Source organism: Schistocerca cancellata, chromosome 2 (genome assembly GCF_023864275.1).
Source record: "Schistocerca cancellata isolate TAMUIC-IGC-003103 chromosome 2, iqSchCanc2.1, whole genome shotgun sequence".
Lineage (NCBI taxonomy): Eukaryota > Metazoa > Arthropoda > Insecta > Orthoptera > Acrididae > Schistocerca > Schistocerca cancellata.
Genome location: NC_064627.1, coordinates 301,341,615 through 301,413,703, shown reverse-complemented (window position 1 = coordinate 301,413,703; position 72,089 = coordinate 301,341,615).

Sequence of the window (72,089 nt, the reverse complement as noted above, 5' to 3'; positions counted from 1 at the left end):
GATGTTTTCTTCCGTAAGAGCAGTAACTGGAGCACCGGGTCCACCTTCCTTTGAAATTGTCTCCCCTCTTCCTAAACATTTTAAACCACCTTCGAGCCGTGCTGTAGGGAAGGACAGACTCTCCCTAGGTCTCCTGTAACATTGTATAGGCCTCAGCTGAAGATTTGTTGAGACGAAAGCAGAATTTCAAAGCTGCATATTGTTCCTCGCGTGTTACCTCCATTGCAGCGGTAGGCGACACTGAGCGTGTCTGACCTTGCCTGCCTCTCACAGGCGGGGACCAGGAGTCCCAACAATGAAACTAGTACGGCTTGTTTGTTGTACATTAAGCTAACAGAGTAAGATTAAACCTTAGTGCGAGAAATTATGACCATAAAAATTATGATCATTCTTTATTGAACAGCCCTCGTATGTGAGTTTTATATTTGCAGACCCTTCAGATCACAAAATAAATAATCAGGTCTCTTGCGACTGTATATTTCTCTGCTTTCTACATCGTTTTACTGACGAGTAAGAGTAGTGTGAACTATTTGTTTCTGTTAGTACTGTATTTATGAAAGTTATTATTTTTGGATCGTTTGGTTATTGACAGCAAACTTTATAAGCGAATAAAGGAAATATGAAGGTTTAGTGAACATCAGTGTTTCGTCAAGGGGCGTAGACTAACTTGTCTGGCAAATATCTGGATGATAAGCGAAAGTCTGTGAAACAGTATCTCCCCTCCTTCCTTTGTTAATTACGAGTTCTAGTTCGCAAAGATTTCCCACACACGATGTTATCCCACCTGGATGTTTTACAATACCTTCACATGAAGCCTAATTGATTTAATCAATGTGTGAAGTTAATCTATTAACCTACATTTTGCTTGCAGGTGCAACTAAGCAATACGATAAAACCCGATTCGTCCTAAGGATTAGTCAGAAAATCATCCACAAAAGTTTAATGTCGTTCTGCGCCTCGTGAGGTCATTAGTGTTCTCTGTGATAGCCGTATCAAGTAAGTAATTTTTGAGTATTTAGACTCCACGTGCCGGCCGCGGTGGTCTAGCGGTTCTGGCGCTGCAGTCCGGAACCGCGGGACTGCTACGGTCGCAGGTTCGAATCCTGCCTCGGGCATGGGTGTGTGTGATGTCCTTAGGTTAGTTAGGTTTAAGTAGTTCTAAGTTCTAGGGGACTTATGACCTAAGATGTTGAGTCCCATAGTGCTCAGAGCCATTTGAACCATTTGACTCCACGAATAGAATAGGTTTCCTAATACAAAAGATATTCATCGTCAACAGAGTATGGCGATAAAAATAGGCGCCCACATTGCGGGTTATATATTGCACTAGGAAACATCACATTCAATAATTTAGTGATATACAAGGAAAAGATAAAGATATCAAAGCACACCAGGTTGCAAAAAATTACACAACTGAATAATTATTTAAATAAAAAACTTCTTAATATAACATTTTTTAAAACAGACTAAAAAGTATAAAATAATTTCCCCTAACCCCATACAGATTGCTAATCGCGTACAGATAGTCCTGAAAATTTGTGCTTGCGAATTTTTAATAGCTATGAAAATACTTGCGGGATTTAAAACGATGGCGCGCGCAATAGGTAATAGTAAAGAGATGAACAGTATAAGTATGACCCACGGTTTTCGTATTAAAATCTACATGTATTTTCATAGCTATTAAAAATTCACAAGTACAAATTTTCAGGATTCTCTGTATGGGGTTAGAAGACTGTAAGATGTAGGAGACATTATTTTATATTTTTAGTCCGTTTTAAAAAGGTGTATATTATTAGGTTAGTGTATAAGTTCGTAGCGTTTTTGTTTTGCATGCTGGTATTCCGGTTGCTATAGGTTTATTTACCGAGTGTCATTCTTTATTTGTAGTTCTCTGTTGCTATATGAGTTTGCATATTCTCTTTTTGGCATTTGGAGATAGTGAATGGAGCTGTGGACGCAAGAAAACGGAGTGCCAAGCGGAGAAATCAGAACATTTCCAATACAATCGTCTGAGTTCAACAGAGGTGTGATAGTAGCGGAGACAGCTAGAAACATTCGCACCGTGTACGGGGATAGTATCGTTGGACAGAGCACGCAAGAAAATGGTTTGGACATTAGTGACTCTCCACCTTCAAGAAGACCTTCGGGGTTTGACGGAGGTAGTTTAAACGCATTAATCCACAAAGATTCATGTCAGTGTACTCGAGAATTGGCAAATGTCATAAACTGTGATTCCACCATAGTGCGACATTTGCAGGCAGTGGGGAAGGTTCAGAAATCGGGAGTTTGGATAGTGCATGCTCTAAGCCAAAATCATAAAATCAGCAGGTGGCCATATGTGCATCTCATCTTGCTCGTCATCAATTGGCTCGTGAGCAACACCGACCATTCCTATCCTATATTGTTACTGGCGACGAGAAATAGCATCTATAGGCTAACATAAGGAAAAGAAAGGGATCAGCAACTCCCCGTACATAGAAGTACGCGCACCCACAAAACATAATGTTACGCATTTTCAACAACTGAGACGCCCTGTAGGTAAAGTCCAAGAACAACAACCAGGAAGACTGCGTGAAGTGATGCTACTTCAGGACGACACACCCTCGCTTTGTGTTAGACTGACAAAAAACACTATATAGGAGTTGGGTTGGGAAGTCATTCCGCACCCACTTTATTCACCTATCTTGCGCCCCAGATATTTACCTTTTCCGCTCTCTACCGAACAGTCTTCAAGGAACCTGCCGCGCGGGGTAGCCGTGAAGTCTTAGACGCCTAGTCACGGTCCGTGCGGCTCTCCCCGTCGGAAGTTCGAATCCTCCCTCGGGCATGGGTGTGTTTGTTGTCCATAGCGTAAGTTAGTTTAAGTTAGATTAAGTAGTGTGTAGGCTTCGGGACCGATGATCTCTACAGTTTGGTCACATAAGACCTTACTACAAATTTACAAATTTTCAAGGAACCTCCTTCTCCGGTTGAATATGCTCTCCGTACACGGTTCGACAAGTCGTTCGCCCAGGAACACGTGATTTCTACAGTCATGGAATTCAAAAGTTACCCCATCGTTCGCAGACTTTTGTAAATAGTGAAGGAGAATATATTATTGATGACTGAAGTCTTTGTTATGTGTATCTGTTCTCTTTATTAATCTTACGGAAAAACCCAATAAAAAGTTTATTATTTAAATAATAATTTTCTGCTTTTTAGTTTTGTGTGTGTGTAAAAGTTTTCAGTCAATATCAAACATTTTGATGATATTACAACAGAGACATGTGGTAAAACTCAGGATTATTTCAGTTTCTCTTCACCTGAGTCAACAAATACGTTGCTTCCTGTTACGATTATCCCACGAAAACACATCGAAGGTAAAAATTAGACAGAATCGAGCTTACTCGGAGACTTATCGAAACATTCGCAAGTGGTACAGGAAAAGGGGGAAACAGCAGTAGTACACATAGTACACTCCACCAGACATCAGACACGAAAGCGGTTTAATATTGCACTGCCATCGAGTTCTGAGCTAAGGTGAAAGTTGTAAGTTTTTAACTCATCTGGAAGTGGCCATATTAAAAAAGTACCGTCCCCCATATACCAAATAATGTTGCATTGTCATCCAGTTCTGAGTTATGTTGAACGTTTCAAGTTCAACCGTCCGCAGCTCGTGGTCGTGCGGTAGCGTTCTCGCTTCCCACGCCCGGGTTCCCGGGTTCGATTCCCGGCGGGGTCGGGGATTTTCTCTGCCTCGTGCTGACTGGGTGTTGTGTGATGTCTTTAAGTTAGTTAGGTTTAAGTGGTTCTAAGTTCTAGGGGACTGATGACCATAGATGTTAAGTCCCATAGTGCTCAGAGCCAAGTCCAGCTCACTGGGAAATGATAGTGGTAAACGAAACACCCACCGCCACACACCAGAGAAGAAAGCGAATTAATATTGCGTTGTCATCCAGTTCTATGTTGAAAGTTCCAAGTCAATAGCTCAACGGGACGTTAATTTAAAATAAATAGCAAAATTTGTAACGAACGGACAAGGAAGCCACATAATAGAAACTTGACAAAATGCATTTTATTGCACTTTACATTTCATGCATTTAGTCGAAATAAGTCAGCGATCATTGTCACATATTCACCGATCGTTGGATAAAACATATAAAGCGTTTGCTTCGAGGATTGCCTTCAAATCCTAAACTGTCTATACATTAAGTTTACTGAAAAGCGAATTTCAGTCTTGATAGTCCTGCACGTAATACGATATTCTCTTGCATTATGCTGCTGTGTTCTGTCCTGACAGTCTCTCAATAGATCAAGCCAACACAATTAGTCTGCATACTCGTTAGCTCACGACGTTGTGTAGCGGTGATTGCAGAGCCAGCCGTCATTGTTTACACAAGCGACACAGACTCTTGCTTACGTCGATATCGCTGAACCTTTTACACAACTGGCCATTAAAATTGCTACATCACGAAGATGACGTGCCACAGACGCGAAATTTAACCGACAGGAAGAAGATGTTGTGATATGCAAATGTTTAGCTTTTCAGAGCATTCACACAAGGTTGGCGCCGGTGGCGACACCTACAACGTGCTGACATGAGGAAAGTTTCCAACCGATTTCTCATACACAAACAGCAGTTGACCGGCGTTGCATGGTGAAACGTTGTTGCGATGCCTCGTGTAAGGAGGAGTAATGCCTACCATCACGTTTCCGACTTTGATAAAGGTCGGATTGTAGCCCATCGCCATTGTGGTTTATCGTATCGCGACACTGCTGCTCGCGTTGGTCGAGATCCAGTGACTGTTGGCAGAATATGGAATCGGTGGGTTCAGGAGGGTAATACGGAACGCCATACTCGATCCCAACGGCCTCGCATCACTAACAGTCCAGATGACAGACATCTTATCCGCATGTCTGTAACGGATCGTGCAGCCACGTCTCGATTCGTGAGTCAACAGATAGGGACGTTTGCAAGACAACAACCACCTGCACGAACAGTTCGACGACGTTTGCAGCAGCATGGACTATCAGCTCGGAGACCATGGCTGCGGTTACCCTTGACGCTGCATCACAGACAGGAGCGGCTGCGATGGTGTACTCAACGACGAACCTGGGTGCACGAATGGCAAAACGTCATTTTTTCGGATGAATCCAGGTTCCGTTTACAGCATCATGATGGTCGCATCCGTGTTTGACATCGCGGTGAACGCACATTGGAAGCGTGTATTCGTCATCGCCATACTGGCGTATCACCTGGCGTGATGGTATGGGGTGCCATTGGTTACACGTCTTGGTCACCTCGTGTTCGCACTGACGGCACTTTGAACAGTGTACGTTACATTTCAGATGTGTTCCGACCCGTGTCTCTACCCTTCATTCGATCCCTGCGAAACCCTACATTTCAGCAGGATAATGCACGACCGCATGTTGCAGATCCTGTATGGGCCTCTCTCGATACAGGAAATGTTCGACTGCTGCCCTGTCCAGCACATTCTCCATATCTCTCATCAACTGAAAACGTCTGGTCAATGGTGGCCGAGCAACTGGCTTGTCACAATACGCCAGTCACTACACTTGATGAACTGTGGTATCGTGTTGAAGCTGCATGGGCAGCTGTACCTGTACACGCCATCCAAGCTCTGTTAGACTCAATGCCCAGGCGTATCAAGGACGTTATTACGGCCGGAGGTGGTTGTTCTGGGTACTGGTTTCTCAGGATCTATGCACCCTAATTGCGTGAAAATGTAATCATATGTCAGTTCTAGTATAATATATTTGTCCAAAGAATACCCGTTTATCATCTGCATTTCTTCTTGGTGTAGCAATTTTAATGGCCAGTAGTGTAGTACCAGTATGCCTGAAGGACAAAAAGAACTTTTACGTGCTCGTCTAATGATAGAAACAGCGTGGCTACGGTGCATATCCAAGTTTTCTTGATCTATGAAGTTCGAGGAAAGCGCCCGTAACCAGAGGAGGAGGAGAATTGGTCACAGCTGCGTTCTCGGAATTTCACCGATCAAGGGGTGCATTGTTTGCTTATGTCAGGTCTGTTTACAGAGCGCCTCAATGAGCAGCTCACACAGAAAGTGCGAAACGCAGCATGAAAGAGGGTCTTTGAAGGATTAGTACGTGCAGCGGTTCGAGCTAGCGCCGTGAAAACGAAACAGCTAGTCACCGAGCTGCTGGCGGAAACAGTAGCGACTTTCCAATGCAAAACGTTGTCAGCACTGCGAGATTTACACTGCGAAATCGTTTTCCACGATCTCAACTAAGTCGTTTCAGCACAAGTCAGCGATAAGCAAGATCGTTGGTAGGTTCCTGGATTCGCAACGTAGAGTACATAACAAACCAGCAGGCGAGTCAAGGCGAAGTAACGTCAGAGACCAACGTACTGCCGACGAGAAGGTACAGAGCACTAGTTCAGTCGGGCACAGAAAATGCTGACAGCTTTAATGGAGTCAGGAAATGTCGTACGGACATCAAATTCATTTCTCCTGAATGAGTGTCCAGTGTCTTAACCACGACTCCGCACTGAGCTGGCTCCTGAGGGTGCTTCACGCATTCTTGTAGACGTTTTCCTACGCCTTCACATAAAGGTAAAGTGTTGTGATTAGGCAGATTTTCCTTTTGTTGAGTCCATGCAGCAGTAACATACCCATATCAGCGAATGTTGTTGTTGTGGTCTTCAGTCCTGAGACTGGTTTGATGCAGCTCTTCATGATACTCTATCCTGTGCAAGTTTCTTCATCTCACAGTACCTATTGCAACCTACATTCTTCAGAATCTGCTTAGTGTATTCATCTTTTGATCTCCCTCTACGATTTTTACCCACCACGCTGCCCTCCAATATTAAATTGGTGATCCCTTGATGCCTCAGAACATGTCCTACCAACCGCTCTCTTCTTCTAGTCAAGTTGTGCCACAAACTCCTCTTCTACCCAATTCTATTCAATACCTCCTCATTAGTTATGTGATCTACCCATCTAATCTTCAGCATTCTTCTGTAGCACCACATTTCGAAAGTTTCTATTCTCTTCTTGTCTAAACTATTTATTGTCCATACAAATACTTTGAGAAACGACTTCCTTACACTTAAATCAATACTCGATGTTAACAAATTTCTCTTCTTCAGAAACGCTTTCCTTGTCATTGCCAGTTTACATTTTATATCCTCTCTACTTCGACCAACATCAGTTATTTTGCTCCCCAAATAGAAAAACTCCTTTACTACTTTAAGTATCTCATTTCCTAATCTAATTCCCTCAGCATCACCCGAGATAATTCGACTACATTCCATTATCCTCGTTTTGCTTTTGTTAATGTTCATCTTATATCCTACTTTCAAGAGACTGTCCATTCCGTTAAACTGCTCTTCCACGTCCTTTGATCAGCGAATAAGAAGATGAATCTGTTAAACAAGAACTTACTTACATGGTCTCTTTATTTTCCTCATTAGTTGCAGTGTGTTCAGCGAAGGAGTCCTTGATTTCTAAATTACATATCTCGAAAAATAAGATCAATGAACGAGTGCAGCCAAAGGTAAGTTTATTGCGAAAGCTGTAAGAATGTTAAACAGAAATTTCGAAATAGTTCGAAAGCTAGCGAAAACTGTCGCTGTACGCTGTGCAACTCGTACAGTGCCAGCGAGCATAGTTAAAATCGTCCTTGTGGAAGCAGTCTTTGCAATCACATGACAATCTTTTCGCAGCGTTCACCACTCCCAGCACGGAAGTGGCGCACACGACCAATGGAATGTACCATCACGTCCCTTAGGATCCTAACGGAAATGGGTTCAGATCCATCACAGGTTGCCGATTCAAGCTCGTCCAGCCTGATGGGATTGTTACAGTGGATAGTCTCTCACAATGTGCTCCACAAAATGTAGTCACAAGGAGTCAAAACTAGGGAATATGGAGGCCAGTCCGTCCCTGAGCCAATAAAGCTGCAATAATCCAACACAATGACTCTACTCCCGATGTATCCATTAAAAAATCGAAGCTCCTGTTTGGTGTGACGTGGTACGACCCCATGTTGCATCAACCACTCGATGGACCGAGCGAGGTGGTGCATTGGTTAGCACACTGGACTCGCATTCGGACGGCGACGGTTTAAACCAATCCGTCTGGCCATCCTGATTTAGGTTTCTCGTGATTTCCCTAGATCACTTCAAGCAAATGCTGGGGGGGGGGGGGGGGGTTCCTTTGAAAGGGCACAGCCGGTTTCCTTCCCTTTTCTTCCCTGATCCGATGTAACCGATAGCTTCGCTGCCTAGTCCCCTCCCCCAAATCAACCAACCAACCAAGCACTCGGTACCAAAGCCATAAATGGAGCAATGGGAAAAAGTCATTTGATCGGATGAGTCTTGCACACTGTTTCCAACTTCTGGCCGAGTTTACTACCCATGAATGAAAACTTTTGGGTGTTGGTAATAGTATGGGCAGCCATGTCGCCGTATTCCATGGTTCCCATGGGTGCTCTGCAAGGTCGCATTACAGCCAAGGATTGTGTGAACATGTTGGCTGATCAGGCTCATCCCATTTTAGAGTGTTTGGTCCCCAATCGTGATGCGTTTCAAGACGAAAGACACCTATTCACACGGCTCATATCGTCCAGGGCTGGTTTCGTGAGCTTGAGGGCGAATTGTTGCATCTCCCCTGGTCACCAAAATCACCGTCTCTCCTCGTTATTGAGTCTTCGTAGTCTACTTTGTCTGCCTCTGTGCTGAGTGGCCAACGTAGATGGCTGCAGTGCAGAGGACCCGGGTTTTATTACTGGGACTAGCAAGGCTTTTTCTCGGAGCACTGGTACAAGAAGCACTCAGCCTCGTGATACCAACTGAAGAGCTACTTGACAAAGTAGTTGCGGCTCTACGGTCTGAAAAGTGTGCAAAACGGCCGGGAAAGTTGCGTGATGACGACATGCCCCTCCACATTGCATCCACATGACATTCCAAGGCGACTGGTAGACATCCTTAGGCCTTCAAGGCCTGGACGAGGAGCTCGTTTAGTGGTCTACTTTGAAATGAAGGGTGCGTGATGGCTTTCCACCTCCACCATTGTTCCTTGAGCTTGCCACTATTTTAAAGGAAGACTGGTTTAAGTGAAACGTCCCCTTTCAACAATTATACATGACTGTGCTTAAACTGACACACAATATTTTTTAGCGCAACGCAATCTGACTTTCAGAAATCCCTACAAAGGAATGGCCCTGACTAACATTAATCTGTACCTTTCACAAATCACTTACCTCACAAAAATCTTCGTTACTCAAGCTACTGCAATACAGCGAGCGCCACTACTGCCAGCTAAATAAAAGATTCAAACTACAGAAGGCACTAACTACTGATAGGCATAGTTAGCAATTGAAAGATGTTAATAGAGAACAAACAATGTATTTACCTTAACAGTCACAATATATATAGTAGTTCATGACATCCAGTGTTACAAATTTCAAAACTCCGCCATCTCTCTGCCCACATCCACCACTGCCGGCGGCTCACCTCCAACTGCGCAACGCTACGCGCTGTTCACATCCAGCTGCCGCTGCCCAACACTACAATGGCAGACAACAATGCAAACTAGCCACAGACTGACACAGCACAGCCAGTGATTTTCATACAGAGCGCTACGTGGCGTTACCAATAAGAAAACCTAAACAGCCTACTTACATAAGATTCCATTGCAAATCATATAGGACCTGTATTTAACCATTTCGAGACGACTGGAAGATGTTTAAAATGACAAAGGGTTTCCTACGCCGTATGAGGCACGGCAGTGTGTTGTGTTTCCACATTTTTGTCCAAACCCCCCCCCCCCTACATTCTCCATCAACATTAGTGGTTCTCTGTAGTTTTCTATCGCTTCTTTCGTTCCTACCTGAAGACATACAGCACAGCCGATAAGCTGTCATTGCAGTTTATCCCGATTCTGTGCAGGATCTCTCTCTTTTCTTTTTGTCTGGCTTGATGCAGCATTCCACGAATTCTTCTTTTGTGCCAACCTTTTCGTCTCAGATTAGCAGTTGTAACCTACATCTTGACTTTCTCTACAGTTTCTGCCCTCTACAGCTCCCTTAGCACCATGAAAGTCATTCGCTGATGTCTTAAGAGGAGGTTTACTATCTTTGGTCCGAAAAAAGCACGTTCTTTGAGAATTTTTTCTCGGGATGTGTTACAGATATCAATGTCAAATTTGGTCAAAATGTTTATTAATATCTCCTCTACAAACTGGAATTTTTTCGACCGGAAATATCGGAGAGTAAACAAGGAAGTGCCGTCGGAACGAAACAAAATTTCGATGTAGATCTCCACGCGCGGTATGTCACCGGCCAGCCGGCTTGTCTGAAATTAAAATTGAGTTGACGTTAGCGAAGTATATAAGATTCTTTAGGAGTTGTAGCTCGCTTAAGTTATTTGGACCATAGGAAACAAAATGACGACCATTTGAAAAAAAATAGAGCTTTTTCATCGATTTTTCGACTTCGTCGGCCAAGTAAAAATATTTATAGTTGATGGATTGGAATAAAAGTGGTACAACTCCTAGACAATTTAGTTAACTTCGTTGGAAACAAAGAATCATGCCAATCGGTTCTGTAGATTTGAAGTTACCATACCGAGCGATAAAAAAAAGTCATTTCGAGAAAAACGCGTTTGAAGTTTTAACTATATATAAATGCAATATTATGCAACTTACGTTCAATCTGCTATTCCGGGTCCACAAACTAGTCCTTCCTCTTCCTCATAGAGAGCTTTCTGCTCGATCTGGGCCATCCTGCGCTGCTCCAGAGCCGCTCGTACGGCCGGTGACAAGAGGTTTTTGTCCGCTTGAATCCGGTGGTCGTCCGAATGCTTGGCGAACTGCGTCGAATTGAGTCCCAGGGTGACGCCCAACGCAGTCATGGTCTTCAGAATTGCTCAATAACCTTCGTTTAAGCTGCTCACTGCCAGGAAAGTCGCAATTTCACCAGTCTTCGCACCAGAATGCAAATGCTTGGGGGCTAACTTCCAAACACATGCGTTCAAACTTTCATTTGAATTTTGTGTGTTTCCTTCCAAGCACCGGTACAATAACTCGTCCTCCGAAAGGGCCTCGTATGTCGGATGAATCACTTCTTGAACTTCTTTGGAGAGCGGCTGGTCGTGTTGATATTCGTCCAGATGTCCAGTAGCCTCTTCAATGCGCCACTTGCACCAACTAGTTTCCCCAGCCAGACAATTTTGGTGTTATGGGTGGTCATCCGTCGAACACTTGTAGAAATACGTTGCCCAAATTGCCTTCTTCATTTGTTTCACCGAATTGGAATGCCGTCGGATTGCCAAGCCGTAGTACGTCGTAAGCTCGTTTTAATCATGGGCAAGCACATAGAATAATTTTTCGCGGTTACAAAGTCGAATTTCCCGAAAAAAACTGATACGTGAAAAAGGCCCATTTCAGGCAGGTGCATTTTTTTGTTCAACCGCGAATAACAAACATTTCCGTTTCGTATTCGGAAAAACCGTTTCAGGGGTGGATTCTAAACAGTTTTATGAATCCAAAAATGCAATTTAAAAAAATCGATTTTTTTTAACCAAAAGATAGTAAACTTCACATTAACAGATGTCCTATCATCCTGTTCTTTCTTCTTGTCACATATTCCCTTCCACTAAGATTCTGCAGAGAACGTTCTCATTCCTTACCTCATCATTCCCCATAATTTTCAACATTCGTCTATAGCACCACATCTCAAATGTTTCGATTCTCTTCTGTTCCGGTTTCCCCACGGTCCATGCTTCACTAACATGCAATGCTGTGCTCCAAATGTGCATTCTCAGAAATTTCTTCGTCAAACTAATGCCTGTGTTTGATAATAGTAGGCTTCTCTTGGCCAGGAATGCCCTTTTTGCCAGCGCTAGTCTGCTTTTTATGTTCTTCTTGTTTCGTCCGTCGCGGGTAGCAGAATTCCGTAACTTCATCTACTCCCCGCTGTACTCATTTCTACTACTTCTCATTACTTTTGTCTTTCTCCGATTTGCTGGTAATCAATATTCTGTACTTATTAGATTGTTCATCCCAATCAGCAAATCATGTAATTCTTCTCACTTTCACTCAGGATAACAATGTCATCAGCGAATCGCATCAATGATATCTTTTCACCTTGAATCTTAATTCCACTCCTAAACCTTTCTTTTATTTACATCTTGCTTCTTCGATGTACAGACTGAACAGTAGCGGCGAAAGGCTATATCCCTGCCGTACACCCTTTTTAGTCCTAGCACTTCGTTCTTGGTCTTCCGCTTGTATTGTTTCCTCTTGGTTCTTGTACATGTTGTATATCACCCGCCTCTCCCTATTCCTTAACCCTATTTTTCTCAAGATTTCGAACATCTTGCACTATTTTATATTGTCAAACGCTTTTTACAGGTCGATAAATCCTATGAAAGTGTCTTGATTTTTCTTTAGTCTTGCTTCCATCGTCAGACGCAACGTCAGAAATGTCTCTGTGGTGCCTTTCGGTTTCCTAAAGCCAAACTGATCACCATCTAACAAAGCCTCAATTTTCTTTTCCATTCTTCTGTGTATTATTCTTGTCAGCGACTTGGACGCATGAGCTGTTATGATGATTGGGCGATAACTCTTGCACTTGTTAGATCTTGCAGTCTTCGGAACTGAGTGGATCATTTTTTTCTGAAACCAGATGGTATATGACTCATGCATTCTACACACCAACGTGAATAGTCGTTTTGTTGCCACGTCCCCAAAAGAAGTTAGAAATTCTGATGGAATGTCATCTATCCGTTCTTCCTTATTTGATCTTAACTCTTCCAAAGCTCTTTTAAACTCTGATCATAATCCTGGATCCCCATGTTTTCTATATCGATCCCTGTTTCTTCTTCTATCACATCAGACAAATCTTACCCGTCGTAGAGGCATTCAGTGTACTCTTTCCACCTGTCTAATGTCTTATTTTACCTTACATTGCTGAAGATTTTTTTCCAGACCCATATGTGCTACGAAGGTATGAACACAACCAAGGCCATTAAAATTGAAACAATAGGAGGGCTAGTAAATAAGGTTTTACTTCCAGAATGAAATTTTCACTCTGCAGCGGGGTGTGCGCTGATATGAAACTCCTTGCCAGATTAAATCTGTCTACAACACCGAGACTCGAACGTGGGACCTTTGCCTTTCGCGCGCAAGTCCTCTACCTACTTTTTTATCTCATTTTGTTCTATATTGTTCGTTGAATTCGTTCGGGGCGGACGTCCGTTGACACCCGTTCAGCCTTTCCTGTGATCCTTTCACTCAGTTTTTTTTATTACCGAGGGTAGCTATCCCTCTGACCGAAAACGCTATTTATCTTTTTTTTCTTGTTTAATCTCATTTTGTTCGATATTGTTCGTTGCATTTGTTCAGAGCGGACGTCCCAGACACTCGTTCAAGTTCATCAATGATCCATTTACTCAGGCTTTTATTGCAGAGAGTAGCTAACCCTCTGTCTGAACACGCTGAGCTACTGTGCCAGACCCAACTGAGCTACCCAAGCACGACTCACGACCCGTCCTCAGGATTGCTAGGAAATTTCATATCAGCGCACACTCCGCTGCAGAGTGAAAATTTCTTTCTGGAGACATCCCCCAGGCTGAGGCTAAGCCATGTCTCCGTAATATCATTTCTTCCAGGAGTGCTAGTTCTGCTAGGTCCGCTGGAGAGCTTCTGTGAAGTTTGGAAGGTAGGAGGCGGGTACTGGCAGAACTGTGAGGGTGGGTAGCTCAGTTGGTTGCCCCCAACACGGTAGCTCAGCGTGTTCGGTCAGAGACCTGGCTGGTCTCTGTGATAAAAAAATTGAGTGAAGGGATGAACAACGAACCTCAACGAATGTCATGTAACGTCCCCTGCGACCAAATACAACGAACAATAATGAACACAATGGGGAAAAAAATTAGTAGAGCTCTTGCATGCGAAAGGTAAAGGTTCCGAGTTCGAGTCTCGGTCCAGCACATAGTTTTAATCTGCCAGGAAGTTTCAAGATTTTACTTGTCCCGAGTATTAAGTACAATAGGAAATACGAGGTGCAACAATAAAGTAATGAGACTGATATGAAAAAAATGTTACTTACCGTTTTAGTCAAGTTTAGTGCTGTCTCTTTCAAAGAAGTTCCCTTCTGATTGCACACATTTGTCCAGCGCTTCTCCCATTGATTGTAACATTTCTGGAACTCATCCTCTGTAATATCCTCCAAGACCCTCGTCACAGCTTTTTGGACATCTTGTGTTGTTTGGAAATGGTGTCCTTTGACCGCCGTTTTGACTCTTGGAAATAGAAAAAGTCACACGGAGCGATATCTGGTGAATAAGGTGGCTGTGCTAGTACTGAAATTTGTTTTGAGGTTAAAAATTGCTGTACTGACAGAGCAGTAAGGAATGGCGCATTATCATGATGAGGAATCCAACTATCAGCAATGTTGGTACATACGCGAAGAACTCTTTTATGAAGTCTTTCTAAAATTTCTTTGTAGTAATATTGGTTAACTGTATGCCCAGGAGGCACCCACTCTTTAAGAACAATTCCCTTGGAATCAAAGAAGGACACAAGCATGCATGGTCGTCCACTGCGATCTTCATCTTCAACATTCGTTCTGCCTTTATTAAACATTTTATGCCAAAAAAAAAAAACTTGAGCTCTTGACATAACCTGCTCTCCAAAAGCCTTCTGAAGTTTACTGTAAGTTGTCGTCGCGTTTTCACCCAATTCAACGCAAAAAGAAATGGCATACCATTGCGCAATATTATGCGGTTCCATTTCCATGATGAGAGACACAAACGCGTGTTAACTTATTACAACACAGCTCACGACTGAGCAGTTGCATCGATGTGTCGCTTGGACTGGAAGCAGCTTATAGACCAAGGTCAAAGATATTGTGCCTATGCAAGCCTGCAGGGTTACCACATCTTGCAAATAAAATCAGTCTCATTACTTTATTATCGCACCTCATATATGGTCAAATTTATAGGTGATCTGGGATATTTAGGCTACAAAATTCAGTACACAGGGTTGCCATCTGTGGAAACAACAATGGTCTAGCTTAGTTGGGCATCAAGTGTAATTAACCCTCGATGACATATACAAGTAAGTTATTCCATGTTCACACTGCTTTGGCTCTGTACCAGAATTCATCGTTGAGATGGCTGCCAAGTAGTGGCAGTCTCTAGACAACCCATGACCAGATGTTTTCAATGGGTGGAGATATTTGGAGAACGTGTTGGGCAGGGCCAGCCGAACACCCTATGTATCGAGGTAGGTCAGGTGGATAGCTCCGGCAACATGTTGTCTTGCCTTACCTTTTTGTAAGATAAGATCACGGAGACTTCGAGTACAGGGCACAGCCACTGGCTGAAATGTAACACATACTGTCCAGACCACTGTCTCCACGAAATGCAGATGAACGTGATGTGTATGCAGTGTGATGATGATATTTGGTTTGTGGGGCGCTCAACTGCGTGGTTATCAGCGCCCGATGTGTATGCAGTGGCATCCCATGCCATCACGCCAAGTGATGGGCCTTTAGATGACGGATACAATCTGACAACATCCGTTCTTGCTGGAGCCTTCGTGAACGAATACGTCCGTCTTGCTGCTGTACACAGATAAGCTGCAACAATGGTCACCGCGCCGGCAGTCCGTGGTGCTGCAAAAATGCTTACATTGTCCACATGGATCCTTGCCTCGCTGCAAACAAGCCCATTTCCTGACTCAGGTTACGTGATGTAGCTACACGATCCTGGAAGGCTCAGCAAACAGTATGTCCATCCCCTCGGGAGCTAATCGTGTGTGCACGTTGCGATCCTGCATGCCGTTATGGCTACAACGACCTCAGTGGCAATGGCATTGTAGCGAGAAGGAAGCTACTCTGCTGTACTGCTCTGATTTCTATAACACTAACCTGATGTCTTGCTGCTTTGGTAGTCTGTCCCTCGTCACACAGTAGTAGCGATCAGGCGCAGGTTCAGTGTAGGTGATCCTGCTAAAGTGGAGTGTTTCGGGATGCCAGTTGTTAAATGTCAACAACGATTTGTAATATACTCGTTTTAATAAAGAAAATACTTTGAAACACACTTCACAGAATTTCCAATATGGCGGCTCTTGGCTACGCCGTTATTCAACGCTTTACAACACGTTAACAGCTTTCTGACTTTCCATAATCGTGATACACACTGACCACGACACGTGGCGTTCAAAGGTAACTAACCTTCACTTTCTCTCATGTTTCACAGCTGGAATATTTACTCGCGACCGTTCTTTTGGAGCCGACCCCAGTTACTCGACCGTGCTTTTTGAGTGGCGCATCGCTACAACTCGCCCGTCTTCCCGAAGGACAAGAGAAACCCCCCGCCCCTTTCTCCCTCTTCCAATAAGGACACTTCTCTCGTTTCCAAACTTTCAGTCAATGGACGTTCAGCTCGCTGTTGCTAGGCGTATCTGACGTCACGTTTGCGGACATTATGACGGAAGTTTGTCTCGGAATACTGTCTCAGATTGTAAGATCCTACTCCCGAATAGTCGGATCCTGTCCCTACTAAGGTTGCACAACATTACCTCCTATGATTTCATCACTAATGCTCCTTGCTGGTGCTTAATTGTCAAATATACATGTAACCTGGCTGCTACTGAGCATTCCCACTCGCATAAATGTACGTAATACTTGGCTTAAACTCGTGATGGAAATGCACGTATGCATTACATGGCCTACCTGAACAATCGATTCAATGTTTGCATGACAGCCGTGAGACGCCGACCAACATGAGTAGCAATATGGCAGAACGATCAATTGTAGTCTCACTGCTGTCTAATGCCAAAAAGGGGCTGGTAATTTCTCCGTCTTACACGAGATAACACTATAAAAAAGAAACCTACACACTATGAAGGAATTGTCCGAATGGGACGAAAATCGGTGGATGTGATGTACATGTATAGATAAACAAACTATTAAAATTTCAAAAAAAATTGAGTGATATATTGAAGAGAAAGAGCTTTGCAAATAGAGCATGTTAGTAACGCAATGGTCCAGCGCTGGATCTAATGCATACAGTAACTGATTGACAGAATTGTTGGATGTCCTCCAGAGGGATATCTTGCCAAACTCTGTCCAACTGGCGTGTTAGATCGGCAAAATCCGGAGCTGGTTGGAGAGGCCTGCCCATAATATTAGAAACGTTCTTAATCTGGGAGCGATCTGGCATTCTTACTGGCCAAGGTAGCGTTCGGCAAGCACGAAGACAAGCATTAGACTCGGCGTGTGCGGGCAGACATTATCTTGCTTAAATTTAAGCCCAAGATGGCTTAACGTGAAGGGAACCAAAACGGTGCGTAGAATATCGTCGACGTATCACTGTGCTGCAAGGGTGCCGAGGATGACAACGAAAGAGGGACTGTTATGAAAAGAAATGGCACCCGAGGCCATCACTCATGCCTATCGGGCTGTATGATGGGCGACAGACAGCTTGGTATCCCACTGCTGTTCGCGGCTTTTCCAGACACGTCATCAACCTGGAACCTCATTTACTGGAGTAGGTCTTCATTGATAAGTTCCGCTTCGAACTGAGCCCCAATGACCAACGACGGACGACAGACAGCTTGGTATCCCACCTCTGTCCGGAGCATTTCCAGGCACGTCTTCAGCCTGGAACCTCATTTACCGGAGTAGGTCTTCATTGATGAGTTCCGCTTCAAACTGAGCCCCGATGACCAATGAAGACGTGTCGAGAGACGCCCCAGATAGCAGTGGGATACCAACCTGACTGTTTCCCACTATACGATCCGACAGCCAGGAGTGACAGTTTGGGGAGCCACCTTCTTTCGTAGAAGGGCCTCTTTTGTTGTCATCCGCAGTACCCTTGCAGCACAGCATAGAGCTCGACGATATTCTACGCCCCGTTTCGTTGCCTTTCACGGCAAGCATCCTAGCACTTCAGCAAGAAAATGCCCCACCGCACACGGCGAGATTCTACTGCTCGTCTTTGCGTTTGCAAAACCCTGCCTTGGCCAGCAAGGTCGCCGGATCTCTCCCCAATTCAGAATGTCTGGAGCATTATGGGCAGGGCCTTCCAGCCAGCTCGGAATTTTAGCCAACTAAGGCGGCAGCTGTACAGAATTTGGCACGGTTTCCCTCAGGAGGACATCCAACAACTCTATCAATCAACGCTAAGACGAGTAACTGCCTGAATAATGGCCAGAGGTGCTCCAACGCGTTATTGATTTGCTCAATTTGTAAAGTTCTTTCTCTTGAATAAATTATCCATTTTTTCTGAAATTGTACTCATTTGTTTGTCTGTGCGAGTACATCACATCTACCAATTACCGCCCCATTCGGATAATAGCTCCTTGGTGAGGCTTTTTTTTTCGTCTTAGAGTGTGTGACACGATCTTCTCAAAACAACCAACATTCAAGCGTGATTTCTGGATGATGAACGCAGACCTAATCTTTTCTTCTGCACTCCTGGAAATGGAAAAAAGAACACATTGACACCGGTGTGTCAGACCCACCATACTTGCTCCGGACACTGCGAGAGGGCTGTACAAGCAATGATCACACGCACGGCACAGCGGACACACCAGGAACCGCGGTGTTGGCCGTCGAATGGCGCTAGCTGCGCAGCATTTGTGCACCGCCGCCGTCAGTGTCAGCCACTTTGCCGTGGCATACGGAGCTCCATCGCAGTCTTTAACACTGGTAGCATGCCGCGACAGCGTGGACGTGAACCGTATGTGCAGTTGACGGACTTTGAGCGAGGGCGTATAGTGGGCATGTGGGAGGCCGGGTGGACGTACCGCCGAATCGCTCAACACGTGGGGCGTGAGGTCTCCACAGTACATCGATGTTGTCGCCAGTGGTCGGCGGAAGGTGCACGTGCCCGTCGACCTGGGACCGGACCGCAGCGATGCACGGATGCACGCCAAGACCGTAGGATCCCACGCAGTGCCGTAGGGGACCGCACCGCCACTTCCCAGCAAATTAGGGACACTGTTGCTCCTGGGGTATCGGCGAGGACCATTCGCAACCGTCTCCATGAAGCTGGGCTACGGTCCCGCACACCGTTAGGCCGTCTTCCGCTCACGCCCCAACATCGTGCAGCCCGCCTCCAGTGATGTCGGACAGGCGTGAATGGAGGGACGAATGGAGACGTGTCGTCTTCAGCGATGAGAGTCGCTTCTGCCTTGGTGCCAATGATGGTCGTATGCGTGTTTGGCGCCGTGCAGGTGAGCGCCACAATCAGGACTGCATACGACCGAGGCACACAGGGCCAACACCCGGCATCATGGTGTGGGGAGCGATCTCCTACACTGGCCGTACACCACTGGTGATCGTCGAGGGGACACTGAATAGTGCACGGTACATAAAAACCGTCATCGAACCCATCGTTCTACCATTCCTAGACCGGCAAGGGAACTTGCTGTTCCAACAGGACAATGCACGTCCGCATGTATCCCGTGCCACACAACGTGCTCTAGAAGGTGTAAGTCAACTACCCTGGCCAGCAAGATCTCCGGATCTGTCCCCCATTGAGCATGTTTGGGACTGGATGAAGCGTCGTCTCACGCGGTCTGCACGTCCAGCACGAACGCTGGTCCAACTGAAGCGCCAGGTGGAAATGGCATGGCAAGCCGTTCCACAGGACTACATCCAGCATCTCTACGATCGTCTCCATGGGAGAATAGCAGCCTGCATTGCTGCGAAAGGTGGATATACACTGTACTAGTGCCGACATTGTGCATGCTCTGTTGCCTGTGTCTATGTGCCTGTGGTTCTGTCAGTGTGATCATGTGATGTATCTGACCCCAGGAATGTGTCAATAAAGTTTCCCCTTCCTGGGACAATGAATTCACGGTGTTCTTATTTCAATTTCCAGGAGTGTATATAGAATGTACGTCTGCATCCACATCCATACTCTGCAAACCTCTGTGAAGTGCATGGCAAAGGCCACGTCACGTTTTACCCGTTATTAGAATTTCTTTTCTTCTATATAAAATGTACATCTGCATCCACATCTATAGTCTACAAACCTCTATGAAGTGCATGGCAGAGGCCACGTCACGTTTTGCCCGTTATTAGAATTTTTTCCCGTTCCATTTACATAAGGGTTAGAGAAGAAAGATTAGTTGTCTCCCTGAGTGCTGTAATTGATCTGGTAGAATAATCTGACGCAAATTGCGGTACAACTATCAAATTTGTTTGTTTGTGCTGAAATGCTAATCATTTGTATATATTGGTATGTAGTAATCTTCATGCCAGTTGTATGTTTAGTTGTATGGCACTTTCATACTTTTGCATTTTTAGTGATCAGCGGCCTATAAATAGGAAAGGTTAAATTCTTTGGATCTGTCGAAACTTGCAGCAGATGGATACCACAGGGAGCTAGCTCAAAACAAAACCCCTACCCCTGAAAGAAAATGACATCTCATTTGGATGGTAGGTTCTTCGTTATTGAAATGCAAAGGCGTATCGGCCGGCAGAAGAAAGGCTGATGGAGATCATGCCAGTCTCAAATACAATATCTGTAGAGACTAGTCAGTGACAGTACGTAGTGTTGAAGGTCGTGTCGTCCTTCACGTAACGACAAAATTGCGCGTGGGTTTTAGCCTTCTTTTTCTCTTCCTTCTCCTCCCTCTCCCTCCCCCTCTCATGTTCAACATCTTGTGACGTGGCTTGTGAAACATCTCCAGGGTCGACACGTACCTAACTGCTCTGTTGCCTTGACCATCGCAAATAAATAAATACGCAAACCGACCAGCGACCTTTCGACGTCTGAAATGAGCCAACGTTTTTGAAGAAGTTCCTCTGACGCTGGCACTACCTCTCACGTTAACTTACTTAACCCATTTATGTGATACTGTACATCTCACCTGCAAGAAAGGAATTTCAGAATCATAGAAACACGCAACAGTACTATATAGTAAAAAAAGTCTTTTTCTTTTGTTGAGTGACAAGCAAGAAGGGAGGAAAGATATGTTTTAACGTCTTATCGATATCGTGATCATGCAGGACAAAGACTGTGAAGCCTCGTTGACTGAACGACGTCTGTATCTCCCTTCAGTTATTCCTGGAAACTATGGAAAAATTAAACCTGGGTAGTTTGCGGTGATTTGAATCCTGCACCGTTTGAGTACGGATACCACTGAGTCCTCTCGCTTGGTTCAGAGAAATACAGTATGAAAAGAAGCAAAAAGGGAATTTTAAACGAAGAGTAATGTATTCATTTCATTACATGAACATAGAACTGAAGAAAAATAGATGATGCTACTTGTTTCACTATTGGGGGTGGTCAGAAACAGTCTGAAAGCTTGTAATGATGTTGCAGGGTTGATTGCGCTGACAAATTATTGTTAAGAAAAAATTTAAAACGTTGCACCATGGCTCTAGCTTAGTTGCGCATCAAGAGGAATTAAGTCTCAATGACATATACAGGTACGTTGTTCCATGTTCACGCTGCTTCGGCTCTATATCAGAATTCACCGTCGAGGTGGCTGCCAAGTAGTGGCAGTCTCTAGGCAACCCATGACCAGATGTTTTCAATGGGTGGATACATCTGGAGAACGTGTTGGGCAGGGCCAGTCGAACACCCTATGTATCGAGGTAGGTCAGGTGGAGAGCTCTGGCAACATGTTGTTTTGCCTTACCTTATTGTAAGATACGATCACGGAGACTTCGAATACAAGGCACAGCCACTGGCTAAAATGCAACGCATACTGTCCAGAGTTAGTTAGCGTTAAAAATTAGCCAATCAGGTCGTTGCGCGCGCAAACGCAGGTGGCTCGTGAGGCACAGATAGTATCAGTTGTTGCCATAGCGTAGATCATAGCGCATGAGACTGCTCGGGTTCGATCCTTACTACCGTTCCATGTCCAATTTTTGTGTCGCTCTCTTGTTAGGTTTTAGATAAACAAAAGAAGAACACATCTGGTGACACCACATCTGGCAGATCTCTTGAAATGGCGCAACATATTAAATTTTTTCTTAACAGTTATTTCTGTCCACAGCCTACCCTGAAACACCCTTGCGAACTGGCCTGTCGATTATGCCCCAAAAATTTTCGATGGGATTCATGTCGGACGATTTGGGTGACCGAATTATTCATTCGAATTGTCCAGAATGTTCTTCAAACCAATCATAAACAATTGCGGCCCAGTGACATGACGCAGTGCAGTGGGTAAAAAGTCTATAGTTATTGGCCAACATTAAGATCAGAAATGTCTGCAAATGGTCTCCAAGTAGCCAAATATAACCACTTACAGTCAAAGATCGGTTCAGCTCGACCAGAGAACCCAGTCCATTCCATGTTAAAGCAGCCCACACCACAGTGCTTTGTTGACAACTTCGGTCCATGGTTTCGTGGGGTGGGCGCCACACTCCAACTCTACCATCAGCTCTTACCAACTGAAATCTGGAGTCACCTGACGAGGCCACAATTTTCCAGTTATCTGTGGTCCAACCGATATGATCACGACTCCAGGAGAGGACCTGTTAGCCAAGGCACTCGCATCGCTCGTCTGCTGCCATAGCCCATCAACGCCAAATTTCGCTGCCCTATCCTAACGGATGCGCAGTGTTGCTTGTCTGTTAGTACTGACAACTATAAGCAAACGCTCGTCTGCTCTCGGTCGTTAACTGCGTTGTAATACCTGAAATTTGGTATTCTGGGCACTCTCTTGACACTGTCGATCTAGGAATATTGAATTCCCTAACGATTTCCGAAATTGTATGTCTATGCCTCTAACTCTAAATACCATTCCGTGTTCACAGTCTACCAATTCCCAACGTGAGGCCATAATCACTTAGGAAACTTTTTCACACGAATCACCTGAGAACAAATGACAGCTCCGCCATTGACCTGCCCTCTTATACCTTGTGTACGCGATACTACCGCCATCTCTATATATCGTTATCCCATGACTTTTGTCATCTCAATTAAAGCGTTCAGATGGTTCAAATGGATCTGAGCACTATGGGACTCAGCTTCTGAGGTCATCAGTCCCCTAGAACTTGGAACTACTTAAACCTAACTAACCTAAGGACATCACACACATCCATGCCCGAGGCAGGAATCGAACCTGCGACGTAGCGGTCGCGCGGTTCCAGGCTGTAGCGCCACCAAGGCCGGCAATTGAAGCATTAATGGCTTCCTTATTGATACGTGCATATCGATTGGACCGCGTTGTTGTACCGCTGCGGCTAAAGTCAGAGGTCGTATTCGTTCAGAGCATAGAAAAAGCCCCCTACCCGTGCGCTTGAACAATGAGCTGTGGGCCGTCAGCGGGAGAGGCTCTCTGCAAGGAGCTCTGACGGAATCACGCGCAATGGACGCGGCCGCACCTCGACAGTCGAAATTCGGCAGTTGTTTTGATGTACTGGGGAGCGGCGAAAGTGGACCAGTGAGGTGCCTGTGTTCGACTGGGAGTGCACCACGAGTGTTTGAGTTGTTACTGTGTTCTACTTCGATCCACCACACTAATTGCAAATTCAAAATTTTGTTTACTCGTGCGTTGAGAATTGTGGCGGGTGCTGTGTTTCATACTCCAGTGTGGCTTAACGTTTCTTTCCGTTATCTGTTGTAGAAGGCAGGTTTATATGTAAGCAACGAAAAGTCCTGAGTGTTGTACTGCTTAACATTATCAACCGATGGCTTGTGTTTACCGTCGGCCGGTTTCTATGCTGACAGTAATACATGTTGGCAAACCGTCTGCAACGGATTGGGCAATATACTTTTGATTCCCGAGTGCTAAAAAGGTGGTTGTCGGCTGAAGGTACTGTAAGTGATCACGTATTCTTGTTTCATGATTTCCAAAAGTGAAGTTGTGGGTTATTCTTTTGGATCACAAGTACGCAAAGCTCAAACTTAAGTGGTTAAATTTTAAAAAGCAACAAACAATTGTCGTGCGCTTAATTGCTTTGTTGAGCTCAAACTGAAAGCTAATACTCTTTAATGACAAAAACTCAAAGCACCAATTTAAGTGTTAAATCTTAAGCGAACCTGTTGCTCAATGTGGTTGTTGATTTCAAAGTGAAATTATCTTTCCTCTTGTACTTACGTACTATCGCTCAAGGAAAATTGGCCTATTAAACTGTGGTTCAAACTGGCTGGTGCCGGAGTTTGAATTATCACAATGTACCATATATTTGGCCTGCTTTGGGAAAAATTTTAAGGAGGGCTAGTGCCCGAAATTTAAGCCATTTACAGTCCGTATCTAAAAAAGTGTGTTGTGATTTGTCTTGGTTTTGTATTGGTTATGTGTCTCGTAATTTTAAAAGGGCCATTTTGGAGAACTTGCTAAATTTGGGATATTTAAATTTTGGGTTGCAAATTCCCAAGGACTAGTGTCCATGTTCATGCAATTTTAGTGTAAAAATGTTATTTACCGTTAGCAAATTGTCTTTACAGTTCTTATGCTTTGCTGGAGGGGCTAGTGCCCATGTTTTGTAGTCCACAAATTGTTTTCAGTTAAATAATAAATTTTAAAGGGGCTACTGTTCGGCGCATGAAAGAAGGCTGTATACGTGGAAGAGACCTGGAGGCACCAGAAGCTTTCAGATTGATTGTGTAATGAATGGTAAGTCAGAAACTTACGAATCAGGTTTTTAATTTTAAGATATTTGCAGTAGCGGATGTGGACTTTGGCCACAATTTATTGATTATGAACCGTAGATTAAAAACGAAGAAACTGTAGAAAGGTAGGAACTCAAGGAAATGGGTCCCTGATAAATTGAAAGAACTAAAGGTTGTAGAGAGTTTCAGAGGGAGTATTAGGAAACGATTGACAAAAACAAGGGAAAATAATACAGTAGAAGAAGAATGGGTAGATTTGAGAGATGAAATAGTTAAGGCAGCGGAAGAACAAGTAGATAAAAAGACGAGGGTTAGTAGAACGCCTTGATTAACACAAGCGATATTGAATTTAATTGATGAAAGGGAAAATATAAAAATACAGAAAATGAAGCAGGCGAAAAGGAATACAAACGTCTCAAACATGAAATCGACAGGAAATGCAAAACGGCTAAGCGGAAATGCAGGTGCTGACAGGGATGAAAATTACCGAACTATCAATCTAATAAGTCACGACTGCAAAATACGAGTACTAACACGAGTTCTTTACAGACGAGTGAAAAATTGATATAAGGTGGCCTCGGGGAACTTGTTTGGATTCTGTAGATATGTAGGGACACGCGAGGCAAATCTTTACCCTTAGACTTATCTTAGACGCTAGGTTAAGGGAAGGCAAACCTACTTTTACAGCATTTGCAGACTTAGAGGAAGCTTCTGACTCCGCTGACTGGAATAATCTCTTTCAAATTCTGAAGGTGGCGGAGTGTCAAATACACGGAGCGAAAGGATATGTACAATTTGTACAGAAACCAGATGGCAGCTAGAAGAGTTGAGGGGCACGAAAGGGAAGCAGTGGTTGGGAAGGGAGTGAGACAGGGTTGTAGCCTATCGCCGATGTTATTCAATCTATATATTTGGAAGGTGTCAGCTAAAATCCAACACCTTCCTTGACAACCCTGACATGATAAGCAAATCCAGTAGTATGTCACATAGCTTCGAATAAATCGTGACATTAAATTAACCAAAGTAATACGAGTAACGAGTGAGCAAATGGAATACCACAGACTAACACAAGAATGCCTAAATGCATGTCATACCTTCCCACCGTGAGACAGTCGCAGTTCCGAGGGGAGAAACGAGAACAAAAGCCGAGAGCAGAACCGTGTTAAGCTGAAGGCCCTACGATAAGGGACGGACATCCACGTCGCCAGCTAACCGCTAGGACCACACCCCAGCCGCAAGTTTTAGCGTGAGACTTTTTCGCGTCTGTGTTACGTCAGGACCACCCCCCAGCCCATGTTAAAAGATAGAGCCCTCCAGAAGAACAGTATAGATCTTCCGATAACGCTAAAAGAACCACACCAGCTGCAAGTTTTAGCGTGAGACTTTTTCGCGTCTCTGTTACGTTGCAAACTTTAAAAACATTGCCCCACCACGAAAAGTATAACGTTTCTCATTGGATAGACAGAATTTTTGTAGGCAGAGCTTAAGGTTAACATGGAGACCCTGATAGGTCAGATGAAAACACAGCCAGATAGTTCTTTTAAACCAACTTCGGTAAATTGTAGTAAGGAGAAGTTAGGAGGAGAGTTGCTTCCGAGACGGCGAGGTGAGCGGAGCTGTGCTGCCTGCCGCCCCCTGACGAACACCGACAAGGTAATGAACGCACGCCATGCTGCATAACAGTGCATAAAGCTTCACTCAGAACTGCAGAAGTCTCATCTGTTACACACCCTTTTTACGTAATATCAGTGTCGATCGTCAATTAAAGCTCATGGAGTTCACATTTGTGAGTAGAATAAAATTTCCAATCGTAAACTTAACTGCTTTTTCGACGTTATTTTACCAGCTAACTAAAAATAGGAAAGCCTTGAACCCCTTCCATTAAATTTAGTTAGTATTAAGATTCTTTTACAGGGAGTGCAGTGGAGCTGGCGCTGAAATCATTAAGTATTTGGTTATATCATCGCTAGTCTCACTGAACTCTTCTGAATTCCGCATGTCATGTGTGGTCTGGCGTCTCCTTACCAGCAACAGGTCCCAGGTTCAAACTAGTCAATTCCCTAAAAAAAAACACGCTCAGAGGGTCGTTGCGCGAAAGTGGTAGGGAGACACGATATAGAACAAACAGACACCACGCAGAATGTTAGAAAATGGCGACCCTGCCAGGATGATAAAATACCTTGATTGAAGGTCGACCACATGCCTAACTAGGTCAGAAAAATATCCTGCTGAAAAATTTGCGTAAAAAAAAATTTTTCTTAAAGTTATACATAGTCGAAAACAAGAGCTGCAGCGATAGATAGTAAGAAAGTATTCAATAAAATAGTGAGACATTCTGGCAGAGACAATAGCATAATTAAGTTATGAATTTTAACATTGTCAGAATTAAGTTTTCTCTCCAATGCAAGCGCATAGGTGGCGGATACATCGTTGACAAGTTGGTTCTGACCCAACAAGTAAGTGAGTTGAGTGCCAAGTCGTGTGAACAAAAAGTTTATGAAACCCGTGAGATCGTATGAGCGCATGTTGACTGGAAGTAGGGCGCCTGAATTGCTTTTAAAACAGAAAATAAAGGATTCGGAAAGATTAGCAATGGCAAATCGAGACCTTGACCGAATTGAGGTAGAGACCCAGCATGAAAATGGACGGAGAATAGGGGACAGTACAACAGACGATGCAGTATCGCGAGAAATAGGACATATAACGCACTATAACGAGGATAATGTACGTCAAGGCATAGAAAACGTAAGTCAGCATACGACAGAGGAGCAGGAAAGTAGAGAGACAGTCGATGAGGATTCTAACTTGCGTCTTGAATACGTAGAACCCATAGAACAAGTAATCAGAGCTCCCTCACCACAGAGTACAAGGAATGCGAGCAGAAACGTGTCACAGCACAGTTCAATGCAATCGCTTGCGAACCAACACTTGGGCGAAAACACAGAGCGTAGGACGTCGGAAGAAAACGCAATAGGACCCACCAATCTGGCAGAATTATTACAACAAATTACGGAAACCATTACAAGGCAAAATAAAGACATAGCGAACCAAATTAAAATTCAGAATGCAGAAACCACGAGACAAATGCGTGAGATTAAAGAACAAAACAAAAAAATTCAATTACACCTAACTCATATTGAAGACGAGGCAAAAGCATCTCGAGAAGTGATAGGAAACTTAATAACAGGTCACAATCAATTGAGAACAGACATTGACAAGGTACAAGCGGACGTACAAACATTGCGTAATGACACTCAGGACGAGATCAAAACATTACGTAACAACACCCACGAAGAAGTCAAGAAACTAGAGAAACAGATAAACGTAATTACCAGACAAGCAGCAGGTACAGCGCGTGAAATTGTTGAAAACAGTGTGTTACACAAACGTATCACAAAAGAAGCGCTGAAAAGATATGATAACCGTGTAGTCAAAACAGAAGCGCAAACGAAGCGACAATTTCAGAAATTGCGAACCGAGTTGTTGCAAACCATTGAAGAGCGTAGTGAACAGGATCGAACAAGCACAGAGTCTGCAACCACATCCGTATCTGTAACAGCACCGGAAAAACAAGCAATTAACGAAGATATTACGCATTTGCGATTCCAATCACAGGCGTAAAGTGACATACGTGATATCAGACAGCCTGCACCGCGGGTACCCGAAAGTTACAGTGGACGATATCCAATGGATCTACCACAACCGGAAAGAACGACGGGAGAAATGGTGAGAAACAAAAGTGGCGAAGAATCGCGAATTTCATATGGGCCTATGACGAAGTACGACAACGATCATTTCCTCACAGTCAGAAAATTTCAACACTTTCGAGAAGGAAACTCATTACATCCACGAACTTTTATTGATCAATTCCGAGTAGGATTACCAGAACACTGGACGCTAGCACACAAATTAGACTTTATATGTGCACACATGTCAGGAACAGTCGCAGAAACCATGCAGAATGTTGCAGCGACATGCCGATCGTACGAAGATTTCAGAGAGAAGTTTCTCTCACGATATTGGTCCAGCGAAGCACAGAACAGAGTGAAGTACGAATTATTACAGAACCCATATTTTGAAAATTGAAGAGAGAAGAGTCCCGTGAAATTTTTCGAATTAATGGCAAAGAAAAATCAATGCTTAGATGTACCATACAGTGACGGAGAGTTGATTAAATTATGCGTGATGAAGCTACCATTGAAATACCAGCAGTCATTAGTAGGTCGCGGAGGCAATGACGTCGGAGCATTTAAAGGTATTCTAAGGGAACTAGAGTTCATATTTTCGGAAGATGACGCAAGAAAAAGACGAAGCGCACGTGAAAACGAAAGCAAAAAGCAGTGGAATCCACAAGACACAGTCCGAAGAAACAATAATTACGAACCATGTGATAACTTCGCACCAAGAAACGACAATAGATTTCAACAAAGAACCGGTTATGGATTTAGAAGAGAATATGGCAATAACTATAATTCACCCAGGAACGGCAACAACTATTACAGAGGGAATAACGACAACCAGAACGGGTACTGGAGAACCAATAGACCGACAAATTATCAACAAAGAAACCACTATCAACAAGCTGAACAAGAAAAGAGAATACAGATACCAAACCCCAATAAACGTTGGAATTGACAGCTAAGCGCCCATGCCAAAGAGAATGACGCACCGACCCAGGACAATTGCAGCACCTTGAACAGAGAAGTAAAAATCTTATCACGAGAAGAGAAGAAGGAAGAAACAAATCCGCAGGGACCAGATGAAAACGAAGACAAGAAAATAACAATATCGTGTTGGGACGAAATTAATTGGAAGAATACTGACGAGGAAGATGAATTACCAGAGGCATGCACAACGAATGTAGGAGGAAAGGACGAAGTAATGAGTATTGCAGAGCTATTTGAGATGGAAACCAGGGAAAGTGAATTCAATGAGGATAACGCGCAGTCGACAGAAGTTGAAAATAAGTTACGAGTGGGCACACAACCCAACGTATATAATGAAGGAAGTTATGAAGCGATAATTAGAGCATTTAGATGCGATTATGTGGGAGTAGCGACGAAGAAGGAGAAGATAGACGAGGATGAGGAAAAAGTAGAGGATGTTGAAGAAAGCATAAATGAAGGAAGAAATAGAGAAGAGGAAATAAAAGAGAGAGAAGTAGCAGTCGAAGCTTATTCTACAGAAAGTTCGAATTCACAAGGGAAATTCCTAAAAAGACTCATGTATGATTCAGTGGAGGATTCGTTGATGCAAGAAGAAGAAGAACAGAACCAACCCTTTCAAATTCAACCAATTGTGAAGGCCATGGTAAAGCATATCCCAGTCAATATTGTAATTGATAGCGGAAGTGAACTGACTGCGATCTCAGAAAATTTATTCATGCAGTGTAATGCCAATGAGGAATTGCCAGTTCTGAAAACACGTAAGATTAAAGTAAGAGGTCCTATTAGAAACAATGCTGCAGAAGTTACGAAACAAACAAGGTTAACTCTTTCGTGCCAAGGTCAAAAGGTCGAAGCCAACTTCGTGATTATACCTAAACTAACTGTAGATTTGATTATAGGTGCAGATTTTTTAAATGAGAGACGAGCGATAATAGATATGGCGAAAGGTAGCGTAACATTCGGGAATGTCACACTTCTCTTTGAGCAAAAGCTAAAATTAGAAGAAATACCAGTTATAAACAAACAATTAAGAATGACACCAGATAAAGAGGATGAAGAATTAGAATGGTATGCACAAAATGGGGAATCGCCTCAACTCATGTTAGAAGTCCATAAAGAAATCGACGAAAAATTGCAAGAAGTTCAAGGTATTTCGGAACACAGTAAAAGAGAATTAGAGGGTATTTTACGAGATAAAGCAGAGGTGTTTTTACCTAAGGCTGGCAGTATTAAACACTTTCAGTACAAGTTTGAAGATTAATTTTATTACTGGTAAATAATCAGCACAATATTTCAAGATTATGTTGCAGATAAGATCGTCAGGAGAAAGAAGAATGAAGAGAGAGGAAGGTGGGAAAAAGAAAGTAGTTTCAATAAAAAAAAAAAAACAAAAATAACACCAATAGTACCATAGATTAAGGTGAAGGGATAAAGCGTAGATAGTCTAACAGCATGAGATACTAAGATGCTATATACCACGACACTACACAAAAATAAAAAAAACGAATTTGAGGATTCTTGTAGACGTTAAAACTCAAAATATCTTAGAATTGTAACATGGAAAGGGCGCCGAAATTTGTACAGCTTTTAAGAAGGCGTAAAACAATGTAGGTACTAGACATATGTTAGATGATTATAAGTAAAACTTTTTGTAAGAACCATTGTAAAAACTCCAGCAAGGACGAGATGCAATGACCCACAAGTTGCAACGCGAGAAGTATCAAGAAAGGAAAGGACGTAATTAGCAAGACACAATTCCTACAAGGCAGAAGCATCAAGAGAAGGGAAAGGACAGCAAGACCAACAGAAGGCCCTTGTATAGGAAGTAAGCAGTAAATCTGCTCGCTAAGGGGAACCCTGCTGTGACAGAACACGGAAAGCCAAGAGGGTCTTGGGACTGACAAGCAAACACCCGACTTTCACCACTCGTAAACCCCAGGACGCAGGACGCCCCGACTCAGCGGAGCAAGCAAAAAACGGCCTGACGAGAAGATGGCTTGGGCCAGCCACCACTGGCAAAAAAAATGTGTAAAAGTCACACTACTGCTATTAAACTGCACACTGATGCACGAAACTGAAGAAAACTTCCACAAAGTAAAAATGACATGCCCAAAAAATTTATCAAACTGTTACTAAGAGGAGAACTTCAAAGCGACTAGTTATCAATAAATATTTCCATATCCTGCCCAGAGAAGAACCAAGAAGCAAGTAAGAAGCAGAGAAAAAACAGGAAGAACAGTAGTTGAAGATTCGCATGATTGAGACCAAGAAAGAAGATGGGTGAAGAATAGAAGACACACCTTCCCAAATCCCTATCCTATTGTAAACTAGTCGTCTGCGAAGTATTACGACGAAAAACGACCGCTTTAAGCGACACATAACAAAGACTTTCACGCATACAAAGCCAGTAAACGACGGGATTCTGCACTCACAGTTCCATTCCATTATGGGACCTCCACAACAGCAACACACACTTGCAAAGCCAACAAGGAACGACGAACGAAGCTGTACATCAAATACTTGCCCACATCCAATACTTGCTCAAGTCCTTCACCTTCATGCAAAAAACATTCGCCAACCTCATGCTTAAACATTCATAGGATTGTGTGAATGTGTGAAATCAAATTATGTGATTTAGGAACTGTGCAAAAGAAACGTGTGAAAAACTAAATAAGTTAAGCACACCAGACAGCTAATAAACAAAAAAATAACAGTCATTGACTATGGGCTTAAGTAAAAAATAGACTATCGATAAAAATAAGTCATTAGTTCTGAAATGGACAGTATATAAAGAACAAAAGTATGGCATAATAAACACTAAAACTATATGCCACTTATTTTCTCCTCATAAAAATAAAAGAATAACTATATTTTACTTATTTTCTCCTTATAACAACAAAGAATCAAAAATTATCTTGTTGGACGTATTCCCTTTTTTTTAACATTTGTACCATTTGTTAGGATAACATCTCAATACTTGTGTATGTATATTTCTTTGTCAAAGCAATTCTTGGAAATAATTCTTATTTGTTAGTGTAACAATGTTGAAATGAGTGTCTAGAAAGAAAAACATTTTACTTGTACATGATATTTAGCAAATGTGTTAGGAATAGATTTTACTTAATTACTACATTCATAAAAAAAAAATTTCTAAGAAAATCGATGTGAAAGACTCCTCACTTTCGATAACAAACTTCTTAAAACACAAACTTCACACTTAAATAAAGAAAGAAAATAATTAAAAATTAATAATAGCATAAAAATATTCTTCTCTTGTCATTTTTGACAATAATGTGGAAGAATATAAAAATATAAATTAGTAATACAAACTAGCATAGAACCAGAATCACGTGGCTGAACAGTAGGCAACAAAATTTAGATAAAGGAGTAATTTTTGACTGACTTAGACAACGATTCAATCATTGCTTAAATTCAGTGCAAAAATTAAGTTCGAAGGGTGGTGATATGTAAGGTGTCAGGCAAATCCAACACCTTCCACGAAAACCCTGACATGATAAGCAAATCCAGTAGTATATCACATAGCTCCGAATAAATGGTGACATTAAATTAACAAAAGTAATACGAGTAACGAGTGAGCAAATGGAATACCACAGACTAACACAAGAATGCCTAAAAGCATGTCATACCTTCCTACTGTGAGACAGACGCAGTTCCGAGGGGAGAAACGAGAACAAAAGCCGAGAGCAGAACCGTGTTAAGCTGAAGGCCCTACGATAAGGGACGCCAGCTAACCGCTAGGACCACACCCCAGCCGCAAGTTTTAGCGTGAGACTTTTTCGCGTCTGTGTTACGTCAGGACCACCCTCCAGCCCATGTTAAAAGATAGAGCCCTCCGGAAGAACAGTATAGATCTTACGATAACACAAAAACGGCTACCCCAGCTGCAAGTTTTAGTGTGAGACTTTTTCGCATCTCTGTTACATCACGACCACCCCCCAGCACATGTTAAACGATAGACCCCTCCAGAAGAACAGTATAGATCTTACGATAACGCTAAAAGGACCACACCAGCTGCAAGTTTTAGCGTGAGACTTTTTCGCGTCTCTGTTACGTTGCAAACTTTAAAAACATTGCCCCACCACGAAAAGTATAACGTTTCTCATTGGATAGACAGAATTTTTGTAGGCGGAGCTTAAGGTTAACATGGAGACCCTGATTGGTCAGTTGAAAACACAGCCAGATAGTTCTTTTAAACCAACTTCGGTAAATTGTAGTAAGGAGAAGTTAGGAGGAGAGTTGCTTCCGAGACGGCGAGGTGAGCGGAGCTGTGCTGCCTGCCACCCCCTGACAAACACCGACAAGGTAATGAACGCACACCATGCCGCATAACAGCGCATAAAGCTTCACTCAGAACTGCAGAAGTCTCATCTGTTACACCCGCTTTTTGCGTAATACTAGTGTCGATCGCCAATTAAAACTCATGGAGTTCACATTTGCCACTTGAAGTAAAAATCTGAAACACGATGATTTTTCTGTTATATAGTTATTGAGAAGCCACATCAGCCACTGTACTTTACGACAAGTTAGATAAGTAATTAAAGATAATTGAGGGTCACTGTAGACCATTTTGATAGTTTTCTCTCTTGTGAAACTTGATTTAAAGCTAGATTATAGATGTGATATGGCATAGGTCATCCTTCGATCCATTGTAGAACTTGGAAACCCACTCAGGGAATATTCGTTCACATTTTTGTTGAACGCAGTTGGTTTTTACCATCCTGTATTAAAACATTTCCTTTTATCAATAGTGCAACTTATAAACAATGTTTTGTGAGTAGAATAAAATTTCCAATCGTAAACTTAACTGCTTTTTCGACGTTATTTTACCAGCTAACTAAAAATAGGAAAGCCTTGAACCCCTTCCACTAAATTTAGTTAGTGTTAAGATTCTTTTACAGGGAGTGCAGTGGTGCTGGCGCTGAAATCATTAAGTATTTGGTTATATTATCGCTAGTCTCACTGAACTCTACTGAATTCTACATGTCATGTGTGGTCTGGCGTCTCCTTACCACAACAGGTCCCAGGTTCAAACTCTTCAATTCCCTAAAAAACACGCTCAGAGCGTCGTTGCGCGAAAGTGGTAGGGGGACACGATATAGAACAAACAGACACCACGCAGAATGTTAGATATTGAGCAAGCAGTGAAGGCAACAAATGAAGTTGGAATTAAAAGCCAGGGAGAAGAAATAAAACCTTGAGGTTTCCCAATGACACTGTAATTCTGTCAGAGGCAGCAAAGGACTTGGAAGAACAGCTGAACGGAATGGACAGAGTCTTGAAAGGAAGATATAAGATGAACATTAACAAATGCAAAACGAGGATAATGAAATGCAGTCGAATTAAGTCAGGTGATGGTGCGGGAATTGGATTAGGAAATGATACGCTTAAAGTAATAGATGAGTTTTGCTGTTTGGGCAGCAAAAAAACGAAGGATGGTCGAAGTAGACAGGATATAAAATGTAGACTGGCGATGGCAAGGAAAGCAGAGACATTTGTTAAAATCGAGTATAGATTTAAGAGTCAGAAAGTCTTTTCTGAAAGTATTTGTATGAAGTGTAGCCGTGTATTGATGTGAAACATGGACCATAAAGAGTTTAGACAAAAAGAGATCAGAAGCTTTTGAAATGTGGTTCTACAGAAGAATGCTGAAGATTATATGGGTAGATCACGTAACTAATGAGGAGGTACTGAATAGAATTGGCGAGAAGAGGAATTTGTGGTCAAATGTGTGTGAGCTACTAAGGGACTAAACTGCTGAGATCATCGGTCCCTAGACTTACACACTACTTAAACTAACTTATTCTAAGAACAACACATCCACCCATGCCCGAGGCAGGACTCGAACCTCTGGAGAAAGGGTCGCTCAGTCCATGCATGATACCTCAAACCACGCGGCCCTTGTGCGCGTCGAGGATTTTGTGGTACAATATGACTCGAAGAAGGGCTACGTTGGTATGACACGTTCTGAGGCATAAAGGGATCACCAATTAGAACTGGAGGGAGGTGTGGAGGGTAAAAATCGTAAAGGGAAACCAAAAGTTGAATACACTAAGCAGATTCAAAAGGATGTAGGTTGCAGTAGTTGCAATGGAAATCTAAGAAGGATGGCGCCAGAGTAAATTTGGGACTCTGATGCACAACTTCGATGTCAACAGTTCCTGTGAGGAGAAGAACGTAATATGGTTGGTTAGACTTACAACTGAATCTTGCATTGAGCCAGAACTGTTGCATACAGTGTTTCATTATGTAACTTACAAAAGCAACGAGTGACTGTCAGGACACCCTAATGTGCAAAATTTCAATAAATGTAATTATGTCGAAATCATTCATCTTATCAGTGAAAATGACAAAAACTGAAACATCATTTAGTACATTCTTCTGTGTTTACAGGAATGTCAAGTCTAATACAGATTGACTTGACTGCTTCTGTTTCAAACACATTCATGAATAAATAAGAAAGGGTGAATAGTGAATCTAGTTTTGTCTCAGTTGTGGTGGATGAAGCAACTGAATTGTGAAATTTCTTGCAGCTGTCAGCGAAACTTCACTGTTTCAAAAGGTGTTAATTAAATCTACGAAGATTTCCAAAATTCATGACATGCTCATAGTTAATGTGAAACTGCTGGTCATTTGACTGGACTGCAATAAATGGTGATAAACATGTTGACATGTCTGAAAGAACAGACACCATGCATTCATGTAACTGATTCTCCTCGATGAGCAATGAATCCACCTTCTTCAGTGGAGATGCATGATTGTGTCTGACCTCCAGTGGGATTCTCCAAGCAGCGAGCATGGATGACATGGACAAGGACTGCGGGTATGTGATGCTAGGAAGGAGTGTGGGTCAGCCAGGAGGCATGCTGAGATAGTCCGTGCAGCTGCGATGAACACTGTTTCCAGGTGGGGCAGTGGTTGATACAACTGCCTAGTAAACAGAAGATCCCTGGTTTGAATTCCGATCCAGCACACATTTTCACTTATCGCCACTGATTGTGCGTAAATTGCCAATGCAGCGGACGTCAATAATCCTTTCCCTTTTCCGTCCTTTCTCCACCTTCCATCTTCAGTTTACATATAATGTATTACAGCTGTAGATTAAGTGTGGTAGCCGGCCGAAGTGGCCGTGCGGTTAAAGGCGCTGCAGTCTGGAACCGCAAGACCGCTACGGTCGCAGGTTCGAATCCTGCCTCGGGCATGGATGTTTGTGATGTCCTTAGGTTAGTTAGGTTTAACTAGTTCTAAGTTCTAGGGGACTAATGACCTTAGCAGTTGAGTCCCATAGTGCTCAGAGCCATTTGAACCATTAAGTGTGGTGTCTGCTCTTTCGGGCAAGTCCAACAGCACAGGCACAACACTTTCATATACGAGGGTAAGTCAATTACTATCCGCAAAGTAGTTATAAAATTTTATTGTAATCAAATAGGAAACTTACAAGAACATCATTTTTCGACATAGTCTCCTTGCGTTTCAACGCACTTGCTCCATCGTTGTACAAACTTCCTGATGCCCTAATAAAAGGAGGTTCTCGGTTGATCTGCGAGGCAGGAATGCACCGCTTCCTTCACTGCTTTGTCTGAGGCAAATCGATGGCCCCTTAATGCCCCTTAGTGGACCAAAAAAGTCAGAAGGGGCAACATCGGGACGATATGGAGGATGATCCAGTACTTCAAATTTGAGTTTTACTGGGGCGTTTCAGCAGTGTGGACAGCAGTGTGTGGACGGGCACTGTCGTGCAACAACACAACACCTTTTGACAGCAAACCTCGGCGTTTGCTTCGAATTGCAGGCTTTAGCCTGACAGTGGGCTTCTCACTGTAACGTACACTGTTTATTGTTGTGTCCCTTTCCCCATAATGTACCAGTACTGGACTTGGTGCGTCCCCAAAAAACCGTAAGCATCAGTTTTCCTGCGGACGGTTGGGTCTTCAGCTTTACTTGCACGGCGAATTTGGATGTTTCCATTCCATACTCTGACGTTTACTCTCCCGATCGTAATGATGGATCCATGTTTCGTCACCAGTAACGATCCTGTCTAAAAAGTTGTCCCCTTCGTTACCATAGCGTTCCAAATGTTTTTTGCAGATGTCCAAGTGCGTTGGTTTATGCAACTGTGTGAGTTGTTTTGAGACCCATCTTGCACAAACTTTATGAAACCCAGGTCTGTTGTGGATGTTTTCGTAGTCAGAACTGTGACTAATTTGCAGATGATGTGCCACTTCGTCGACAGTTAATCGTCTGTATAAGAGAATCATTTCACATGAACGCTCAGTGGTTTCTTCATTTTTGGTGGTGACTAGGTAGCGTGACTCCGCGCCAGCAGCACTCAGTGGTTAAGTCCCGTTCAAGGCCACACCGAGATGCCGCGTACAGAGTACATCTCAGGCAACCAATGATGTAACACATACAGATTCATATTCACCTACTTTACGGTGATTGGTAGTCCTTAGAGTAAGAGGCATTGTAGAAATGATAGCAGAGGAGTTTAATACAGATATGGGGGCATCACAACAACGTTTCATCAGGCAACGACGGTCAACTGCTGTTTGAGTATGAGAAATCGTTTGGAAACTTTCCTCATGTCAGCACGTTGTAGGTGTCGCCACCGGCGCCAACCTTTTGTGAATGCTCTAAAAAGCTAATCATTTGCATATCACAGCATCTTATTCCTGTCGGTTAAATTTCGCGTCTGTAGCACTTCATCTTCGTGGTATAGCAATTTTAATGGCCAGTAGTGTAACCTAGCAGCTTGAAAATTGCCAAGATGAAACAACAAATAAACAAAGCATGCGTCATCAACGTAAAACGAGAGTACTACCAAAATAAACAAAAATATAACTAAATTGCGGATAATAATTGACTTACCCTCATATCTATATACAGGGTGGTCCACTGATCGTGACCGGGCTAAATATCTCACGAAATAAGCGTCAAACGGAAAAACTACAATGAACGAAACTCGTCTAGCTTGAAGGGGGAAACCAGATGGCGCTATAGTTGGCCCGCTAGACTGCGCTGCCATAGGTCAAACGGATATCAACTGCGTTCTTTGTAAATAGGAACCCCCATTTTTTATTACATATTCGTGTAGTACGTAAAGAAATATGAATGTTTTAGTTGGACCACATTTTTCGCTTTGTGATAGATGGCGCTGTAATAGTCACAATCGTATAAGTACGTGGTATCATGTTGAGAGCAGGGAGGGTAACAGATGATGGATGGGGTGCCACGTTAGGACCGTGAGGAAGAATGCATTCGCCGTTCTGTTAGGACAAGAATTTCCATGCATACAAGGTGAGACATCAAGAAAGTGGACATTAAGTATTTGTGGGGCAGTGTACAACTTCCGAGTGTTCGACAGGGTTCTTGTTTTAGATAGCGATGTGGTTTGAATATAACATTGAGAATGTTGCTAGATGTACTTGCAAAGGTTTGTAGCTACATATGTGCAATTTGCGGTATTGCATCAGTTATGCTGGGCCGTTAAGCATGGTTAGACACATCTCACATGTCGTGCTAGGAACAGTGCCCCCTGTGCTATTCGTTGACATCAGTATCCCCAGGGATTACATCAGCTATGTTAAAAGACATGTGGTACCCAAAAGTGACTTGCATATGGGACTGGCATGAGCAAGCATTGGAGTTCTGTGACTTCAGTATTATAATCGAAGAACTCTAACTGTATACCCAAAAACAGAAGCAACTTTCACCTGCTCTCTGCATACATCAGCAGTGTGAAAGTGATGGCTCATGCTGGCTTGCGTCCGGCATCGACACGGTCTGCAAATAGGTCTTCACTCCCATCTGGCCACGTCAGGAGCGGTGCCTAGGAGATCAGGTATTTTCGAGAGGAATTTATCAGGTGCCAAGTATGAAAGGGATGTTGTCGCCTCATGCTTGAGGGCACCTGTGCGTGGTTTGATAACTGACTGCCAGGTCACTTCACAGAGGCTACCAGTAGTCTCCTGTGCGGTCTAGTGGACAGAGGGTGGTGGGTGGTGCTTGCGCACGTTGATTGCGTGACTGTTGCAATATTTTGCTAGCAGGTCTGTAGGCTGTGCTATGTGTTATTTGGACAGTTTACGTGTTGATTTCGTGTCTGCACATCAGTGTACTGCATTATTTAGGAGGAGTTTGCATGTCTGTACTGAAATTATTTCGGTAAATTAGGAGTTGTTCACGTGTCTGCAGAGCGTTATTTAGGAGTAGTTTACAGGTTTGTGGGCTGTGTGGTGTGAGCTCAAGAACATCAAGGCGAGTGTTTTGTATCAGTGAGATAAATTTACTATCTCAAATCGGCCCCTAAATAAATTGTTCCAAAATAAATAAAGTACATTCCTTCTTTACTCTCTCCAGCAGCAAAGCGCAGGCTGAGTCATTTTCACGCCATTTTCCCCCTCCAGACCACTATCTTGGATTACATCTCAGAATGGACAACAGTGTCCTCGGTGGTGTTACTGTGTACTTGGTCACTTGGACCTCCTGGTGAACACGCTGTTTGCCGCCATCTTGAATAATAGTACTTGCATCATCAGCTGATGTCATGACCGCCATATTGGATTATGTCACAGATGAGAGCGCTCTCTGGTGATGGTACTATGGTAGGTCAGTTGGTGTCTGGACCCCATGGTGAACACACTGGCTGGCTGTACTTCAAAAATTGTTTAAATAAAGTCTGGTGCATGCAAAATAATAAAGACATATGTCCAGCACAGGTCGAGTCCTCTGCCACGCCATTTCGTAGGACAAGTTGGCGGTCGGGTACTTAGGTTAGTGGAGGTAGTCCAAGTTCCCTTTCCTTCGCACCATTTTCTTAGTTTAGTAGAGATACGCGAATTGGCCTATCTTCAGGCCAAAATTCAAACTTCCCGACAGTTCATAGGAGGAGGTGGCGGTTGGATGCGTTAGGTTAGTGTAGGTAGCCCAATTGACCTATTTTCTCACCATTTTCTTAGGTTTGTAGAGATAACTCTCGTGTATTGCATCATCCTGATGGAATTTGAAATTCCTGTCAATCCCTAGGACGAGGTGGCGATCGGATGACTTGGGTTAGTGGAGGTATCCCAACAGCCCTTTCTTTCCCGCTATTTTCTTAGGTTAGTAGAGACACACCATTTGACCTATTTTTCTGCATAAATTCAATCGTATCTTTCTGCTATTTTCTTAGATTAGTGGAGGTAATCCTGACGGAATTTGAACATCCCGCCATTTTCTGGGCAAGTCGGTTAGGTTAGTGGAGGTAGCCAAATTGACCTATCTTCCCACCAAAATTCAAACTTCCCACCAAAATCCGCCATCTTGGATGACGTCATGCACTGTTCCCATTCCACACGTCACCATCTTGGATGACGTCATCGCCGCCATCTTGGATACATCTGGTAACAATGCAGAGTGCGCTCATACCACCCTTGTCCCAATACTCTTGTGCTCGTGCAGTGTTGCAAGACTTGTCCAGCTGTTGGTCAACAGTATGGAAAGTTTTGTGGTCTATATTACAATGGTACCTGTATGTGATCCAGACAGTGCAGCTGCTGAAACCTCATATTGCTCTTCGGTTTCTGGCATGGGACATGAGAAAATATTCTATGGAATGATGAGGCATATTTTACACTACAGGATGCAATGAATAACAGAACTGTCGAATTTGTGGTACTGTTAAATGTGTTGTGCACGAAGAGCCATTGCACTCTCTATATGTGTGTGTGGTGTGGACTCACATTCAACTTAATCCTCGGTCCGTTTTTCTTTGCAGAGAATACACTCAGGGGCCTCAGGTGTACCGTGACGTCTGCATGTTATCGAAACTTCCTTGTAAAGCATGCGGTTCCTGCTCTGAAAGAACGCAACTGTGTGGAAACTATTGTTTTCATGCAAGATGGGGGCAACACCTCGTGTTGCTCGTCCAATGAAAGATTTGATTAATGAAACCTTCCACGAACGTGTTATCTCCAGAGGTGTTCCACATTCGTGGCCTGCAAAATCATCTGATCTGAATACATGTGACTTTTGGCTCTGGGGATATCTAAAAGAACGTGGTTACCACGGACACGTTTGGTCTCTAACTGATCTGAAGGCCAGTATACAGGAACATATTGCTGAGATTCCACTGGAACTGCAGTGAGCGACTGTTGAGCACCTCGTTTGTAGGATGCAACATCTTGTCGACGTCTCCGGTGCTCATACTGAACAAATGGTGAAATCAGCTGTTAATAATAAAATCAAATTTCTCTCTTGTTTGGCCTTTCCTTCCCACATTACGTTCATAACCCATCACATATGGAAACATTTCTTTATGTCTTTCTTGCATTCAGCCCGCCAGATTTGCCCCTGGTGGCCAAAATTGGAACTAATTTTTTTCAATGTAAATCGATTCCGCATTAACACAGAAGATCTATCAAGCGTCGCTACCATACGATGATTACAGTCCTCACTGGGTCTCCGTGAGCAGCTGCACTTTAATTACAGCCACCCAGTACTTTCTGGACATGGGTTCCCTACCTAAATTTGATCTATTAACTCCCCTCTACAACCCCTAGAATCCTGTAATAGGAAATGTGAAACACCTTGCATTCTCTACAGTGAATAAGGTGTAATGCAGATTTAATAATTTGTTTTTATTTCTCTGCAAACGAAGATGTTGCGATACTCAACTCGCTCTGTTCATTCTCGAGATACAGAGCGCTGTAAACGAAGGTGCTGTGGTTGCAGCTGTGTTCCTTGACTCCTGAAAGGCATTCGATGAAGTGGCCCGCTAACTTCTTCAGCAGCATCTGTTGTAAATCCGCAGGAAAGGCTCACCACCTCATATACCGGAAGCGCTCTTTAAGGTTAGGCGCAAATTGAGACGCGTATAGCGCGTGTGGCGCGACGCAGCGCAGCGCGCGTTTTTGTAACATCACAGGTTTAAATGGGACCGCGCAAATTGCGACGCGACGCGACTGGGACGCGACACGCGCCTGCGCCAGGTCGCGCGGCGTTGTGGTTGAGGCGACTGATGACCTTAGAAGTTAAGGGCCATAGTGCTCAGAGCCATTTGTGGTTGAGGCACAGTTTCTCGCGCCCCGCGTCGTGCTTGCCTTGCTAGCACTGTGGGAAATTTGAGGCGGGGAGTCGAAAAGTAGCCCGGCCATATGTTCACATCGGAACGGCGCATATCAGCAGTGGTAGTATTGCCAATACGATAAATTTTGCCTTACTGTGTACTGAATTTTATTGCCTTTGGATAGTGTTTCGTTTTTCGCCATTTAAACGCTCCAGCTTTCTTCGTTAGCACGTTATACTTTTCTGTTATTTATATCTGCATAGTTTTGTTTTGGTTTTCTTCTGTTAAGAGAAATGTATACTTCAGTAACTGATGAGCCATTGGCCGCTGGAATTGCACCATATGCCTCCGCGATGTTTTCAGATCGCAAGAAGGGACAGAGGGTAGTGAATAAGGAAGCAAGGAATATTATAAAATCATGTGATTAAGAATCAAGGCAGGAAAGTAAAGCAAGGTTATATTCTCGCTGCCTAGTAAGCTAGCGTATCTGTACGATCTGTTACAAAAATTTAGAAAGGGATAATCTCCACAGGTGTGATCCCTTTGTGCTTGTGGTAAAAAGCGTCCAAGATCTGAAGTATAGAAGTTTCACTGTGATTACTCTGATATGGATGTAACAATGTAATACGACACACTGTATTACATGCATGTGAACAACATACACGCCTGGAAATTGAAATAAGAACACCGTGAATTCATTGTCCCAGGAAGGGGAAACTTTATTGACACATTCCTGGGGTCAGATACATCACATGATCACACTGACAGAACCACAGGCACATAGACACAGGCAACAGAGCATGCACAATGTCGGCACTAGTACAGTGTATATCCACCTTTCGCAGCAATGCAGGCTGCTATTCTCCCATGGAGACGATCGTAGAGATGCTGGATGTAGTCCTGTGGAACGGCTTGCCATGCCATTTCCACCTGGCGCCTCAGTTGGACCAGCGTTCGTGCTGGACGTGCAGACCGCGTGAGACGACGCTTCATCCAGTCCCAAACATGCTCAATGGGGGACAGATCCGGAGATCTTGCTGGCCAGGGTAGTTGACTTACACCTTCTAGAGCACGTTGGGTGGCACGGGATACATGCGGACGTGCACTGTCCTGTTGGAACAGCAAGTTCCCTTGCCGGTCTAGGAATGGTAGAACGATGGGTTCGATGACGGTTTGGATGTACCGTGCACTATTCAGTGTCCCCTCGACGATCACCAGTGGTGTACGGCCAGTGTAGGAGATCGCTCCCCACACCATGATGCCGGGTGTTAGCCCTGTGTGCCTCGGTCGTATGCAGTCCTGATTGTGGCGCTCACCTGCACGGCGCCAAACACGCATACGACCATCATTGGCACCAAGGCAGAAGCGACTCTCATCGCTGAAGACGACACGTCTCCATTCGTCCCTCCATTCACGCCTGTCGCGACACCACTGGAGGCGGGCTGCACGATGTTGGGGCGTGAGCGGAAGACGGCCTAACGGTGTGCGGGACCGTAGCCCAGCTTCATGGAGACGGTTGCGAATGGTCCTCGCCGATACCCCAGGAGCAACAGTGTCCCTAATTTGCTGGGAAGTAGCGGTGCGGTCCCCTACGGCACTGCGTAGGATCCTACGGTCTTGGCGTGCATCCGTGCGTCGCTGCGGTCCGGTCCCAGGTCGACGGGCACGTGCACCTTCCGCCGACCACTGGCGACAACATCGATGTACTGTGGAGACCTCACGCCCCACGTGTTGAGCAATTCGGCGGTACGTCCACCCGGCCTCCCGCATGCCCACTATACGCCTTCGCTCAAAGTCCGTCAACTGCACATACGGTTCACGTCCACGCTGTCGCGGCATGCTACCAGTGTTAAAGACTGCGATGGAGCTCCGTATGCCACGGCAAACTGGCTGACACTGACGGCGGCGGTGCACAAATGCTGCGCAGCTAGCGCCATTCGACGGCCAACACCGCGGTTCCTGGTGTGTCCGCTGTGCCGTGCGTGTGATCATTGCTTGTACAGCCCTCTCGCAGTGTCCGGAGCAAGTATGGTGGGTCTGACACACCGGTGTCAATGTGTTCTTTTTTCCATTTCCAGGAGTGTATTTGCACTGCAAGCTAGAAACAGTCGAAAAGCAGCCACAAATAACAATGTTTTATTTGGTTCGCCGTGATGAGAAAAAGCATTTCAATTGTTGCATGGACATTATCACCATTAATAAACTAATTATACAACAACAGGCTACACAAATGAAGAAAATGGTCGGTATTATTAGGAAAGTAGGAATATCCTAAAAGAGTGTTATGATTAGATATATTTAATTTGTTGAAATGTGCTGCTGACAAAGGCAGATCTACTTTCATGACAATGTTTTTCGAACTCCATCTCACAAGGCACACATGGCTAGCTTGTGCATTCCTGTCGCGCGCATTTCCTTCGCTGCTGACAATACACTGACCATTGTGTTGTGCGACAGATCAATTGTTTATTTTTCTCAATAACAATTATTTTATTCGCGATCACGCATTGTCAGTTTGGCAAGCCGTAGGTGAGTATCTGGCATGTGCCTATCATTCCGCCTGAAGGAACGCTCGTCATTATTTTAATACCGCTCAGATCAAGAGAAGGAATAAAATCCTTTGGTAAGTTTCCATTCCAGTCGCTCAGTGTTAAAAATACGATGGGTTACGGGGATTCCACCAAAATTCCAACAGAATTGCCAATCTGTTTTTGTGTGAGTTGTTAACCTTTTCTCATTCGAAGAAGCATCACCATTTATGAGTAAAGGCCACATTTCTCTTGGTGACTGGTTTAACTGTACTTCCTTTGTCACAATGTAATTTGCCAAACTCATCTCACAGCAGCTATTGAGACAGAATTAATAGGGCCTCAGTAAACAAGTAATTGGCAATCACAGAGCTCAATAGCTTACGAAAAACCTCATAGTGTCGTTTTGCAGTAACATAAAAGGAGAAATTCCATGTTTTTTTTCATACTAGGAAGCTCTTGATTCGGTAGCTGTCGATAACTCTTAAAAAATTACGGTCACTGGAGTAAAATAAATAAAAAGGGAAGTATAAGTACTGATATATCGGCATAGATAAGAAAGTTCTGTGTTTTTAGAAATGGCAAAATACTCTCCTCCTTGTGTGCTATCATTCGCCACACTTTCGTTTCGATCTCTCGAGCGGTTTAGGAGATATGAGAGATGTTGCGAGTATTTCATTCTCGCGAGCGTGAGATCGGAAGTGAGCGCGGTACATGGGATCCATTTTCTCGAGATCAGAGGCAGATAGAGACTTCCAAGTCTAAACAAAAATTCAACATGTTAGCTAAATTTCATACGGAGCAACATACGGTATAATACGCACCAAACGCAAAATCATAGCGACCCCTAATTTTAGTTGCAAACTTTTTGAGTTTTGCGTAGTGTCTTACTAAAATGTGTATATCACAATAAGAATGGTCATTAGCGAGATGAAGCTGACATATAACGCTACAAGTAAGGCAAAAATCATATATTTTCAGAGAATAGTTTCTGTGAAATCGTTTGAGAAAGATAAGAGGTTGCGCGCGCTTCGGTTCAGTCAGCGCAGAGCGTCGCCAGTCGGCGCGTGCGAAGTATGGTGTACGCGTCGCAATATGCGCTGGACCCGCGCTACTCGTGCGGCACGTGCGTGTCACGCTGTGGTGTCGTGTCACGTCACACGTGCTGTACGCGTCTCAATTTGCGCCTAGCCTAACGTCTGTCTGGGAGTTCCGCACTGTCTTATGGTGAACGAAGTGCGAGCTTACCTAGTATCGTACCAGAATTGTGATTCTATACGTGACTTCCTTGCAGACAGAACTCAACAAGTCGTTTTCAACGGAACGATATCGTCAATAATTTCAGGAGTACACCAAGGGAGTGCATAGCACCACTACCATTTAAAATTTATCATAATGATGTAGTGAATAACTCTGGAAGATCCGTGAGGCTATCGCAGATGTCGCTGTCGTGTGTAGGAAGCTTGCGCGTTAGAAGACTGTAATGAGATGTAAGAAGATCTAAACGGGATCGACCGGTGGAGCAAATAATTGTAGTTGACATTGAGCACAAATAAGTGTTTTGCAGTGCGCGTAGACAAGCCATGAAACCCCTACTGTTCGATTGCGCTATTGGCGATAAATCACTGGAAACAGTAACTAAATACCGTAAAAGGCCTAGGAGAGATACCTAGGAGCGACCTAATGTAGAATAATGAAGCAAAACAAGTAGTAGGAAAAACAGGTGTCAGACATAGATTCACCGGGAGAAACTTAATGAAATGTAATTCACCTGCAAAAGGAGTGGTTTACGAAACACCCGTTCGACCGATTCTTGAGTACTGCCCATACATTTGGATCCTTACCAGGCTAGGTTATAGAAGAGACAGAGACGATCCAACGAAGAAGGCACGTGATGTAAAATGCCTAGGAGTAATCATCAAGAGCGACCTAAAGTGCTACGAGGACATAAAACAAATAAGGGAAAAGCAGATGGCAGAGACTCATTAGGGGAATCTTACGGAAATGTGATTCGCCGACATCAGATGTGGTTTACAAAACACGGTGTAGACAAATTCTTGAGTATTTTCATCGGTTTGGGAGCACTGTCATGTTGGATTAATAGAAAAGACAGACAAAATCCAACGAAGAGCGGCGCGGCGCGTTTCGTCACGGAATCTTTTAGTAAGCTTGAGAGCGTTACTGGGACGTTCAAAGAACTCGAGTGGGAGGTACTACAAGTGAGGCGCTATGCATCATGCATAATTTTACTGTTGAAATTCCGAGAGCATATGTCCCGAGAAGAGCCGGCAACATATTAGTACCTCCTCTGTACGTCTCGCGAAATGCTCACGACTACTAAGTCAGAAGCATAAGATGCCATACCGAGTTTTACCGACAATCGTTCTTCCCGCTTGCTATTTGTCAATGGAACACGAAAAGGGGAAAAGGATCGTGGTACTCGAAGTACTCTTAACCACACTCCGTAAGGTGGCTGCGAAGTGTGGATGTAGATGTAGGAGCTTCATCTACGCTGTTTCAAGTAGATAACTTCACGTCCTTATATAAAATAGCAGTAAACGGTGATGACTGCTTGTGACGACAGTGCTAATGTGTATGTTCTCAAAGCAAAGAAGGACAAAAAGGCCTCTTTGACGACGATGTGATGAACAATGTAGCACTAACTTTTTTGCACTGTGAAGTAACTTCTTTGCAAGAATGCATTGTACAATAGTGGCAATTCGAATGTGGTTGCACTGTTTTAAATAGATTGACCTTACATTCAGTTAAATGGAGACTCACTAATCACCATCTGACCACCTTAATCTACATTTACCGTGGCTTCCCTTAACTACTTCATGTAATTTCTGGAATGGTTACCACTATAAGACCCTGACAGACTGCCCGTCCCAGCCTTATCAGATTAGTCCTCTAAGTGTGTAAATGCCTTTGTACAGGGTGTAAGGGGTATAAATGCATATATTTCTATTGGTGACTGAGGACAGCTGACTGAACAACACTACATCAATGTTTAGGTCGTATGCAGGGTAATAATTATAGATATTACATTATATAATATTAGAAGTGACAACAGCCTGACAACGGAAATCGCAGCGCGTATAGCCAGCGCAGCCTCAGCCTTCGGTAAGCTTAATGACCGAGTATGGAAATCACATGATTTCAAACTACAAACAAAAATTGCAGTCTACAAAGCAGTAGTATTTACTCTAGGCCTCGGAAACCTGGTGCTGTTACAAAGCTGAAATTAAGAAGCTAGATAAATTTCATCTTCGATGTCTGAGATCAATTCTGCGCATCAAATGGGAAGACCGTGTCCCAAACACGGAGATTTTGCGCCGCGTGAAACTGGCTGGTACTGAAGCTTTAATAATGAAACATCAACTGAGATGGAGTGGTCACATAGTACGCATGGATGACAGTAGGCTACCTAAAGCGGTGTTCTACTCGCAGCTCTCGTGCGGGAAGAGGAGGAAAGGTGGTCAACACCTGCGATATAAAGACACCATTAAACGCCACCTTGCAGCCTGTGGCATCCCAAGCAACCGTTGGGAGGAGCTAGCATTGCGCCGATCGGAGTGGCGATCAACTGTACATAAGAGCATCGAACAATTCGAGCAAAAGCGTCTAATGAACCTGGATGCTAAAAGAGAGCTCCGAAAATCTCAGCTCAAGCCTGTCTACACGTATACTTACAACTCTGCTGGTCAACTTCACTGTGCTCCATGCAACAGGATATTCAAAGCGAAATTCGGATTCGCGAGCCACATCCGAGCCTACCACAACAAGGACAGAGAAGACTGACGGAGTCGCTGTCGCCGGACACGGCGAGGAGGACATCATCATCATCAATAATTATACCTATTACATGTGTGTGTAAATTCCTAAGGGACCAAACTGCTGAGGTCATCGGTCCCTAGACTTACACACTATTTAAACTAACTTATGCTAAGAACAACACACACACTCATGCCCGAGGCAGGACTCGAACCTCCGGCGGGAGGTCAACGCAATCCGTGACTTGGCGCCCCAAGCCGCACGGCCACTCCGCGCGGCTTACCTATTACAAGTCGTATGTTTTTAGGTTTGGTAATTCCTCCACGTACTCGTGGTTCAAGTGGTAGGAGGTGAGGACCCAGTGGGGGTTCGGGATTTGTGAAGGAAGGTGGAATTACTTTGGAACTACCGACCCCTTTAAAACCTTCAGAGCGGGATAGCGTGGATACAGTGATCCTTGAGTGGAAAGCCACTGGACAATAGATTAACAAAACATTTATTTACATCATTCAACGAACATACACTGTTACTTAGAGCATTCAACAGGATTACGTATATCGTGATTCCAAATCATGACTTGTTTTACTCAAATAAAAAAGAACAGTTAACATTACTGATGGGCGGCACTAAGCCACTTAGAAGTTTCTTAACAAAACTGGCAAGATTTCTTTAATTATTTGGAGGCACCAGCCGCACATATTAAGAAACAAGGTAATAACATCATACAGTGACATCTTGACCTAAAGCCAATGGGTACAGCTTCAGATTTGCGAAGTGACCAGCTACTATTTTCAAAATAAGACAAAACTGACAGCCGTTAGTGCACACGACTGGATAATAAGTATTCACTACAATGGTAGCACAACACCAAACAGTTGTTGTTGTTGTTGTGGTCTTCTGTCCAAAGACTGGTTTGACGCGGCTCTCCATGCTACTCTATCCTGTGCAAGCCTCTTCATCTCCGACTAACTACTGCAACCTACATCCTTTTGAATCTTCTTAGTGTATTCAACTTTTGGTCTCCCTTTACGATTTTTACCCTCCACACCTCCCTCCAGTTCTAATTGGTGATCCCTTTACGCCTCAGAACGTGTCATACCAACCTATCCCTTCTTCGAGTCATATTGTGCCACAAATGTATGTAAATGCTGATGTAGGTGTAGAGTGGAGTCACAGCAATGTCACGAAACCACTGTGAGGGTTTTAACAGAAAATTCTACAATCAGTTCAAAAGTATGTTTTTTGAAATACGGATTTACTCAAAAATAAGTTTTTATCATATTAATTGTACTACCTTTGATTCGGAACAACTTCAAAATTCTGTCAACATCCCTGTTACAGCATTATGATGGCTGCACTTACCATTGTTGCGTATGACATAGAACAGCCATTGCGGCCATAGATGAAAAACAATAACGTAACAGCAGAGTAAAGTTTTCACTGTAAAAATTAGAGTAAAGTTTGTTAGACAAGTCTGTGACAGGATTATTGGCTTAGCAGTTGGCAGAGTGCAGCCTTTCTTCGCTGCATCACTGGCAGGGGATGGTGTCGGGCCCATTGTCCATGCCACCTTTTACCCCCAGGAAAGTTCCCCAATACTCAGTTGATAAAGTGCTGAGTGGACCTGGGGGCGTCCTGCAGGGACGGGTATGATGAAAAATCCGTGCACCTGTCAGAGATTGAACCTAGGATCTCCTCCACTGAAGACTTTTTTACATTTTTCCATATGAACTATTATTATATATCGCCATAAAACACAAACGAATTGGCTAACAATGAAGAGGATTTTAAAAGTAGAAGTGCCAAATGAAAACTCTTTTCATTGCTTTTAACTTCATCAGTTTATTAAATTATGAATGGTATAGTTAAATTTCATACTGTTACTGTCTGACACTGAACCGGGGACCTCAATGGCTGAAGACTTTTTTTATACTTTTCCGTACGGTCTGTAATTGTATATCGGTATAAAACACAAACGAATTGCCATAACATGGAAGCGGAATTTAAAAGTAGAAGTACCATACCAAACTTCTTTTCATTTTTTAAAATTTCATCAGTTCTCTAAATCATGAATGGTACAGTTAAATTTTATCCAGTTAATAGCGGAGGAACCTGGTATTGCCCAGGTATTTATTTATAGCTTGGCGACCACACCCGTACCACGCAGCGTTTGGCCTTGTGCTTAATGTTTATGACGCCATGTCTCGTGAACTATACTGTCGTACAGTGATATTACTTTGTAGGTATATTCAGCGGCATATGAGGACACTGTATGCTAAATGTGTTGCGATTAGAGTTAAGAGCAACGAAGTAATACATTTAAACGTCATTCATGATGCGGCAGATTTTCACGCATAAATGGTTCAAATGGCTCTAAGCACTATGTGACTTACCATCTGAGGTCATCAGTCCCCTAGACTTAGAACTACTTAAACCTAACTAACCTAAGGACATCACACACATCCATGCCCGAGGCAGGATTCGAACCTGCGACCGCAGCAGCCGCTTGGTTCCAGACTGAAGCGCCTAGAACCGCTCGGCCACCGCGGCCGGCTTTTCATGCATATCACTGTTTATGACGTCATACCTCCTGAGCTAGTTTCGTGCAACGATAAAATATTGCACTTACTGGGTGACAAGTATTGAACTACGCGAGAGAAAACGTAAATTAATTACAAACTACGGCGTGCACACTGTTTATTCAACATGTAAACGTCACTACAGGTATTCTGATTTAGGTTATGACATCTTCGATATGCCTGCCATCATTGGCCATGATGTGCGCAGATGAATAGCGAAATTCTGCATGACCCGCTGAAGTGTCGCACCATCGATGCTGTTGATGACCTCCTGAATGGCTGTCTCCAGCTTAGCAATGGTTTTGGGGGTGTTGCTGTACATCTTGTCTTTAATATAGCCCCACAAAAAGGAGTCGCATGTGTTCAAATCTGGAGAATATGGCAGCCAGTCTTACGACAATTCAAGATGTCTCTCGGTACCACAAAGCCAGAATGCGGTCGCCAAAATACACCTCCAGGACATCAAACTCTCTCCTGCTTCGACGGGGTCGTGCTCTGCCTTGCATGAACTACATCTTGTCGAAATCAGAGTCACTTCGGATAATGGGGATGACATCGGTAGTCACTGTGCCATCAAGGAACATCGCATCGAGTATTCTGTGACTGAACATTGCACACCACACGGTCACCCGTTGAGGATGAAGACATTTCTCGATCGCGAAATGCAGATTCTCAGTCCCCCGAATGCTCCAATTTTGCATATTGACGAACCCATCCAACTGAAAGTGAGCTTCGTCGCTAAACCAAACTATGCATCGCATGCTAATCCCCATCATACCGCCCGGCCAACCATTCAGTTTACACGTTCTAACGCAAACCATTCAGAAATTATGACGATTTATTTCATATAATTGAGTAATTGTCACCATACACATTCAGTGGTATATGTGCACACTGTCTGCAAAATGTGCCTCGAATAGTAAAGAATAGTAAAGAAGTAATAAAGTATAATGTCATGCATCATGCGGTACTTTTACTGCATGAGAAGCGAAAAAGTAGTAAACGATAAACATTTTTCCTTTCATCATTTTTCAGGGGTTGTCAGCGAGAAAAAATTTCGTAAGGCTTTGAGATTATGTGTAAAGTTTGTTGCTAAGTGCTCTCATTCTCAAATACTGGATGAACAAAGTCTGGGAATTCACGCGTCGTGGGCTATGCTTCCCCTCCCCCACCCTCACCCCTTTGACTGGTTGGTGGTTCCTACCCCTGCAGCAATTGTCGCCTGACATGAAGGTATATGCGTACCAAGTCTGGTTGAAATCAGTGAATTGGTTTATGATGTAAGACGTGTATATATCTATTGTCAAACTACAATTTATGAAAGATGTTTATACACTCCTGGAAATTGAAAAAAGAACACATTGACACCGGTGTGTCAGACCCACCATACTTGCTCCGGACACTGCGAGAGGGCTGTACAAGCAATGATCACACGCACGGCACAGCGGACACACCAGGAACCGCGGTGTTGGCCGTCGAATGGCGCTAGCTGCGCAGCATTTGTGCACCGCCGCCGTCAGTGTCAGCCAGTTTGTCGTGGCATACGGAGCTCCATCGCAGTCTTAACACTGGTAGCATGCCGCGACAGCGTGGACGTGAACCGTATGTGCAGTTGACGGACTTTGAGCGAGGGCGTATAGTGGGCATGCGGGAGGCCGGGTGGACGTACCGCCGAATTGCTCAACACGTGGGGCGTGAGGTCTCCACAGTACATCGATGTTGTCGCCAGTGGTCGGCGGAAGGTGCACGTGCCCGTCGACCTGGGACCGGACCGCAGCGACGCACGGATGCACGCCAAGACCGTAGGATCCTACGCAGTGCCGTAGGGGACCGCACCGCCACTTCCCAGCAAATTAGGGACACTGTTGCTCCTGGGGTATCGGCGAGGACCATTCGCAACCGTCTCCATGAAGCTGGGCTACGGTCCCGCACACCATTAGGCCGTCTTCCGCTCACGCCCCAACATCGTGCAGCCCGCCTCCAGTGGTGTCGCGACAGGCGTGAATGGAGGGACGAATGGAGACGTGTCGTCTTCAGCGATGAGAGTCGCTTCTGCCTTGGTGCGAATGATGGTCGTATGCGTGTTTGGCGCCGTGCAGGTGAGCGCCACAATCAGGACTGCATACGACCGAGGCACACAGGGCCAACACCCGGCATCATGGTGTGGGGAGCGATCTCCTACACTGGCCGTACACCACTGGTGATCGTCGAGGGGACACTGAATAGTGCACGGTACATCCAAACCGTCATCGAACCCATCGTTCTACCATTCCTAGACCGGCAAGGGAACTTGCTGTTCCAACAGGACAATGCACGTCCGCATGTATCCCGTGCCACCCAACGTGCTCTAGAAGGTGTAAGTCAACTACCCTGGCCAGCAAGATCTCCGGATCTGTCCCCCATTGAGCATGTTTGGGACTGGATGAAGCGTCGTCTCACGCGGTCTGCACGTCCAGCACGAACGCTGGTCCAACTGCGGCGCCAGGTGGAAATGGCATGGCAAGCCGTTCCACAGGACTACATCCAGCATCTCTACGATCGTCTCCATGGGAGAATAGCAGCCTGCATTGCTGCGAAAGGTGGATATACACTGTACTAGTGCCGACATTATGCTGAAACACGTATGTAACATAGCAGCGATGGTGAGGCACGTTAAAATCTTTGACCAGAGAGCCTATAATCGTAGTTAGTCTGCGCTTGACCGCGCGAGTGTTGCGAGCAGTTCGGTAGTAGTCGTCATGTAGTGCAGTACTCTGTCAGTAGTCGTTGAGAGCAGTACAGTAGTAGTCGTCATGCAGAGCGGTCGGTCAGTAGTAGCAGCCCAGTGCGGTTGTGTGATGTAGTCTGTCGGCAACACTGGTCAAGATGCTGAATGAGGTATATTGTTAATTAAGGTAATCATCAGATAATTTAAAGTTCATTTATTGTAATTAATTTCCAACAAGTGCCCCAATAATAATTATGATTTCAAAAGCAATTTTATTGAACTAAATTTCGTTCCACTTCCCTTAAACAAATTTCAGTTAAATTACAAAACAAAAAAAAAGGAATATTATTATTTGCAATGCAGTTCCTCCAAGCTGTGCGCAAGAATAAGAGCAGAAATTTGACTAGCAGTTACAATGAGGTAAGAATTTAATTCTGATATTTGTACAGGGCCAAAGACCGATATTTCGGTTTAATTGAATTTTCATTGTCACTGATTTTCATTAGCACTGAATTGTTTTTCATTATTTTTGCGGGAGCATACAGCAGAGTCAGATTGCGAATTTCTGTTTAATTGTCATTGTCAGTAAATTTATTTGCTGGGAGATTACGTTAGGTTGTACTCTTGTTAACATTCAAATTATAGTCTTTCAACATTTTGTGGGAAAGTTTTACTTGGCTCCATTTCTATTAAATAATTGTCTTACGAAATTTTTCTGGGGAGGTTACACTTGGCGACACCCAGTCCAGGATCGTATTTCGTTGAGAGTCTTTTGAAAAACAGTCAGAAATCTGCTCTTATTTGCTTAGATATAATTAGGATTTGGCGCAACGCTTTTACTAATCTTGTGACTTTCTTTCTACAGGTCAACGGCAATTCGTTGCTCTGTTGTATTTGTGTGTTGCTTTTGCATTGTGCTTATTTATTTTGTGAAAAATTGTGACTATTGTAAAAATGCCGCGAAAGACTGTGAATAGTGTATCGCGAGGTATTATGAATGAAATTACCGACTCAAACAACTTTACCGATAGGACTTGTGACACGCAGTGTAATGATGACAATCCTGCGTTCACTAACAATCAGTGCATTCCAACCACTAATGATGACTTTTACCTTAATGATGAACAAACGAACTCAATTGTCTCGTCTGTTAATTTGACGACAATTGATGACGCGGAGCGGTCTATAGTAATGAGCGCTGCCGAGCTTAACACACCCGATTTAGAAAATCCAAGTAATGTACATACAAATTTTTCTAGTGAAAATGAACAGTGTACTGGAAGTACGACGGATCTATTCAATTCCGAAATAGTGTCTGACAGTGTACATTCGACTGATAAACGTTTTTGTAAATTACAGAATGACCAAATGGTCACGCAAAACGCGACACTTGCAAATACACCGTCAAACGGTACAGAGAAAGGAGTAGATAATGTTACATTGGGTCAAATTATGGCGATATTGATACAAAATAGCGAAGACAACAAACAATTTAAAGAGAAAATAGACAACAATTTCAAACAACAGAACGAAAAACAAGACAAACTTAGTGAACAGGTCAAACAAGATAACGAAAAACTCAATACTTAAATGAAAAGTTAGACGACAATTCCAGACAGCTTAGTGAACAAATTAGAGCCGTTGCCGCGCAGTGTCATGACACTAAGGAACAGTTGCGCGTGGAAATTGAGGCTTGTTCACGAAAGAATAGCGAAGAAATTAAGTCTGTTGCGCAAGAATTAAGGGAAATGCAAACAGCCGCAACAGAAACACTCAGAGACGAAATTAGCGGAGTCGCTAAACAATGCTCTGAAAAAGCTACACAGTTACGCGACGAGTTTAAAGCAATGACAGCAGAACTTTCGCGCACAATGGATGAAAAGATCGACGCGAAATTCGACCAACAGAACACTCAGATTGACGAACGCTTTAATCAGCACATACAGAACAGTGATACGCGTTTCCGCAAATTTATTCAAGATCAAAACAAAGTAAAACGACAAGTCATGGAAACAATCACTGCACAGAGACAGGAAGACAAACGTAAAATGTTCGCGAAAGCGAAGACATATGTAGACAATAATATTACTACAGTGTCCGACAAAATTAATACCATCGAACAGTTGAACGCGGAATTACGGGATGAAATTTCTGATCTTAAATCAAAAACAGATACACACACACAGTAAATATTCAAACGGTGACAGACAGATTCGAACAATTAGAACTAACACAGGATTGCGATGTCATTAAAGCTGATGTTAAAAAACTGAGCGAAACTACGCGTAAGTTGCAGAAACAGATTAATGCGTCCGATTCTAAAACCGATGATCAGGCAAAAATACTGACTGAAAAATATGATGAATTAGCCAGTCGTATTGATGGTATTGAAAGTAGTAATGATAATAAATCAGACGATACTGCACCGATTTCATTTAACCAAACACCTGAATTTCAAAATTTACAGCAGACAATTAATGAGATCGATTCATCTAACAACACGTTACGTAGGAAGTTGTCAAATTTACAACAAGAAGTAACAGAGATGAAAAACATTTCAGTTAATAACATCCCACAACAGACGCCACTTTATGAACATTTGTCAGACTCGCGCAACGCGTATAATTTGAGTAATCTACAGAGAGTACGGGACTTAGATTCCGGTCAACCACAGTTCAATAGATTCTCTTACGATCCTGAACATGTTCCATCACACAGAGATGATAATTTCGACTACAAACATTTTCTGTCAGTGAGAAAGTTTAAGGTTTTTAAAAACGATAGAACGCAGATTCACCCACTAGATTGGATACAACAATTTAGCTTTGCTTTTCCACCGACTTGGCCCGTAACACACAAACTTGAATTTATTTGCAGTTTTTTGGAAGGCGAGCCGGCAACTCGTATGAGACCGATCGCGAGGCAATGTTATTCAGTAGAAGAATTTCAGAATGCTTTTCTATCAGCGTACTGGTCGAAGACGACACAGCGCGGAATTAAAGATCAGTTAATTAGCTTACCAAATTATGAGAACACAAATTTTCCCAGTGTGACGCAGTTTTTTGAGCACATGGTACAACAAAACCAATACCTGAGTGAACCGTACAGTGAATCTGCACTTATACAATTATGCATTTCCAAATTACCACGGTCATTACGAGTGTCACTTTTAACTGGTCAGGAAAAAGAAAACATTTCAGCATTCAGAGATCTTCTACAGCTTTTAGAAGTACAGCAATCTGATTATTCTTTTGTAAACAAAAATTTTTCTTATAATAACCAAGGTCAACAAAAGTACAGCAATTATGATCAGACACGTAATTTCAATAGGAAAGATAACAGACGCTTTAGGAACGACAACTACCAAAACTCTAATAACAGCCAAAATTCTAATTATCAATATCGTCAAAATTTTCAGCAACACGAACCACACTTTAGTAACAATAGAGGTATTTCACAACAACAACATCAAAACCAGCCGGTTAGCATACGTAACCAACAATGTAATGCACAAGGTCAACTAGGCTTTAATGTTCCGCCGCGAGCACGTATAGTCCCTGATACAACAAATAGTAACGTACGGCAGCAAGGAAACAACTACGTACAAAGAAGGCAGTATTTCAATTCCTATCGCAATACACCGTATAGGAATGACTATCACGACAGACGTAAAAACGATGAGCACAATTATCAGCGTACATATAATAACAGTCGGTCTTACCAGCAACAAAGTAATCAACAGGAACATATTCTCATGAATGAACCCGACAGTAGGTACCATCCAGAGCGTAATACGTCTGGAAGAAGTAATAGGACAGTTCAAATAGTCGAAATGCCACAGAATCCTCAAAATAATAATAACACGACAGACAGAATCTGACTAGATACTGTACAGGACGCATCTTCCAATAACACAAGCGCTACGTTTGACACGCAAAATGTTGTTCACGAAAATGTAATTACTTTTGACGATATCAGAGACACACTCTTGCAGGAAAGACCATTTGTTCAGAAAACTATTTCACATCCTGTCATCGAAATTAAAATTGGTTCATCAAAATTCTCAGCAGTAATTGATTCCGGATCACCTATATCAGTAATAAATGAGGAGACTTTTAACGAGTGCAACAAAGAGAATACTTATCCGACATTACCTTTAGGCAAAACAAAAGTGAAAGGAGCAGTATCGAGTAAAGGCGTAGACGTTAAATTGCAGACACATTTATCATTTTGTATTGGAGGTCATACTTTCCACTCTAATTTTTGGATTGTTCCTTTATTGACAACAGACGTAATTTTAGGTACGAATTTTCTGGTACAACACGATGCAGTCATTGACTTTCAGAATTCTTACTTAATGCTAAAGGATGAAAACGTACAACTTGCTTTAGAATTTCAGCAGTCATTATCTGCGGAAGAACAAACAATTAACCGCACAGAGGTCATTTCCGCAACACGTAACATAGACTGTAATCCCACATTGTTCACGGATACGTACGTACACAACTATAATACTCAAGACGAAGCTGATTACGACGTAATGCAAATGATTTCCAATAAAGTTAGACAAAGCAGTGCAACTACAGACGACGAACGAACGCAATTACATAAAATTCTTTTACAGCAAGCTCCAGTTTTTGACAACATTCCTGGTACTATGTCCGGTTTTATGTATGAATTTCAAGTGAAACAGCACGACACATTTAAAGCAAAGCATTATCCCATTCCATATATTCACAGAGAACAAGTTAAAAAAGAATTGCAGGATATGCTTGATCAAGGAATTATAGAACCAGCAGTTAGTCCGTACATAAACCCGCTACATATTGTTAAGAAAAAAGATGGCTCACTTCGCCTCGTACTTGATTCACGTCACATTAATGACATTATTATTAATGAAACAGATCGACCACAGACACTAGAGGAACTTTTACAGAAATTTCATGGTACAGCTATTTATTCTACATTAGATTTGAAATCGGGGTTTTGGCAAATTCAGCTTCATCCGAATTGCAGAAAGTATACAGCTTTTCTCTGTTTTGGCGACTGTTATCAATTTTGCAAATTACCATTCGGCTTAACTATTTCTTCTGCAGCTTTTATTCGCGGTTTGAACACAATACTTCCGACAGAACTTAAGGACAGAATTACGACATACGTAGACGATATTCTTATCGCAGAAGCTAACTGGTCCGAACACAATCTGATTCTTGAACAACTGTTACAAACTTTTCATGCACAAGGACTTACGGTTAATCTTAGTAAATCGCACTTTGGCAAAACTTCTATAAAATTTCTTGGACACGTAATTTCAGCAGAGGGCATTGCACCTGATCCAGAAAAACTTCAAGCTCTACGTGACATTACTGTTCCTACGACAAAAAAGCAATTACGCAGTTTTTTGGGCTTAATTAACTTTTTTCGTAAATTTATTCATCACTCTGCTTTAGACACACCCAGATTATGCCAATTAACAGGTAAAAACAGTATTTGGTCTTGGGATAAGCAAGCACATTCTGAATTTGTGAACCTGAGAGAAGCCTTGTTGAATGCTCCACTTTTATCGCACCCAGATCTTACCAGAAATTTTTCCATTGCCACCGACAGTTCCAACACAGCTTTAGGCGTACATATTTTTCAGGAAATTGAAGAAGATGGCTCTACAGTAATTAAAAACATCGCATTTGCAAGCCGCATTTTGTCACCCGCTGAACGAAATTATTCCGTTACAGAATTGGAAACATTATGTGTTGTATGGGCTTTTACGAGATTTAGACATTTTCTTTATGGAAGACATACTACAGTTTACACAGACCACAGAGCGATACAATTTTTATTTTCGGCCAAATTCACGCACGACAGATTAAGCAGATGGAAACTTTATTTACAGGAATTTAATTTTACAATAGTTCACATTCCCGGTACGCAAAATGTTATAGCAGACGCACTATCGCGTTCTCTGAGCAACAATCAGCAAGACGTAGCAACCAACTTCTGCAAAACAAATTTCAGTGTCATGTACATTCAGCAAGTAGCATTTGAAAACTTTATTTCGTCGTCATTACAGGACATAGCAAAAGAGCAAAATAAAGACAACGTGTGGAAAGAAATTAAACACCTTTGGCAAGATAGGAAAAATGTTACGATTAGGAACCACTACACTGTACGCAATGACATTCTGTTTCGCCGCTCTCATCCTGACAACAACAATTGGTTATTATGCATCCCTGACGAACTTGTTAACAAATTAATCTGGTACACTCATTTAAGTTACGCACATTACGGAGCACGAAAATGTTTTCTTATACTGAGACAGAACTGTTATTTTAACAACATGGAGAAACGTATACGACGAGTTTTAGCGTCTTGTAAAATTTGCCAGAAAGCTAAATCAGACACCACTTCGCATATTCCTCCTTTATATCCCATTGTACCTGTTAAATTAAGACACATGGCCGCAGTAGATATTTTTGGTCCGATTCCGAGAACTAACAGAGGTTTTTGCTACATCTTTGTCGCTGTTGAGCTCACTTCAAAATTTGTTACCTTCACTCCGTTACGCAAAGCTACTGCTAAAACTGTTTCGAAAGCATTTGTAAAACATTTTCTATTTCATGTAGGGCATGTGATGAAAGTAATTTCTGACAATGGATCTCAATTTCGTAGTAGCGTATGGACACGCATGTTACGAGCCAGAAACATTTCTCCGATCTATATATCCAAGTACCACGCTTCTTCGAACCCCTGTGAAAGATTAATGAAAGAAATTGGTAAGCTGTGCCGAATATACTGCCACAAAAGACATATTGATTGGGATACATACATACTCTCATTCCAAGATGTAATTAATTCCATTCCAAATGAATCCACTATGCTATCTCCGTCTGTTATACTGAAAAACGTTGAACCACCAAACAAAATTAAAGAATTAATAAATTTCCCTACATCTCGTCGCTTACGACACCACGAAATAATTGACATTGCGCTGAACAACATCAAACGTGCCGCAGAGCGCCGGAGAAGACAGCAAAAACAGGTTTGTACACGCCGCGACTTTCACGTTGGACAGAAAATATTAGTACGTACACACTATTTATCCAGCAAATTAAAAGGTAAGTGCAGTAAATTTGAACTTCTATACGCAGGTCCATATCGGATTCGCAGCATCCCTCACCCCAATGTTGTACACGCCGAAACTTTGAGAACCAGAAAATCGAAAGGCAATCACCATATCTCAAACATTAAGCCGTTTATTGAATGAAATCACTTTATGATGTAACATGCTATGATGCCATTTACTAATGCCATTATTTCACCTGACTAATTACTGATGATTATCGTATTTTTTCCTGGCAAGTGCCCGGCAAGGTAAGGTTAGCAGGTCGCTTTTCTTGTCGTTACACATCAGACCATGCACATTTTCCACTTTTTATGTACGATTGTATTCCAGTTTTGTCTATATGCACTGTGAAATAGTTAAGATATAACACACACCAGTCGACTTTGACATTTTTTTTTTGGCCTTATGACATCTCAACATCGTGACTTTTACATTTTTTGCGCTGCATTGTGATATTCTCTGTACATTTTGGCTTTGAACACTGTCAATGTCTTTGACATATTACGTTGTCTGTAATGCTATGCTGTATGGTTAATTGTGTCACCATAAACCAGTCATTATTTAGTGGGTATATGATTTAAATGCAAGACGTTAATCTCTGTTCATCAATTTCAGAAAGAAATGATACGTAAATGAAATAAATTAAACGGAAATTGGAATTTCAACTACGGAATAGACGAAAGAGGATACAAAAACCTTATGAAGAAGAGTAAATGGATCAGAATTAACAAGCATTAACAAGAATATACAATACACATCGCAGAATAGCAGTCTTAACTAATTTTTCTTTCAGAATACGAAGCGATTGATGCAGGCTGTCAGACAGAACTACACATCTTAGTTTTAGTGATGAAATATGATAGAAATAAGGAATAATTGTATAATGAAAAATGAAGTGATATTTTTTTTTTGCAGATGATAATGAATGCTGATGAATAATGATGAAGAATATGCTACTATGGATAATGAAGTTTTTCTTTACAGGTGATGATAATGATGGAGTTATGGATAATGAAGTGATGGATAATGAAGTTTTTTCTTTACAGATGAGGACGATGTTGAAGTTTGTGTATTTATGCTATGTAGTTATTTAAGTATTTTTGTTGCAGTTTGCTTTGACAGCAGGTGTTATATTGCATAGTAGGATGACGGAAGGTTTTGGAAAGGACAGCTATGGAACACATTTTTTATACACATATCACTACTTGTTAATTCGAAGTTCACTACTTTTCAGCATAGTGTGCGTTTCTTCTTTCAGGTCAATAATCCATTTTGTATTTTTTCCAGGAGAAGTTTTTCATGATACATACTAAACCTGTTACTTGTTATACCTGTTCTAGTACTTGCATTTTTTAACCCATTTGTGTTTATCATTTATAAATGTGATCACATATACTGCCTTGTTACATAACCTTGCTACAGCTGACTCATGACGAATGACGTTACTCATTTTGATTTACAGGAACAACCCACTACCAATTTTTTTTCCCTTTTTTCTCTTCTTGCTTTCTCTTATAATTACCAAACGCAATGCATTGCTAACAAAAAAAATGTATTACCAGTCCCAAATAGTGATACCAGTTTGAGAAAGTTCTGAATAATACTGATCAACTCTGAATAGTATGTCACTTCAGTAATGACTTCGTAATGATACAAAAAAATATATGTATAAAATAATGCTTTGTAACTGGCTAATAACTGCAACTGTTTATTGTAATGAGACTACTTATAATGCCCATGATTATTAATGCTATGACTGTAATTAGCTGATTTTTAATAATGACTTCATAATGATCTGAATGTCACTCAATGAATTGTTATTACTTCTTAATGATCTGAATAATACTGAATGAGGAACAATGTTTTATACTATTCGATACTTGATGGCCACTGAGTGCCAATAATTAATGTCACTCAATGAATTATGTTATTAATTATGCCATTAATTAGCTCTTGTTTTCAATGTTGATACTTTGTAACTGGAAAAGAATATGATTATTACTATTGAAATGACAAATAATTAATTAACGATGCCATACTTTGTAACTGGAAAAGAATGCGATTGCTTCATAATGCTTTGTAATTAGGAGAAGGCTAATGATTATTACTATTGGAATGACCAATAATTAATTAACGATGCCATACTTTGTAACTGGAAAAGAATGCGATTATTTAATAATGCTTTGTAACTAGGAAAAGAAGGTTACTGATTCTATGTAAAACAATTAATGAACATTTTCTGTAATACTACATACATGGTACAGAAATGTTCAATCACTGGGCTATGAATGCCAAACTACTAATGAAAACTGCAATTGTCAATATTATGTGACTTAATGTCCTTCACCTCATGAGCTAACTACCCTGAATTACTGCAATGTCCATTTGTCCTGTCTATCCTAGTGATCATGGAGCACTATCTTTGGTTTTGCACTAATTCTACGTTGGTGTGCCTTGTAAGAGCGTGGTGTTGACACGACATGCTGTCCACCACCGTGAGCGATGAAGACGTTATTATGGTCCCACTGTTTGGTGTACCTAATGTACTGCCAAAACAAGAACATGAAATATTACTACGAGAGTTCAGTGTCTTGGCTACACTGATAAATTCTGATGGGAAAAGAACTTCAAATTGTGTCACTTGGTGTTGTGCTTCTGTGGAAAGATATGGACTTTCAGAACAGCTGTGTGCAATCTAAAGTGCTACAACCATGATGCGATCCTTCCCTTTCCTATCCTAATTCTTGTCACATAGTGAAAGTCATTTTTTTTTTGCTAACATTATTTATGTTCATGGGTTATACATTTTTTTTTTTTGATTCGCTGAACTCCAGTGCGAGTACACTTATGTCACTTGTCGATATGATTTTTTGCCATTATGTTTATTTATTGCAAAAATGCCTAAGACATTTTTTCGATTTGTTCTCAAGTACAGTATATGCACTCTTGTCTTTTATATTGTATATACAATTTTTTTATTTATTATTTTATTTTAATGACATGTTCTGAACTACAGTGCATGAGCACTTATGTTGTGTGTTAATATCTTTTCTACTGAACTTCAGTGCCTGTGCACTTTTCTCATTTTTCAATATGATTTGTACTCATTCTGTATATTCAATACTTCAGTATGTATGCACTTATGTCATTTGTTACTAATTGTATATACCTTTCGTAAATTGCTAATATGTTCTCAACTCCAGTGCGAGTACACTCATGTCACTTATCAACACAATTTTCTGCCATCCTGTTTATTTGTTCTGAAAATGCTAAAGAATTTTTTCAGTGCGTGTGCACTTTGCTATCTGTAAAATAATTTGTATATACAGTTTTCTGATTTACTACTATGTTTTGTACTCACATCCTGTCTTTGTCTGAAATGTTTTGTACTCGGTGCATGTGCACAACATTTAATTTATGTACTAAATTTGAATATTCTGTAAATTGTAAAAATTTCTTGCGATGGCAAGTCCAAATGACTCACCATCGCTGCCAAATTTTTGCCCCCCCCAGTGGAGGGTTATGAAACACGTATGTAACATAGCAGCGATGGTGAGGCACGTTAAAATCTTTGACCAGAGAGCCTATAATCGTAGTTAGTCTGCGCTTGACCGCGCGAGTGTTGCGAGCAGTTCGGTAGTAGTCGTCATGTAGTGCAGTACTCTGTCAGTAGTCGTTGAGAGCAGTACAGTAGTAGTCGTCATGCAGAGCGGTCGGTCAGTAGTAGCAGCCCAGTGCGGTTGTGTGATGTAGTCTGTCGGCAACACTGGTCAAGATGCTGAATGAGGTATATTGTTAATTAAGGTAATCATCAGATAATTTAAAGTTCATTTATTGTAATTAATTTCCAACAAGTGCCCCAATAATAATTATGATTTCAAAAGCAATTTTATTGAACTAAATTTCGTTCCACTTCCCTTAAACAAATTTCAGTTAAATTACAAAACAAAAAAAAAGGAATATTATTATTTGCAATGCAGTTCCTCCAAGCTGTGCGCAAGAATAAGAGCAGAAATTTGACTAGCAGTTACAATGAGGTAAGAATTTAATTCTGATTTTTGCACAGGGCCAAAGACCGATATTTCGGTTTAATTGAATTATCATTATCACTGAGATTTCATTAGCACTGAATTGTTTTTCATTATTTTTGCGGGAGCTTACACCAGAGTCAGATTGCGAATTTCACATTTTTGTTGCCTTTGTCAGTACATTTCATTGCAGGGAGATTATTCTTGGGTCCCATTTATTATATTATTTTTTTATTTAAATATTTCTGTGGGTACGATATTGCTTCTTGGCTCCCATTTCTAAATAATATTGTTTTTCATTATTTTTGTGGGGAGGTTACAATGCATGCTCTGCTGCCTGTGTCTATGTGCCTGTGGTTCTGTCAGTGTGATCATGTGATGTATCTGACCCCAGGAATGTGTCAATAAAGTTTCCCCTTCCTGGGACAATGAATTCACGGTGTTCTTATTTCAATTTCCAGGAGTGTATTTTATTAATAGGATTAAGTAGGAATAATTAATATGTGTCATGTTGGAAATAATTGTGGTAGCAGGGAATGTCTGCACCAAAATATTGTTGGCAAGAGAGACCGCAAATTGATATAATTTTAAAAAGGGCGGGAGAGACCGCGTATGGATACATTTTAAGAAAAGAGCGGGAAAGACTGCGCATTGATACATTTGTAAAGGTAGCAGAGATTGTCTGCACCAGAAATCATTGTTGGCAGGAGAGACCGCACTTGAGCGTTCGTAGGAAGTCAGTAGTAAGCGGGATGTGAAGCGAGTCGGTAGCAGGTCTGAAGCGAGAGGTTGAGAGGAGCAGTGTGCCTGCCAGCCACCAGCTATGAATTACAAGAGATTATAAACGGATGTACAGAGACATCAACTAACTGTTGTCATAAGAGGAACTAATATTATTGAATTATTTTCTTTGCGAAACTGAAGACTACTGAAGGTATGTTTGCGCAATGCTAGTTGTAAGATTGTTGTAAAAAGTAAGTCCCATTTCAACGTTTGTAAAATTATTTCATTACCAACAATAAATATTTGAAGCGTTTTCAGAATATAATTAATTTTTGCCAGCAATGTTGCATTACTGATTATTATCCATCCCAAAAACCATCAACGTAAAACTTTGCAAAAATTTTATTGTTGTCAAGAAAAAGTATAACTATGAATTACGTAACTTCAGTCAAATTAATTAAAGAATAACGTCAGCTTTGCTATTAAAGAATAACGTCAGCTTTGGTAATAAATACAGCCACTTATTATGACAGCCCACCAGCAGTTAATAGAGTATAGTAAACCAGAGTAAGTATATTCATGTCGCAGTTCGATGTAGCAGTCAGATGGCGATCCAGTAACAGTAAAAAAGGTAAGGAACAGTTTTGGGTTATTGCAGATAACGACTGAGGGCCACGACGACGACACATTCTATGTTTCGTCGAAATAATCAGAAAATCACTTTTAATAAGCCGAAATTAAATTTGTATGCGAAGATTGAGAAAGAGAATAAATTTCAAAGGGAAGATTTAATTTGTTATTATCAAGCAAGAGATGGAAATCCTAAGGAAAGGTTTCATAGGTTATTGTAGAAGGGAAGGTTGCGTAAAAAAAAGAGAGATATGGAGGAGACGGGAAGATTTCAATGAGGAGATGTGGAACACACACACACACACACACACACATTTCTATAATATATATGAATGTACTGAATCATTAATGCTACGCTATAGGCTTTCATTTCGAAAATTTCTATAAAATGTATTTTTGCGAGTTAACTATCACAAAATTTTCCCTAGTACGGCCTGCACTGCTAGTGTACAGACTCTAAGTACGACCCTGATTTGAAAAGTTCTTAACCATATAAAGCCAGAGCACCAGCAGTTGGGGTGCTATTACAGTCTCTCTTAGTCACATCCATGCAGCACAATTGCACATCTGACACATCGTTCATATATCATAAGAAGACACTGGCACATCATCTTCACCAGGATCTTGTTGGGACACCATATGGATCATCCCACACTGTCATCATATTCTCTGCTGAGTACAGGGATTTGGCCAATCAGTCCAACTGAATGCAGCTATTGGTCATTAATTAAAACTTCCTGGCTGAGGCCACGGTCGAACAGTGGCAATTTTTCCTCCTGGCATTTCGTTGCTAACTGCGGGTAACACCTTCTGAGGTGAGCCTCTGAAGATGTTGCCCGAGGAAGAATTTCAACTGTTCGACCACGGCCTCCTAACCCGGAAGTTTTAATGAATGAAGACGCCGGCTGCGAAGGCTTACATGTTATGGGCATCTACACACCTCCCTTCCTGAATATGGGACTGTCTGAATGTTTTCTCGCACTTGCATCGCGTGCTACAGAGAACGTGTTTCCGACAGAATGCGGTTGCAATAACGATCTTTCCAAAACTGGCTGTTTTCCCTCAATAGAGCCACGATACCGATGAACTACTTCATGTCCATTAATCTGCTCGTATCGGTGCAGAACTTAAACATAGGTTTCGTAATTTATCAGTTAAATTAGGTAATATCCAGCAACTGAAATAAACATGCTATAAAGCGCAACGTCACTCGTAGAGATAAGATAGCGGAACGTCAGCAAGTGGAAAAGTTAAATAACAAGCCCGAATGAATAATCTGTTATCTCTCCACCTCACATCATCTATCACGACAAAAGCGGGATCCACGCTGCGACCGCGTGCCTATGAACTTGTCTCCAAATTACCCACCGCCACTTTCCTTGTTAATGTTCAACTCCTTGTCGTCATTACGTCATGCTCCTTCAGCTGGACTAGAAAAGTAGGAGGACAGGCCTCACTTTGGAAATGGAATCGTTCGAAAACTAACCTAAAATGATGTCGCTAAACGATGGAAAACTTAAGAACGTATTGCTTTAAATCCTAAGTTATCTATAAAATTGTCGGGTCAAACATTCCGAGGGCAGGTCAATAAGTAAAGACAATTTTCTTCTTCTCTATAGGTTGACAGTACTGACTCACCAATGACTTGCTTTAGCCTCACCATTGTTCTTATACGAAGAGGTGACAAAACAAATGGGATAACACCTATATTGTGTCAGATGTTCTTTATCCCGGCACAGTGCAGCAGCTCGACGTGGCATTGATTCAATAAGTCGTCCATAGTTGCGAAAGTGTTGGAAGAGAAGGATTTTGTGCGCGAACTGACCTCTCAATTATGTCCTATAAATACTTTGTAGTACAACTTGACTAGAAGAAGGGATCGGTTGGTAGGACATGTTCTGAGGCATGAAGGGATCACCAATTTAGTACTGGAGGGCAGCGTGGAGGGTAAAAATAGTAGAGGGAGACCAAGAGATGAATACACTAAGCAGACTCAGAAGAATGTAGGTTACAGAAGGTACTGGGAGAAGAAGAAGCTTGCACAGGATAGAGTAGCATGGAGAGCTGCATCAAACCAGTCTCTGGACGGAAGACCACAACAACAACACATGCTCGATGAGATTCATGTCGGGCGATCTGGGAGGCCAAAGCATTTGCTCAAATTGTCCAAATGTTCTTCAAACAAATCGCGAATAATTGTCGCCCAGTGACATGGCGCTCTGTCATCCATAAAAATTCCATCGTTATTCGGGAACGTGAAGATCAAGAATGGCTGCAAATGTGGCTGCAAATGGTCTCCAAGTAGCCGATTGGCCCAGGGGACTCAGTCTACTCCACGTAAACGCAGCCCACACGGTTATAGAACCACCATCAGCTTATACAGTGACTTGAGAACTTAGGTCAATGGCTTCGTGGTATCTGCACCGCACTCCAACCCTACCATCAGCTTTTACCAACTGTAATTCGGATACACCTAACCAGGTCGTGGTTTTCCTGTCGTCTAGGATCTAAACGACGTGATCACGAGCCCAGGAGAGGCGCTGCAGACGATGTCATGCTGTTGGAAATGCCGTGTGGCTAGAGCCTTCCGCCGAGGAGACCGTTCGCGTGGTGCAAGTCTTTCGATTTAACGCCACTTCGGCGACTTGCGTGTTGATGGGGATGAAATGATGGTGATACTGACAACACAACACCCAGTCCCTGAGCGGAGAAAATCTCCGACCCAGGCGGGAATCGAAGCCGGGCCATCAGGTATGACATTCCGGCTGGCCGGTGTGGCCGAGCGATTCTAGGCGCTTCAGTCTGGAACCACGCGACCGCTATGGTCGCAGCTTCGAATCCTGCCTCGGGCATGGATGTTTGTGATGTCCTTAGGTTAGTTAGGTTTAAGTAGTTCTAAGTTCTAGGGGACTGATGACCTCAGATGTTAAGTCCCATAGTGCTCAGAGCCATTTGAACCATGACATTCCGTCGCGCTGACCACTCAGCTACCAGGGGCGGACAAAATAAATGTAGTGTGACTACAGCCTCCCGTCGGGTAGACCGTTCGCTGGGTGCAAGTCTTTCGATTTGACGCCACTTCGGCGACTTGCGCGTCGATGGGGATGAAATGATGATGATTAGGACAACACAACGTCCAGTACCTGAGCAGAGAAAATCTCCGACCTAGGCAGGAATCGAACCCAGTCCCTTAGGATTGACATTCTGTCGCGCTGACCACTTTTTTTTAATCTGATTTTGTTCTAGATTGTTCGTTGAATTTGTTCGAGGCGGACGTCTGATGACACCCATTTAGGTTCTTCGCTTATCCATTCACTCAGTTTTTTTGTTACAGACGGTAGCTAACCCTCTGACCGAACACGCTGAGCTACCGTACCGGCTCACTCAGCTACCTGGGGCGAACGTCACGTTGTTAGCAAAAAAAAAAAAAAAAAAAAAAAAGGTTCTAATGGCTCTGAGTACTATGGGACTTAACTTCTGAGGTCATCAGTCCCCTACAACTTAGAACTACTTAAACCTAACTAACCTCAGGACATCACACACACCCATGTCCGAGGCAGGATTCGAACCTGCGACCGTAGCGGTCGCGCGGTTCTAGACTATAGCGCCTAAAACCGCTCGGCCACCCTGGCCGGATGTTAGCAAAGGCCCTCGCGTCGATAGGCTGCTGCCATAGCCCACTAACGCCAAATTTCGCTGCACTGGCCTAACGGGTACCTCTTCGTACGTCCCACATGGATTTCTGCGGTTATTTTACAGATTGTTGCTTGTTTGTTAGCACTGACAACCCTACGCAAAGGCCGTTGCTCTCGTTCGCTAAGTGAAGGCCGTCGGCCACTGCGTTGTGCGTGGTGGAGGGGAATGCCTGAAATTTGGTATTCTCGGTACGCTCTTAACACCATGGATCTCGGAATACTGAATTCGCTAACGATGTCCGAAATTAAATGTCCCCAGGCGTCTAGCTCCGCGTTCAAAGTCTGTTAATTCCCGTAGCGCGGCCACATTCGCGTCGGAAACCTTTTGACACGAATCATCTGATTACAGATGACAGGTCGGCCAACGCACTGTCCTTTTATACCTAGTGGACGCGATACTACCGCCATCTGTATATGGACATATCGCTGTCCCATGACTTTTGTCACCTCAGTGTACATTAAATGCGTTGGTTCAGTGAATGGCTCTATTTCCAACGATTTCAGAGCATTTTATTATAGGTGCTCCATTGTACCCGCCTCCGTAGCCGAGACTGCTAACGCACGCCTCAGCGGTGGCACTGGACTCGGTAGTATGTCTGAACCGTGGTGATGAAAAATTTTCAGTGCCAATATTTGGGAGCAGAGATGGTGGCGGAATGTTCCTGATCACCAGTTTTTACGCCAGTGTCGTGGATTAAATTGTAAAGCTCTCCGCAGTGCCTCATCGAAGTGAGGGCATGTGACACTTTTGGTAGTGATCCGTTCGCTGGACGGGGACGTTAAGCTCGGCTAGTCCCATTGGTGCTATTTAAGAGGTGTGGGCTATGTGGCAGCACAGGATTTCACTCTCTCTCTTCTCTTCATCCATAACAACACAGACCCAATACTACATGGTACACACACTCAACACAACCATCCACACAACATAGATACACACTCGTTACTTCATAACAGGTCGCAGGAAGGCAACAGCAAACCACCTCCAGCAGAACCAACGGCGACGATGCAGCATTCCTGCACCTACTCCTCTGCGCTCATTTCCTGAGTATGGGATCACTTTGACGTTGACCACGCTGTGTTGTACGTATGCACTGAGGAAGAAATAGGGTTCTGGTCTCCAAAGGGATTAAAACCGCGAAGATTATTCGCAGAGTGATAGCAGTCTTAATGAACGAAAAATATTTGAGTGGATAAATAGCTTTAAAACTGGACGTTTACCCTCAATGAGGAAGAGCGTCGTGCAAAAAATGGTTCAAATGGCTCTGAGCACTATGGGACTTAACTGCTGTGGTCATCAGTCCCCTAGAACGTAGAACTACTTAAACCTAACTAACCTAAGGACATCACACACATCCATGCCCGAGGCAGGATTCGAACCTGCGACCGTAGCGGAGCGTCGTGCACCACGCCAACTGGCACATAAACAAGAACGTTAAGAAATCTGAACCACACTCAAGGCTTTTTGAAGAAGGAGCATACAGCACACGTAAACATTTCAGTAGACCCGGCTGTCATGCGTGCCGTAGCCGCACTGTCCAGCTTTGTTTGGGAGGAAATAAACGTTGGCAGTTTTTAATTTAAAATAGTACCGCTGTTTAGGGTTATGCGCGTGATTGTACAGTATTTTTAAAGGAATGAAAGAAGAAATTTGTTATGCCAGAGCCAAGGTAGCCCCTGAGGGCCGGCAACCCATATTACACCACAGAGGACGGGGTTGTCTATGTCCAAGGCGTGCCAAAAGCATCATGGTAAATACCGGCTACTTACATACAAGATAATGGAAACATACATTCTGAGCACTACTTCCTGCAGGGGGAGCTCGAGCCACGGCCTGCAGGAAGTATCACTACACCAAAATCTGATTGGCTGGAGACAGCTATTAAGGGCTAGAACCAGCCCCGAAGTTCAATTCACTCCGGATGCCGACCTCGTGGACTTCGACCGCTTAAGATTACGTCTTCGTCTCTGGATTGGACTTTTACTAGTGTGTGTGTGTGTGTGTGTGTGTGTGTGTGTGTG